The sequence below is a fragment of the Suncus etruscus genome, chromosome 5 (assembly GCF_024139225.1).
Source record: "Suncus etruscus isolate mSunEtr1 chromosome 5, mSunEtr1.pri.cur, whole genome shotgun sequence".
Classification (NCBI taxonomy): Eukaryota; Metazoa; Chordata; class Mammalia; order Eulipotyphla; family Soricidae; genus Suncus; species Suncus etruscus.
Window position 1 is genome coordinate 71,166,524 of NC_064852.1, and position 60,948 is coordinate 71,227,471.

General features: G+C 40.2%; 1 protein-coding gene across 1 annotated transcript; it reads right to left on the minus strand.

The window, feature by feature from the left end:
• Positions 1-6,799: 6,799 nt before the first annotated feature.
• On the minus strand, positions 6,800-45,519 carry ERCC3 (ERCC excision repair 3, TFIIH core complex helicase subunit). Its single transcript, XM_049773106.1, has 15 exons — positions 45,477-45,519; positions 44,530-44,735; positions 43,179-43,415; positions 40,765-40,814; positions 39,639-39,774; positions 39,271-39,435; positions 38,260-38,464; positions 32,789-33,103; positions 23,603-23,787; positions 19,987-20,189; positions 16,073-16,169; positions 15,025-15,142; positions 13,687-13,805; positions 9,561-9,713; positions 6,800-7,411 (listed from the first exon to the last, which is right to left on the minus strand). Exons 1-15 carry the CDS (start codon positions 45,502-45,504, stop codon positions 7,280-7,282), a joined length of 2,349 nt encoding a protein of 782 aa, XP_049629063.1. The 5' UTR covers positions 45,505-45,519; the 3' UTR covers positions 6,800-7,279.
• Between the last annotated feature and the right edge of the window lie 15,429 nt (positions 45,520-60,948).

Below are 60,948 nucleotides of genomic sequence, written 5' to 3' on the forward strand. Positions count from 1 at the left end.
TTTGTGTCACACGCGGCAGCGTTAAAGGTTACTCCTGGCTCTACGCTTAGAAATCGCTCCTGGCAGGCTCGGGGGACCATGTGGGATGTCAGGATTTGAACCACCATTCTTCTGCATGTGAGGCAAATACCCTACCTCCATGCAATCTCTCAGGCCTGTTCTTTCTTTCCTTTCTATTTTTTGGTTGTTGTTGTTTTGGGGGCCACACCCAGAGGCACTGAGGAGTTACTCCTGGCTCTGTGCTCAGAAATCGCTTTTGGGGGCTGGAGAGTAACCCCTGAGTGCTGCCAGGTGTGACCCAAAAACAAAACAAACAAAAAAAAAAGAAATCACTTCTGGCAGGCTCGGGGGACCATATGGGATGCTGGGGATTGAACTCAGTCTGTCCTGGGTTATCTATGTGCAAGGCAAACATCCTACTGCTATGCTATCACTTCGGCTCCAAATATTTAAGTCCTAAACACATTTTTTTTTAATTTTTCCCCCTGAAATAGGAAAATTACATCCATGTGCCGCTTGTTCCTTTGTCCATCATGAATAGAAGAATCAGACATGGGAGTCTGATTTTAAGTAGATGGAACAGAACAATTTGTCTCAACTGATCTGAAACCAGATTTTGTACAATTGTTTTCTCTCAAGAAAACCCATCTGTTGGCAATACCTACAGAAAACAACAGTGCATTGTGCTTAGCCCCACCTCATAAAGTTTCCCTCAGAAAGTGGAAAGTGTAAATCATTAGCCCTCTGTGAAACAAAAATCTGGAAATAGGCCTTAATGTCTCCCAGAACCCCAATAAGGACTCAGCTAAATCTCTAGAATATACAACTAGGAAGTGAGGTGGGGCTGGTAGTTGAAAAAACTTAATAACATGTATTTCTGGACTAGAACTGGGTTGGTCATACATACAAAACATTATAGTAAACAAGGCTACAAAACATTATAGTAAACAAGGCTCTGAATTCCAAAACCCAAACTGGCTATTCATGGTGGGATAGAGAGAATTTACCAAGCTTCCTATGGCCTGGATGAAATCTTTCTCCACATGTTAGGTTCTTTTTGTTTGTTTGCTTGAGGGCCAAGTGATTCTCAGGGCCACATTACTGGTTCTGCACTCAGGAATTAGTGCTCAAGAGACCATATGGTGTTCTGGGGATCGAACTCAGACGAACCATGTGCAAGGCAAGAGTTTTTACCTGCTATACTATTACTGAAGGCTACAGATTCTTATATTCACAGATTCCATGCGACCAAGTATTTTCACTTTGCAAATGAATTATTAATGTTTTCAAAAAGAAGAAAAATTAATAGTGTGATCTTGTTACTCCTAGTATCTAGAGTCACCTACATCCCAACTCAGGAGACATAATTTCATTCTCTCTCTCTCTCTCTCTCTCTCTCTCTCTCTCTCTCTCTCTCTGTCTCTCTCTCTAGACATTCTCTTAGAATTAGTTTTTCTCTCAACAAACTACTACAAAAATTAAATAATAACAACACAGACCAAAAATAAAACAAAACAAAATTATTCCTGAAGAGAGAACTGAGATTTCCAATCCTCTTCCAGCAGAAGATGGTGCAAGTGCAACTAGTGATGGTATGTATCCTCCAGAGGATACCTGAGGCAAAAGAGAAGTATATCCTTCAGCAAAGAAGGTAGGATTTCTCCAAGGGATTCAACTTACAAGGCATTGGAAAGCCAGTTGTTTAGCTGCTAAAACAGTTTTCACTTCCCATAATGAAAAACTGTACTTCCACAAAATGGCTTTACAAAATATTGGTTTGCGTTTTAAGAAATGTGTTGAGCATCAGGCATTATCCTGTTAGTCTGCACTCCTTAATCCACTTAATTCTTACTACTGCTCTATGACTTGGCACATTATCCTCATTTTATATGGGAAAACTAATTTAAGACACTCGCTTGAAAAGATGAGTTAGTAGGAGCAGAAGTAAACATTTGAATCCAAATCAGCTCCTATATTACTTTCGCTCATCTTTTATGCAATAATAAGTTAGAGTAGGCCAGCATTCCCTGCTTCACAGCATTCACACACCTTAGATACTAGTGATGTGATAAAAGAATGGGATTTTGCAATGATTCAAAAGGTGTATGACATGAGGGCCAGAGCAATAGTACAGCAGGTAGGGTGCTTGCCTTGCATACAACCAACCCAACTTAGTTCCACAACATCACATATGGTCCCCTAAGCACTACCAGGAGTGTTCTCCGAGTTCAGAGTCAGGAAAAACAGAAACTCCTGACTATTTCTGTGTGTGAACCCAAACTAAAAAACAACAACAGCAGCAACAACAATTAGGTGTAGGAAATGAGTGTTGTTTGCTTCTCTCCCTCAGTTGCAGACTCACCTCTCCCCATTTCCAATCTGCCAAGTGATTTAGATAAAGCTGTCTGCTGGGCTCCACCTCTCCCTCAACTTCATCCCAGTCCCAAGGTGATACGCATCTTCAAGGATTTTGCTAGAGCAATCAATACACCCTTCCAATTGATCATGACCAGACACAGGGAATCTGATCAGATTCCTTTGTTGTTGTTGTTGTTTGTTTGGGGGCCACACCTGGTGATGCTTAGGGGTTACTTGTTCATCAATCACTCCTGGCAGGCTCTCGTCAACCACGTGCAAGGCAAGTGCCCTATCCACTATGCTATCACTCCAGCCCCTGATCATGTATTTTTTTAACAGTGAGAATGATCCTCACTTCTGAGACAGTAGTTCCACTGTGTCCAGCTCTATTACTGACTCTATGACTTCCCACTTCTGTGAGTCAGCACATTCTGAGGATTTTCCTTCACAGAGTGGTGTTTACCAGATGAATTAATGATGACTCAGGGTGAGGTCCTTCCTCCCTTCTTGGTAATTCTTGGTAGTTCAGAACATCCATTATTTTCATTTGACTGATTCAGTAGGTAGTCAGACATTTAACTAAATTATTAACGATTATTAGAGTGATTTGTCAAAGTCATACAGAAGCAAATGACTAGAATAATTATAATTTTCTTCCCCCCGCCCCCAGACCATACTGGCAGTATTCAGGGGTTACTCCTGGCACTGTGCTCAGAAATCACTCCTGGCAGGCTCAGGGACCATATGGAATGCCGAGGATTGAACCTAGGTCGGTCTGAGGTTAGCTAACAAACAAACACCCTACCCGCTGTGTTATTGCTCCAGCTCCAATTTTCTTGACTCCTGGATCAACATTATTTCTATCTACTTACTTTGCCTCTTCCTGTATATCCCCTGTAACCAATCATTGTTAAGTTTAGAAATATATTCATGTATTTCATCAATCCCAGAATTTGATGAATTTGCCTCATTAAATCAATTGTTTTGTTGTGATCTGTAATTATTGTATTCCTACTCAACAGAAATCACTGGACTAGAAACTGTTGTAGACATGATAATTTCCCCAATTCCCAGGCCCTTCATATATAAATATTTAATTTTAGATAGACTGATTTTGATGTGCAGTTTTATGAATCACTTGATAAGCACCAAGATTTCATAAACTACAATCAACAGTCAATATATCAGTTTTTTTGTCAAGAAAAAATTTCCTTTATGTTCCTTTGTACTAAACCCCCAGTAAATCTCTATAGCTTTTCTTTCCAAGATAGCATATAAATAGAATCATAGGATAAATCAACTTTGCACCAGGCTTATTACAATTAAGGGGCTGGAGCAATAGCACACAGTGTGCGTTTGACTTGCTTGTGGCTGACCTGGGATGGACCCAGGTTTAATCCCCGGCATCGCATATGGTTCCCTGAGCCTGCCAGGAATGATTTCTGAGGGTAGACCTAAAAGTAACCCCTGAGGCACAGTCAGGTGTGTCCCTTTAAAAATTAATTAATTAAAAGAAAAAAACAATTAAAGGCATTTTATAAGATTAATCCCTGTTTCATCGCTGTTAATTTGTTTTTATTGCTGAGTAATATTTCATTACAGGGATCTACTATAGCTTAGTTAGCATTCTGATCAATGAAGGACATGGGGTTGCTCTTGGCTCTGAATGATGAGTAAAGTTACTTTAAATACTCCTAACAGAGCTTTGTGTGAATACATAAATTTGTTATTTCTTTCTGTATTGTTATGGTGTTTCAATTACCTTTTTCATATCCTTTCTCAAACTGAGGTTAAAAGCCTCTAGAACTCCGCCCGTTTTCAGCTTATTTTATTTTTTTTATTTTTTATTTTGCTTTTCTTTCCTTCAAACAAAACCACATAACTCGAATTATCTAGCTCCGCCTCTCAAATAGAGGGGGAAACAAGAGAGGGTACCAGGACCAAACAGATATATGATCACTAATAGTGAGCTAGACAAAGAGGGGACCACCTACTCTAGCAGCCTGGGGGGATGATGGGGGGGTATGGTTGCAGGAAGGGAACGGGGATGGGGGTTGGACAAATTTGGTGATGGGTATTCCCCTGATTCAATGTTAATATGTACCTAAAATACTGTGAAAGATATGTAAGCCAATATGATCTAAATAAAAATTTAAAAAATAATAGTGTTAAACTTTAAAAAAAATGAGATTGAAAACACAAGAATCTTTATATCCTCAAAACTCATCTGCCCTATTTCATCCTAGACAACAGTTTGTCAGTTTATCATCTATAATGGGCTCCATGGTTTCCATCAAGGCATGGTCTACCTTCAAGACCCCAGAACATGATGTGCACATTCCAGTTTCCAACTCTCTGCCTCCTTCCTTGCTCCCCCAGTAATGTCTTTTCTCTGCCTTTTTGATTGTTCCTCTCAAAGATTAAGTTTCACTTCCGTAGGATTCCTTCTGGTCACCTCACCACAGAACTTTCTCTCTTACCACTTCGCATTTATTCGTCATCTACCACAAATGCCTGTGACATCTTCAAGTTAATCTCTGCCTTCCTCCATCACACCCTGTGGGGGTGATAGAGACAGCATCATTGTGATCTGCATTTTATAGATGTAGAAACTGTGGCTCTGAGACTAAGGGAAAAAGATGCTTTGTGATCACCTGTCATCATCAGCTCTCTGGGTCTCAGCAACATCTTATTGTTCACTTCTCTAGATTAAAAATGGAGTTCTGGCAGATGATCCTGGCTCAATCCCAAAACCATATATACTTCCCTACAAACAGCTACAGGGGTCACTCCTGAGCATAGAGCCAGAAATAGGACTTGGCACTACCAAGTGTGTGTCACCCCCTTCCCCCAATGAATTAGTCCCAAACTCCTTAAAACCTACCCAAGACTGAACTTTGGATGGCCCACAACCCTAAATATGTAGATGAGAGAATCACAGCACTAAATTTACCTTGTGCTCAACCCTTCCACTCTCACAGAATCAGGGGAAAGGAGAATCTTACTGAAGACTGGCTAATTAATTTGTCTAGGGCTGAATATGTAGAACAATTGCCTTGTAAGCCTGAGAATGCCAAGTTAGAACCCCAACACTATCCTACCTCATAGAAGCAATCCCAGTGATATATGAGAATATGGAGGTAATAATGGTTGTAACAAATTCAAGACATCTGAGTCCCAGTTCACTGGGCTGAGTGCTGCACAGGCCTCACTGAGGTCTCAGTGCTCTGGGACATTTCTGGGAATAGCACTGAGCATCTAGCTGTCTGTCAGCACCAACTGCTGGCTAGACTTAGCAGGGTGTGATACAAAAAAGATCAAACAAGATTAGAAGGATCGGGCCCGGAGAGATAGCACAGCGGGGCGTTTGCCTTGCAAGCAGCCAATCCAGGACCAAAGGTGGCTGGTTCGAATCCCGGTGTCCCATATGGTCCCCCGTGTCTGCCAGGAGCTATTTCTGAGCAGACAGCCAGGAGTAACCCCTGAGCACCGCCGGGTGTGGCCCAAAAACAAAACAAAACAAAACAAAAAGATTAGAAGGATCCTGGGAAAATGCATCAAAGAACTTCTTGCAATAAAGAACTACTGACAAAAGGGTCAGTTTTTTCTAGTATTGGTCTGTGACTGCCTCTCAATTTAGCAATGAAGGTGTGCTGGCAGCTAAGACAGAGGAAGCAGAATGCTGCAGTGAGCACAGAAAGTGGGCAGGGATTCCAAATTTAGTGGCCTTGTTTAGCAGTGGCTTTCAACACTCTGCAGGTATGAAAAATGCCGAGTTTTACAATGAGCTTCCTCCTCCAAATAACAAGTTCTTCTTTGCAGCCTATGCCTATGGATGTCTTTCACTGATGGAATCATCTTGTTTGCCTGACTTTTCCTTAATACCTTTTCTATCATACCAGAAACAGAAAAAGTCTAGAGACTATATATATATATATATATTTTTTTTTTTTTTTTTAAGCAAAAAGGTACAATAAAAAGCACCCAAGTGTGCAAAATTGATCCAAGAAGAGGAACCTAGTTTCCCTGTTTTCCTCATTTCCCACCTAGTTTCCCAAATGTAAAACCTGATTTTGGAGGAGAAACACGACTATTCTCTTAGAAAAGAGCAGCTGTCAGAGCAGGTGCACACTGGCTGCTGGACGTGCTGGGCCTCAAATGACCTAGATGGCCTATGCATGTGGGTGCCTGCCTAGAATCCACCTGCAGGGGACAGCAGCACAGCAAACTATTCAGATGCCTCCTTAATTCGATTGTCCCCCACTGGAGCCCCAAGATTCCAAAGCCTGCTACCACCTCAGCACTCAGTGCCAAGTCTCTTCTATCTTGGGGTGTGTTTCACCTATATTTCCCACAGAAAGGGCCTCATCTTACAATTCTGTGCCTCCTATAAAGTTGGGCCTTGACAAAGCATAAGTACAAATAGAAATGTGGAGGCTGGTTAAATGTTCCACTTTGTTTATTCAAGTGAAAAGTGACAGATACATATTATATATTACAAAATTTTAAAAAAAGAAAATGACATTCTTTGAGACTATGTCCTGCTCATGCTCAGGGATCACTCCTGGCAGTGCTTAGGGACTAGAAGTCGTCCGATTAGCTGCGTGCAAGGAACTGCCTTACTCATTGTTCTATCTCTCTGACACCAGCATTACAAATTTTTATATCCAGGAATGACTCACAAGTTTGAAAAGTGATCTGCAAAATACAAAAATACAGCCCGTTCATCTTTAAACCACAGATGGATCATGAAGACAAAAGCTATTAATGGATTTTCTCAACCCAGAGAACAGATACTGAGTCTAGACCAAACTGGTAAACAGTAGAGGAAAAAGCATGAGTATATATAAAGAAAATTTACAGAAAAATTCCTTTCCAGTGGTGGAGCCCAGCCTACTCTTCACTGGAGAGGCCTTGGGTTTCATTTCCTGAAGCGCTTGAAAAGTGGGTGCACGTGCTTCGTTGAAGCTTTGTTCCGTGATGAATGGTATTCCATGTACACTGTGTCATCAGCCCCCGACATGGAGCTCATTGTGCCAAAGCGTCGAGACACCTGCAGGGACCCAATCCACTGTTAGTCTCCAAGGGTAAAACATTCCTTTTATAATCATAATTAGTTCATAAAATATGTAAGTTTCATATGCTTTACTACTTAACATGTAACAGTTACTGACTAGTATTCAAATCCTCATAGTAATAATAAAAAAAAAAAAACTGTCATTCTTTATTGGGGCAATGGGCGTATGGGAGAATGACCCAGTACTGCTTGAAGGCTACCCTGACCAAACCCAGAAGGTGCTCAGGAGGTCCTGTGATGCTGGGGCTCAAACCCTAGTCCATGTATACCTTCCAAGAAGGTGCCTTCTGGGCTGTCTCCCTGGTTCTATAATCCTTATCATACAGAATAGAAAACTGAGGCAGAGAAAATAGCATCTACTCCAAGATCATATAGCTTTCAGAATGATAAATTCTGAGGCCAGGTGACCAGGTTTCAGAATCTTTGTTCCTTTTATTGTGGTGCTCACATAAAACTGTTGTAGACAAAAATTGCTTGTAGCACCAAGAACAAAAGAACTGCCAGGATTATGCATGACATTTGCAGGATATCCGGGACCTCAACATGGAACCATACACTCCTGCAAGACAGACACTCAAGTCTCTGCATTAATTCTCTGTACTCATATTTTGCTTTTATCATGGTATTCTATCTCACTTATTAACAATTTCTCAATAAAAATTTTAACTATTTTTTCAAAATCTCAGGAGAATCCATTTCTCACTGAGTGACCTAGACAAATTGTAACTGTGCCTTCTCATCACTTTAATGAACTTATGTGTAAAATCGGAATAATCTGCATTATATATTTCTATATATTATATATTTCTATATAAATAGAAATCATTCGAGTTCAGCCTCAGATGTAATTTGACCTCCACCAGCTTCAGTTCCCAAGGAAGTACAGAAAAGGGACTGAAGTAGGTTTTCTGGTCTAGAGTAATACTGTGAGGGGGGACTGAACAGATATTGGCCTAAGATGCAATAACTAAAAGGCAGGAAGGGTTCCAGTGATCAAAAGACTCAGACAAGATTCCATTTTGGGACAAATATCTTGAGCGAAGAGATGGCAACACTTCCTGCTAATGCTGCTTCCTTTCTTTTTCTCTTCTGGACATTGTTTATCTTTTGACTTTGTTACCAATTTCACTCCAATGGAACCCAACTAAACTGTATTTATCTCCTAGAAAGGGCCTAGTATGAACTGCCCATAACAACACTTTTAGTCATTATTCCATCTTATGCTGCTGGTGGCTGGGGAAGGACGTGACAATCTGTTAGCTGACCCCAGTGAACTAGAAGTTCCCACTGTTCCTACATCCTTGGAAGGTATCTGTTTGTCTTTCCAATTCCAGGAACTACTCTAAGGACAAACTAAGAAATGCTATTGAGAACCACGATATGGTACACAGGATTGAATCCAGTTAAAGCCTTTAAATGAACTTTCAAAATTTGGGGGCTGGAGTGATAGTACAGAGGGTAAGGCCAATTGCCTGGCATGTGTCCAACCCAGTTTTAATAACTGGCACTCCATTGGTCTCCCAAGCTCTCTCCCAGGAGTGAGCCTTGAGTGCAGGAAGAATCAGAAGTGAGGCCCAAACACACACACAGAGACACACACACACACATACACACACACAAACACAAAAACTCCACAAATCCTTAAAAATTTGGAGGGTGGGTTCAAAAAAACCACTTGTCTTTTGGCTACCTCAAAACAAGCTTCTTAATAAAGTACACCTGGTTATTAAAATTCCCACCTCTCAGTCTGGAACAGCTTATTTCCTCTGTCCTTCCTGCCCTTCTATGAAGGCTAAAGTCAGATTATTCTTGGGGTGCTCCCAGATTGCAATTCAAACTGGCACACAGTAAGCATTCAGTAAGTAGTTGCAAAACAAAATAAAAAGTGGATTGTTTTTAAATACTTAAGGTTGTAAAGAAAAGTTTAAATTAAGAGCTGATTCTCAGGCCCAGGCCTGAAGCGCCCCTATGCCAAGGTCCTTGTTTCCGGTGTGCTCAACTGCTCTTCTCTAGCGTACTGTGTTTCCTAAGCTCTTCAAAAGTACAAAGGTTCATAAACACAGACTCTGGGAATGTGAAACATGTGCCCTTTAGAACTGATTCTGGATCTGCACACATCACTCACCTGGCTAGATTTAGAGCCAAATTCTCCTGCCACCACCTCTTCTTCAGCATCCAAGTCTGTGGCTGCCAGGACTTTCTGTAACAGCTGCTGCTGATCTTCTTTTGTTGAAAAAGCTAACTCTTCCTCTTCCATTCCAGCAAGCTTTGTGATCACCTGCAAAGCCCAAATCAGAGTCTGGGTGTCATTTTCAGCTGCTCTCCCTTGATCCTATTCTGCCTTCTACTCCATACACTGGTTCCAGCTACTGCTTTCTCTTCAGGCTCAAATGAAATAGTTGCTGGTGCTCTTCTTTGGTACTCCAAAGACCATCTTTAGGCACCCATTTTATCAGAGAACATAACTAAGGACTCTAAGGCAAAAGATATTGAGAAAATCCCAAAGAAATTTGCTTCCCACACAAAGCAGTTAAAGGATCACTTCCAGATAGGAATCTTAGTGAATAAAAAAATCCAATCTCAACTGGTCAGCCACATGCAAAAAAGTGAACTCGAACCTCCATCTAACATCATGAACAGAGGTCAAATCCAAATGAATTAAAGACTTTGACATCAGACCAAGAACCATAAAGTATATAGAAGAAAATGTATGTAAAACACTACATGACATTGAGACTAAAGGCATCTTCAAGGAGGAAACACCACTGTCCAAACAAGTAGAAGCAGATATAAATAAATGGGACTACATTAAACTGAGAAGTTTCTGCACCTCAAAGGACATAGTGACTAGGACACAAAGGTCATCCACAGAATGGGAAAAACTATTCAGATACCTATCAGATAAGGGGCTAATATCTAAGATATACAAGGTACTGGCAGAACTTACAAGAAAAAAACATCTAACCCCATCAAAAAGTGAATAAACAAACATTTTCTCAAAGAAGAAATAGATGACCTAAAGGCACATGAAAAAATATTCCCATCACTAATCATCAGGGAGATGAAAATCAAAACAATTATGAGGTACCATCTCATGCCACAGAGACTGGCTCAAATCACAAAAACACAAGAACAATCAGTGCTGGCAGGGATGTGGAGAAAGAAATTCTTATTCACTGCTTGGAATGCTATGTAGTTTAGCCTTTCTGGTAAACAATATGGATATTCCTCAAAAAAAAACAAGAAATTGAACTCCTATATTATCCAGCAATACCACTCATAGGGATATACCCTAGGAACATAAAAACACAACACAAAAATGTCCTCTGCATACCTATGTTCACTGCAGTACTATTTACAATAGTCAGAATCTGGAAACAATCCAGATGCCTGACAATAGATGAGTGGCTAAAGAAACGTGGTACATCTACATAATGGGATACTATGCAGCTGTCAGGAAAAATGAAGTCATGAAATTTTCCTATACAAGGATGGACATGGAAACTATTATGCTGGGTGAAATAAGTCAGAGGAAGAAAGACAGATATAGAATAATTACACTCATTGTGGTATATAAGAAAAATAAAAGAGTATAGTAATAATACCCAGAGACAATAGAGATGAGGGCTGGAAGGATTGGCCCATGATATGAAGCTTACCAAAAGTAGGTGAGTGCAGTTAGAGAAATGACTACTTTATGGGGCCAGAGATATAGCATAGAGGTAAGGTGTTTTGCCTTGCATGCAGAAGGACGGTGTTTCGAATCTCAGCATCTCATATGGTCCCCTGAACTTGCCAGGAGCAATTTCTTAGTGTGCAGCAGGAGTAACCCCTGAGTGCTGTCAGGTGTGACCCCCCCCCACAAAAAAAAAAAAGAAAAGAAAAGAAATGATTATATTAACAACTATCATGTCAATGGTAGTGAGTGAGAGAAATAGAATGGCTGTCTTGAAGACAGGTGGGGAGGGGCGAAGAGATAGCTGGCATTGGTGGTGGAAAGTTTACACTGGTGAAGCGGGGTATACTTTTTATGACTGAAACCCAACTACAAACATATTTGTAACCATGGTTCTTTAGTAGAAATATTAAAAAAATAAATAAAAATAAATAAAAATGCTCAATCTGATAATTCTGTCATCTTGCACCAGGTAAGGAAAAGAACCAAAGGTGCAGAGGCATAGCCTGCTATCCTTCAGCCTGAGGGGGACATAGCTTCCAGTAGCATCCTAAATGAACAGAACAAATATAACATGACTTTCTCTGTAATGGAAAGATACAGTACAATGGACATTTTCACTTCTCTGGGGATCAATCCCTGTTGATGGTTTGGATTGATTATATAGAAAACTTTCTTTCCACTCTAACTAAAAACAATTCCTAAAAGTAAGAATGGTCTGAACACTCAGGTGGCCACAAGTCTGAGTATGGTTATGGGTCACTTGTGCCTTTCTGGTCACCATGACCTAGTCACAATGCCAGGATAGCAGAGGACTGACCACTGAAGGGGAGATGAGGAAGGCTAAGGCAGCTCTACCCGCACAGCTCTACTCACTCTACCTACACCTCCAAGGAGGTGCCTTGGCTTCCAAATCAAAGAACCCAGAGCATTTCATGATTTTTTGCTTCTCTTTCCCTTATAATTCTTGAAACAAACAAGCAAACAAACAAAGAGCTAGGGGCCAGAGAGATAGCATGGAGGTAGTGCGTTTGCCTTGCATGCAGAAGGTCGGTAGTTCGAATCCCGGCATCCCATATGGCCCCCTGAGCCTGCCAGGAGCGAATTCTGAGCATAAAGCCAGGAGTAACCCCTGAGCGCTGCTGGATGTGACCCAAAAACAAACAAAGAGCCAGGAGGTAATCAACATAGACATTTAGGGGAATGCAGGAAAAAGGAGGGGTTGATCACACTGAGAGGTATTAGGGGTCTGTGACTGGAGGTTTGTTTCTGGTGGTGCTCTGGAAATCCTATGGTGCTGTAGAGCAAACCAAGGCAATAACTTTAACCCTGGCACTATCTCTCCAATCCAGAACAAATAATTTTGATAGTTAAAAGATCATAATGCAAATCTTAAAAAAAAAAAAAAAATCCCTGGAGCTGCATAGATGGCAGGTATTGCACTCAGCTTGCATGAGGCTAACTCATGTACAATTCCCAGCACCCCATATAACCCTCCAAGCTTGCCATAAGTAGTTCCTGAACATAGAGCCATTAACATCCAAATACTGCTGGGTGTGCCACCCACAAAAACAAAACAAACAAACAAAAAAAAAACAGAAAAAATCTGATCCTAGCATGAGATCTCTAAAAAGTGTCATTACGTCTAGCTAAAGAGAAAAAGGCAGGCAATGCTACCTGTGTCAGGCTAGTAACAGTTACTCTCATTACATGTAAAAAGATATCACCTAAAGTACATGAAGAGGCAAAAACTACAGTATTACATATCCAGACCCAGGAGCCTCTATGTTCTAATGCTGCTCTATTAGTGGTCCACTAAAAACCCTTTAAACTACCTCCCAACACACATTTAGCAAAGACAGCAAATGTCCCAGACAATGACCCAGAAGTTACCTCAAATGTTTATAATTTCCCTGAGTTACTTAAATAAGTGATCTGTAACACAAGGAGAACTTTTATGTCTGTGAGGCTCACTGAGGTTCACCAACTAAGGACGAGTTCTAACCTGGAGATGGCACCCTCAAGAGAGTAAGCCTGGGGAACTCAAGCCAACACAGGAATGGTCACAGTTCCTTGGCATATCAGCACAATTTCCCACCAGCATCTGCTGACATAACAAGTCAACAAGGAGGCCAAATTGGTGGTACAGTGGGTAGGACACTTGCTTTGCATGTAGCTGACCCAAGTTTGAGTCCTAGTACCCATTAAGGTTCCCCAAGCCAGGCAGGAGTGATCCCTAAGCACAGATTCAGAAGTAAACCCTGAGCCCTGCTAGATGTGGTCTATAAACAAACAATAAAGTAGATTCCACATTTCTTGGCTCTCAAGGTTTCATTCTTTACCACTCATTGTGGAAAGTTGGGGACAGGAAATCTTGCAAGATATTTGCCCAAGTGTTCCATGCACCTCCCTCAGATCTCATGAAGAGATAAAAGGCTTCTGGTGCCCTAATGCTCTGTGGCTGCCTAAGCTTTGAGTCATACTACTGCTGCCAAGTGGCCCATACTTCTCATGGGGGCTAGGACACAACAGAAGCTTCAGTTTCACAGAGACCAAAGACCAAGATGATACGTACCTTAAAGCTGTAACCCTGATCTACCAAAAATCTCTGCCGCTTGGTTGAATAAGCCATCTCCTGTGTGTCCTGGGACACTAGTGAGTAGAAGAAGGCGTTGTACTCCTCTGCTACCATCCCTGGGTTAAAGCAGGAGAAAGGACAAGAAGTAAGAGTGCAGGAACTAAATATCCGAGTTTAAAAGCAAGTCAAGCAGTGGGCAAGTTATATACTCAGATCATCACTTAAGGTCTGCAGAATATGTAATTTTCATTAACTTGGATCTTATTAAAGTGAAAAACTTCTGTGCTTCAAAGGACATGATCAAAAAAGTAAATAAAAAATCCAAAAAATGGGAAATAACACATAAAGCTTGTTTGATAAAAGATTTGTATGTAGATCAAAAAACTTTTAAAACAACTCAAAAGTGGAATCAATCATAAGAACCCAATTTATGGGGCCGGGCAGTGGCACTGGAGGTAAGGTGCCTGCCTTGCCTGCGCTAGCCTAGGACGGACCGCGGTTTGATCCCCCGGCGTCCCATATGGTCCCCCAAGAAGCCAGGAGCAACTTCTGAGCGCATAGCCAGGAGTAACCCCTGAGCGTCACAGGGTGTGGCCCAAAAACAAAAAACAAAAAACAAAACAAAAAAAAAAGAACCCAATTTATAAAAGGCCAAAAAATCTGAAACTAGATATTTCTCGAAAACATAAAAATAATTTAGGAGCAAACTCATAAGAGCTCAATAGCTTTATTAATTGAGAACATGCAAATGAAAACCATGAACTAGGCACCCATTATAATGGCTTTAAAAAAAAGGCAGTTAATCACAGTTGCTATCATCCCTATGCTGGGAGTCTAAACTCTTTCCCTGAGGTTGACAAGTGGACACTACACTTTGCAAATCCTCCTTCACTGAAACCTTCAGCTGGAGCAGCACTGAAGGTTGTGAATGAGATTTCTGTCACTCTCTCTTACCTGTTGGGCTTCCTATACCCTGACTTGAGGCCCAGGAAATAGCCTCCAGTACTATGGTCTCCCTTCTAGGTCCACACCATTAGCACTGCTTCCTGGCTCTTCCTCCTACCTACTAACAAAGCTGCTCAGTTTGATATTGTGTGAATTCCAGGCAGCTGCCAGTGGAAAACACCCACATATTCACCTTCCAAGCATGAGAAACATTAAGGGCCAGGACATCTGTTCTTTGCTTTGGGGCTACCCCTTCCTCAGAGTAAGCTTCATCCAGGAGCACCAATACATCATCAGAAGACATCAGTAGCTTTGCCTTCTTCCCTTCTTCCTAACCTGTGATCTGAAAGGAGAAACCTCTCACAGCAGGGGAAAGGAGACCACACTCACCTTTTTTGGCTCGGAGCACTCGTCCCAGCCTCTGGGCCTCTTGCCGGCGGGATCCACCATGAGATGAAATCTGAATGAGAACGTTTGCTTCTGGGAGATCAAAAGACGTATCACCCACCTACAAGAATAGAGCTAATGAGTATGAGAAAATTTCCATCCATGGCACACAAAATGAAAAGATCAACTGGGCTCAAATTTAAATAAATTGACCCAAAAGTTATATACCCTTCACTGGAGGCCACAGGTGTGGTAACTCATGTGACACATGTAACCTGGCAGGGATCAGTGCCTACATTAGACTAGATTTTGATGCAAGGAAATCACCTGAGCCACTGAACCACTGAAGTGTCCAGCTACAAACATCATAGTTTGGTGCTCTGTGACATACCTATGATCACTTTATAAGTAAGTCTTCTTTTAGGTGCTGGAACTACTCAAATATTAGTTTACTGAGCTTCCATTCACTAGCACCAAGTATGCAGAACAGGACCAATAACCTCCAAGAGTCTCCAAACCCATTTAGAGATTTCAGACCAAGTACTTATTTATTCCACAAGGCGTCATTCTGCTGGCCTTTCTCACTGGTCATTCTCACAGGAGGTCAAAGTAGGATATTTCCCTCATATCTATTTAAAAAGTAAATAAATAAAACTCCTGTATCCCTAAAACATGTGGAGAAAAACCTTAAGTAAGCCAAGAGACTAACTGCTAATTAATTTGGGTTTTGATTCACATTTGACAGTGCTTAAGATGAAATTCAGGTGTACTGCTTATAAAACATGGGCTCAGCCTTTGAGCTATAGTCTCAGCCCAGCCCCACCAGGCTAACAGATTCTTTGGCTTATCTTTGATACATGAAGACCCCCTCAACTGCTTGTCACACCCTTATACAATATTCCTGTACTTCTAGACACAGGACAGTGAGACTAGAACTTGATTCACTGTATTCTTTCAACAAAAACTAATTCACTGGTCAGATCATCCAGGATCCTGTAACTCCAATCCTGGAGCTTGCTGGGGTCTCATCACCACCCATAGTCACACAGACCTTGGATATGAAGATGGTATTGATCTTGGGATTGTGCTTGAAATTCTGGAGAATCTGCATCCTCTCTCCCTGGGATGTAGGGCCATAGATATAGGGTCTAGAGAAAAAAAGAAGTCGAGTTAGTCACACCACAAACCACTCCTAACATATCTTGGAGGCATGTCAGAAGGTAAGGGAGTTCCTGCAGAGTTTCTTTCCCCTAGGATGTTGTCAGGTAAGAAAACTACTAGAAGATCCAGAGAAAAGGGCTGCTACTGGTTCTCCAGCCCTCTCCACCTGATCTCTGATTCCTGGTCCATTCTCCCTGAGAGTTCAGGTAATCACTCCCTTCAAGATTTTTCTTTTTTCTCTCTCATTCTGGAGTGTGCTTTTCTCTGCTTTTATGTTTCTCACTGTAAGTTTTACATCCATATAAGTATCCACTGGATTTCATGAAGCCCAGGACAATGGTAAAGAAATGTGCTGTGATTTAGAAACATGTAAACAACTATGTCTAAAGACACCAGCATGCTCCAAAAAGAAGAAGAAAAGAGCCCCCCCTTCAGCCTTTTCTCCATGGGCCTTCTACAACATCACATTAGGATACAACCCTTTTTGTTTACCAATTTCAGTGGCACCTTTCACCTTACCACCTTTCACCTTTCAGTGGCACACAGCAATGCCACTTTCTGTCATTCTTGGCAAGATGTGGTGACCAGTTTCCAAAGGTGAGTACAAACAATGATAATGAGACAACAAGAACAGCAGGAACAACTACCAGGGATGGAGGAGCCTAGTCAGACTCTAAGCCAGGAACATCATTGAAAAGTAATCCATCTGTTCCTGCACCACTGTCCTTGACAAGTTTAAAACGTAGGTTTCATGATCCAGTATGTACAGAAAAAATAGCCCGGTGACTGAAGAGACTAGCCCAGAGAAGACATTAGCTGTCCCAATGCATTTGCTTAAGGCTAGAAGGCATATTTCTAGGGGCCGAAGCCGTAGCCATGGTATAGTGGGTAAGGCAATATTCTTGCATGCAGCAGACCCAGGTTTGATCCCTGTCATCTCATACGGTCCCCAGAGCAGCACCAGGAGTTAATTCCTGAATGAAGAGTAACTCCCAGCATCAGTAGGTATGGCTCAAAAACAAACAAACAAACAAAGGCATTTCTTTCAGTGCTTCACAGCATATTTTCCACCTTACTAACTCTGCATTAAAGACCGGTAATGTGCCCTAAAAAGCACACCCCAGTCTGAGGAAGCTAAGCAGGACAGCTGAACAGGCTGATGGCCTCTGTCATCATGTATGAAGTGCCATATTTGAGTGTCCAGTCCAGTGTACCATACAAATTTAACTGCTTTCCCTGTGGAAAAGCTATGGAAACTCAATCCTCTTCCCCCTACCAGATGTTTTTAGATGTTTCTTTTCTTCTCCCATTCAACAAAATCACTCGCATAATGATGTGTTTCTGGTAGTTTCTCCCATAAAGGGAATTAAAAAGTGTAATCTTCCTTCACAAAGAAAACCTAACACTTGAGGAACATCTACCAAAGAGGCCATACACAAGAATCCTTTGAGGAAGATGTGGTATCTCTATTTGACAGAAAAGCAAAAAATTCAGAGAGACAGATAATGTTCCTTTTCTGACATAGTTAAGCAGAGCCAGGACTCAAATCTAGTGTGCCTGACTTCAAAGCTGTCCTGACTTTCATCTTAACACAAGTAATAACAGAAAAAGCCCTTCCTGCGAAGTATTTATTAATTAATTTATTTATCTTGGTTTTTGGGCCACACCCAGAGGTGCTCAGGGGTTACTCCTGGGTATCTGTTCAGAAATAGCTCCTGGTAGGCAGGGGGACCATATGGGATGCTGGGATTTGAAGCAACTACCTTAGGTCCTGGATCGGCTGCTTGCAAGGAAAAGGGCGCTGTGCTATCTATCTCTCCAGCCCCTGCAAAGTATTAACACCATTCCTTTCTCAGTAAGGCTCAGAGGCGACCAGCCAATAGTTTGTGCCAAGCTACAGAATAAGGTAATGTTATAGACCCACATAATAATTTTAAAGCAAGAAAACAAGACAGAAATGTTTAAACATTTTAAGTACAAAAAGAGAAAAAGAACAGTAAGTAATCATTTCAACCACCATTCCAGCATCTGTGAGAACATAACTCACAGCTCTACCCTATACTGGCAAATAACTAACCAGGTCAATACTCAGAAGGCTACAAGGAGCTAGGATGATAGCACAGTGGGCAGGGTGTTTGCCTTGCACACGGCTGACTCAGGTTCAATACCAGCATCCCATATGGTCCCCTGAGCCTGCCATGAGTGACTCCTGAATGTAGAGCCAGAAGTTAACCCTGAGCATAGGTTTGACCCAAACCCTGCTCCCCACAAAAAAATGGCTACAAGGGACAAGCCTTAAGTGTTCATGTGTTTCAAATGTAGGTGTCAGGGAGAAGGGTTCTTTAAAGGAAGAAATAGGGGGTCAGAGTGATAGCACCGAAGGTAAGGCATTTGCCTTGTACACAGTTGGGGTTTGATCCCCAGCATCCCATATAGTCCCCAAGCCTGCCAGAAGTAATTCCTGAGCACTGCCAGGTATGGCTCCAAAATAAAAAAAGGGGGGAGAAAGAGATGGGAAAAATTTGTAAGATACTAGAAAAGGGGAAGGGAAAGGGTGAAATGATAAGGGAAAAAAAAGATGTGAAGTACAGCACGACTGTCTGGCTGAACTCTTTGAAAAACCCACAAAAGAAAAGAAAAAAGAAAGTAACAGCAGAACAGAGAAGTGAGTCACTCTACAGAAGCAGCAAAGCAGATGGATGCAGTCATGATGAGTGAGTCTCATAGAATACAACAGAAGTCCAAGTTGGCAGAAGGGAAAGCCAATATAAAACAAGCCAATTTTTCAGAAGGGCTCTAGAAATAGTCACCTGTTGCAGTGCAAGCGGGTGACAGCAGACAGAAGACTGAGTTTGTGTAAGAATCAGTGTCAGAACTCATCTGTAGCAGCCAGTCATGCCTCCTCCTCCCATCTGGCAGAAAACTGGAAGCTTATCTAGATGCTAAACAAGGAGGGTCTGCAAAGGGGACCTCAGGCAGAGTGGAAGGCAGAGGTGAGATTGAAGGTAAAGAATAAGGGAATCCTGAAGCAGAGCACAGTACACTAGATAGGACCTTTCACACTTTCCATGCTGTTAACCTGAGTTTGATTCCTGGCATCCCATATAGTTCCCCAAGTACTACCAGAAATGATCCCTGAGCACAGTGCAAGGGGTAAAACCTGAGAGCCACCAGGTATGCCCCCCCAAAATAAAAACCAAGAAAAAAGAATAACTTGGAATGTGGAGAGATAGTACAGCAGGTAAAGCACTTGCACTGCATGTTCCAACCCAGGTTCAATTCCCCAGTGTCCCATATGGTCCCAAACATTGCCAGAGTACTTCCCGAGAATAATAGAACCATGAGTTAGTAACCCTGAAATATTGTTGGATGTGACTCAAAAACCAAATACAAAAAAAAAAAAAAAATGCCCTTCTTTCTCCCCTGCCACCTGCATGAGAATAAAAGTTCCAACCCAAGACAATAAACAAGATTCCAGCCCAAAACAAATAACGACATTTGGCAATCTCTTAACAACAGGCAGGACCTTGCCCAATCATGCTGTGATCTAGTCCAGAGGTCAACAAACTCATACCCACGTGCCCACATCCGAAATGTGTCCCACCACAGCAACATAACTAACTACCTGGGTCCACGGAGACCAGGCTCCCTTCTCTATATGCTCCAACTATTCACCTGGTCTCATTTGGTTCCTGAGATTGAAGCACAAAGCCAAAAATCTAGAGCCTAAAGCCCCAGCAAGTTGAGAAATGTCTTCTATACTCTCAAGAGAAGATAAGCTACAACTCCTAATTTTCCACTTACTTGTTCAGCCGAACGGCATATTCCTTCAAGGCGAAGACATTATCAGCAAAGACAATAATCTTATCATTCCTCCTTTCATGAAACTTGATCAGAAACTGGCAAGCTCTGAATTTATTGGGGTTCATGGTGTACAGCAAGATTCGTTTCTTGGTTTTAATTGCCACATATTCCCGATAAAACTCAGGAGACATTGGGCACCAAACCTGTGATACAATAAAAATCAGGGGTCAGTGTGTGAGTTCAAAGAACACAATTGAAAACTGGTTGTGTATATGCATGTGTTTTTGTGTGTGGCCACACTTGGGTTAAGCTCATGGCTTACTCCTGGTCTGTACTCAGGGAAACCACTATAGGGTACTGGAAATTAAAACCAATCAGTCACAAATAAGGCAAGAGCCTAACCCACTGTACCACATCACTGGCTCTGACACAACTGGAAACTTCTAAAGACCATTCCATTAACTAAATTTTTAAAAATTGAATTATATGTTAATATGTCATATGTAAATTATACATTAGTAAAACTGTGAACTCAAGTGCACACAATACAAAACCTGAAATACAAATTCCCCTGAGGGGAGCCCTAATACTGCTCTGGCACCAACATGCTCCATGGTAGGTTCATATGACACCCTGATGATGAGAAAACAACAACTCGATCTAGGGGCAGGTTGCCCTACCTTACCACCTAACAGTGAGATAAAATCAGAAGATGCTCCTTCTAAGATTTGTGCAAAAACCAAGATCTCTAATTACAGAAAAATGACTATGATAACTGAGACTGAGCAGAACTTTTTCTGGGACTAGAAAGAAAGACTGTACCCTAGGATTTGTCCTAGGATCTGTGCAAAAACCAAAATCTCTAATTACAGAAAACCGACTTTGACAACCACATTGAACAAAACTTCTCCTGGGACCATAAAGAAATACCTTGGAGTAGGACAACTAGCATGCCCGGAACCTGTAGTGGGTGAGTCTTATCACAGTATGCTTCATGGGTGGAGGCACCCTGTATCTTTTTATCTTTTAGGCCAAAAAAATTTCCTTTCCAATTTCCCCAACATTTATTGTGCCTATGAAAAAAAAAATCTTGCCACACCTGCCCCCACCTTTTTGTTTTTCTTTGGTTTCTGGATCACACCCAGCAGCGCTCAGGGGTTACTCCTGGCTCTGTGCTCAGAAATCGCCCCTGACAGGCTCAGGGGACCATATGGGATGCCAGCAATCAAACCAGGGTCTGTCCTGTGTTGGCTGCAAGCAAGGCAAATGCTCTTCCACTCTGCTATTACTCCAGCCCCTTTCTTTTAATTTTATTTATATCTTCTAAACAGAGGCTCCTGCCTTTTACATAGTACCTTAGAACTTAAATCATTTTGCTCTGCCTCATATTTCTATATCTTTCTACAAATAGAGAAAAGAAAAAAGTTGGATGGGGTTCAGGGGGCTAGGTGGTCTCAACATTGAGTCAGATCTAAATACCCAAGCCATAGTCAATGCCAATAGAATCAAGAGACCCAAACTATAACAAGCTAAACACAAAATGGACCTGTTACACTAGTAGTTTAGGGAGCCAAGCGGGGAGGTATGGGATGCATGCCGGGAACTATGGTGGAGAGAGGTCAACACTGGTGGTGGGAATGGCCCTAATTCACTGTCACTATATGCCTGAAATACAATGGTGAAAGACTTCTAATTTACAATGGTCTCAATAAAATTAAACAAACAAACAAACTATGGTTCAAATTTAGGAAAAGATAAAATAGATAAATAGCAGCCTAGGGCTAGGAGATGTAGAGAGTCATTAAAAATGTGTCATACAATCTTCGCAACAGTAAAGTATTCTAAAACCAAACTTACCTGCACAACTATTTACATTTATTAAAATAACAGAACACAAGCTATACTTCACTAAAATTGCTAGGTTTTTTTGGGGGGGGATGTTGAGTGAGAAGAAGGGTTGGCTTTATTTGACCACTCTTGGCAATAGGGGGCTTTGAGAACCATATATGGTATTCGGGATTGAAATAAAGCTGATCACATACAAGGCAAGTAACAACCTTAGCAACCAAAATGTAATAGAAATATTGAAAGTTTTATTTTACTGCTGTATAATACTTCACTGTCATAGCAATTGTAGTATCTTATCAAATTATAGTATATTGGAATATTGTAGAGCAATTAAGACAAATAACTATGGCTCTAGGCATAAAATAATGCATAATACATAGAATGTGTAAACACAGAAACCATGTAAGATCATATATAACCTGATCTATTTACATACATATAGAAAAGAAAAAAGAAAACCAATGCTGAACAACTATATGTTCAGGGACATACATACAAGGAACAAATCACAAAGAGAAATGTGAAAATGGTGCACTGAAACTGCATGACAGTAGACTACCTGGCAGGGGCAGGAAAAGGGTTCTGAAGCTGGCTTCTGAGCTGTCATATTAAAAAGTGATAGGGCCGGAGTGATAGCACAGTAGTAGGACATTTGCCTTGCACACAGTCAACCCAAGACAGACTAAGGTTCAAACCCCAGTATTCCTTGGAGTGACTTTTGAGTGCAGACCCAGGAGTAACCACTGAGCACCACTGGGTGTGACCCCCCCCCAAAAAAAGTGAGATTTGTCATTTAAAAAGGGGGGAGAGAGAGAGGCAAGAAAAGTAGGAGGAAGGAAGGAAGAGAGAGAGAGGAGAGGAGAAAAAGATAGAAGTAAAATATCTCCCTGAGACAGGTGGGGATGGAGAGATGGGAGAGAAACTAGTAGTTGGTTGAGACATTGGTGGTGGGAAATGTACACTGGTGAAGGGTGGTGTACATTGTATGACTGAAACTTTTATAAGCACAATGCTTAAAAAAGTAATAATAGTAATAAAGAAAAAAAAAAAGAAATATAAGTAGAGAAGAGAAAAGCACTGTCAACTGAGCATATCTACAGATACCTCCCATTCCCCCTTCCCTGCACAGGATCCTCCCAGCCTTCCAGAGGTCATCCCACTCTAGCCATGGAAAGACAGTTATTTGAAGGTGCTAAAATTTTTGGTTGTTCCTTCCTTTGAACATGTATTTTTACATATTTCTATTAAAAAAAAAACACCTAGGGAGAATGCAGTGCTCAGGGGCTGCTCTCACCGGAGCTCAGGGGACCATGTGGTGACAGGGCCTGAAACAAGGCCTCAGGTATACAACTCATATACACTGGTCCAATAACCTTTGGCTCTGAACATGTATTTTTCACATAGACCTACATAGGTAGTATTCATTATAGCACAGGAATGGGAAGAAATTATTTTAAATACAATGTTCAAGGGCACAAGTGTCCTCTGGGGTATCATCAACTTTGCTGCTGGAAATGGTCTGGAAGGTGTACAGGAACAGGCTAATGCGCTCACTGCCACAGGGGAGGGACAGCAGCCTGTCTATATGTAACCAACACTACTTACTGATTGGGCCCAGCTTGGCCCATGAAATGGTCAGAGCACTGACCACCACCCAGGGTAGCACCAGTCAGCTCAGATTCTTGCAAGAGTGCCTACCCTCCCCCCCAGGATTTAATCTGCCCATTTCCCCTTCACCCTTCAAAACTGTGTGGGAAGAGACAACTACCTCAGCACACTGGACCTTGGCGATGTAGCCATTGTTCTGCAATTCCATCCAGTTGGCTTCATAGAGCTTGGGCCCGATCAGAAAATTTAAGTCAACGATTTTGTCATCTTCCCGAACAAGGGTAGCAGTCAAACCCAGCTTGCAATGGGCCTGCACAATGGTGAGCACTCGTCGGAACATCTTGGCTGCAAAAACAGTCAGCAGGTTCATACATTTTTAAATGCTTTAGTATAGCCCTGCAACTTAATAGTGGCCTGCAATATGACAAAGGCAAAGTGGTATATTTCTGGCACACAGGATGACTAGGCAACCTAATCACTTTAACTGTTTCTAAGAACTAGTCAGTTTAGACTTGTTCAAAAAGATGCAAAGGAGATTAAGGGGGCAAAAGATTTTAAAGCAGCTTTGCAGCCAAATCCCTGTCTATTTATTTATTCTTCATTTTTCTTCATTTCCACCTAGCACCTGACCTCCCTGAGGAGACAGAGATGCCCTTCTAACATTCTGACTAGTTCCATTCTCATCAGCTAGCAATATCCTCAGTCTTCCTTTCTATCAGACTTAACATTCTTTCTACTTTATCAAATTAAATAAGCACAAAAAGGGTATGAGATAAAGTTAATACATTTGAGTCGTGTTTATCTTACAATACAATTAAGGGTAAAATGTTTCAGAAATAGAAACAGTAATCAGAGGGAAGAGAAGTGATCCTGGACCAAAATAAAAATGAAAAACATCAGAGCAGTGAAAATACAGAGGGCAATCTAACACCAAGTAACTGTACAATTCCCATGGAGCTCCACATAATTGAATCCTAACATGGTGTGTAAATACAAAGAGAAAACAAACAATTTGGAGCCTGCCTGGGCCTCTGAAGCATTCTAACAAGGTTTCCTTGAGGCATCTACCCTCTAATTCGGTCTTCTGGCTCAACTGTGTCATGTCTGATCAGATTCTAAACAGGTACACATTTATGGAACCATCTAGACATGACTTGGGTGTTCCTATTTAGAATCCACAAAATTCTCCAGTTCCTCCCGTATGTTCCAGTTCTATTCCTTGAGGAACCATGACTGAATGTAATGTATGTTTCCTTTATGACTCTCAGATCACAGGAATCACAGTACACACATTTTGTGTTACATGGGTCACTAGACATTATGTTGTGGCTGTTATCTTGTATGCTAACCAATGCCAACTTCAATAATACTTGCCAAAATAATGAAACTGGCATGGTGTCTGACATGCAGTAAACATCTAATATACTATAATAAAAAAGTAATATACATAGTATATACATAGTATAATATAATATAATTAATATAACATATTATATATAATATTTCATAATATATTATAATAATATAATATATAATATATTATATGATTTTTGATAAAGGAGCAAGAAATCCTAAATGGAGCAAAAAAAGCCTCCTCAACAAGTGGTGTTGGCAAAACTGGCTAGCCACTTGCAAAAAACTGAACTTAGACCCCCAGTTAACATCATGTACGAAGGTAAAATCCAAATGGATTAAAGACCTCAATATCAGACCCAAAATCATAAGATATATAGAACAACACATAGGCAAAACACTCCAGGACAGTGAGACTACAGGCATCTTCAAGGAGGAAACTGCACTCTCCAAACAAGAGAAAGCAGAGAATAACGGATGGGAATATATTACCATATTTTCCGGCGTATAAGATGACCCCCTAATTTTGCAGTTAAAACGTAGGTTTAGGCCTATATTCGCTGTATCAGACAGAACGTTCCTGTGCTGCATGTGCACCTGTGCTCATGTACCTCAGTGAGCCAATCCCAACAAGCAAAGGTTCAAAGGTTATACTGTAATAGACTTCCTCTCTGACTCTGGCCAATCTGAGCAGGCTTTTTTATAGTGTAGATTTGGGTACAGAACATTGTCTAATTTGCATGCATAAAAAGCCGAGCCTGGAGAGATAGCACAGCGGTGTTTGCCTTGCAAGCAGCCGATCCAGGACCTAAGGTGGTTGGTTCGAATCCCGGTGTCCCATATGGTCCCCCGTGCCTGCCAGGAGCTATTTCTGAGCAGACAGCCAGGAGTAACCCCTGAGCACTGCCGGGTGTGGCCCAAAACACCAAAAAAAAAAAAAAAGAAAAAGAAAAAGAAAAAGAAAAAAGCCTGCTTGGATTGGCTGAGTTAGAGAGGTGGTCCGAGCAGCCTTGCAGTGATTGGTGCAGGATTGAGTTGGAAAATTCATTTTGTGGCAATATTCAGACAATTTTCATTTAGCGGCATATTGAAACATTTTTCAGGATATACTTGGAGTATAAGACAACCCCCGATATTCGGTTGACTTTGTTTCAAAAGTCGTCTTATATGCAGGAAAATACAGTAAGCTGAGAAGCTTCTGCACCTCAAAGGAAATAGCACCCAGGATACAAGAGCCACCCACTGAGTGGGAGAAACTGTTCACCCAATACCCATCAGATAAGGGGCTAATCTCCAAAATATACAAGGCACTGACAGAAATTTACAAGAAAAAAATATCTAATCCCATCAAAAAATGAGGAGAAGAAATGGACAGACACTTTGACAAAGAAGAAATACAAATGGCCAAAAGACACATAAAAAAATGCTCCACATCACTAATCATCAGGGAGATACAAATCAAAACAACTATGAGGTACCACCTCACACCACAGAGATTGGCACACATCACAAAGAATGAGAACAAGCAGTGTTGGCGGGGATGTGGAGAGAAAGGGACTCTTATCCACTGCTGGTGGGAATGCCGTCTAGTTCAACCTTTATGGAAAGCGATATGGAGATTCCACCAAAAACTGGAAATCGAGCTCCCATACAATCCAGCTATACCACTCCTAAGAATATACCCTAGGAACACAAACATACAATACAAAAAATCCCTTCCTTACACCTATATTCATTGCAGCACTATTTACCATAGCAAGACTCTGAAAACAGCCAAGATACCCTTCAACAGATGAATGGCTAAAGAAACTGTGGTACATATACACAATGGAATATTATGCAGCTGTCAGGAGAGATGAAGTCATAAAATTTTCCTATACATGGATGTACATGGAATCTGAGTGAAATAAGTCAGAGAGAGAGAGAGAAATGCAGAATGGTCTCCTGGATTAAACAAATTAGTTTGCGTGGAGCCTAGAGTTGGTCTTATGCCAGGAAACTTCAGGGGTAGGGTCTCCTTGTATTTAGGCCAAAGCTTTTCCATTCCACGTCCCTCATATTTTGGTGGGCCTATGCAAACAATAATTGCCACTCTAGCACCGTTTTTACTGTGCTCCTTTGACTCTAATCCTTAAGAGAAACAAACCACTCAAACTTTTGAGGTTAACTTTAATATACATGTGCATGGAAATGTAAAAAAGTACTTTGCCTTCAATGTTTAAGGAGTTACATAAGTGTTATGTCTTTAGATTGCTTTGTGTACTGCTAAGATATATTATGTACTACAATCTGGGGACTTGAGGGACAAAGCAATTGTACATAGGTTCTGTTTTATTTTTCTTAATGTTCTTTGGCTGAAAGTTCAAAGTTAAGATATCAGCAATAGGACTACTGCTGTTTATGGGTGATTGTCCTTCCACTGTAACTTTACCTTGTCCTCTTTCTTTGCATCTTCGTTCTCATAATTAAAAATAAAAAATTAATTAAAAAAACATAGAATGGTCTCACTCATCTATGGTTTTTAAGAAAAATGAAAGATATTCTTGCAATAATAATTTTCAGACACAAAAGAGAAAAGAGCTGGAAGTTCCAGCTCACCTCAGGAAGCTCACCACAAAGAGTGATAAGTTTAGTTAGAGAAATAACCACATTTTGAACTGTCCTAATAATGAGAATGTATGAGGGAAATGGAAAGCCTGTCTAGAGTACAGGCGGGGGTTGGGTGGGGAGGAGGGAGATTTGGGACATTGGTGATGGGAATGTTGCACTGGTGATGGGTGGTGTTCTTTACATGACTGAAACCCAAACACAATCATGTATGTAATCAAGGTGTTTAAAAAATAAAAAGTAATATGCATATTATTATATATATTACATGTAATATATTATAATATTAATATATTATATATTATAATATACATCTAATATACATAAGTAATGTAATAAAAAGTACTGTATTAGTGACTTAATAAGATATATAAGATCTGTAAAAGCACAGAAATTCTTATGTTGAGATAAACCTAAAATATCATTCTTCCTAACTCAACATGGTAGATATTCAATAGTCAATAGTTGGTAGAAAGTCCTTGTTTGATTTGTGTTCTCTGGATGAGTCAGCAGGCATGGTTAAGCGATGAAGATTTTAAGTACTGAACTCAAAAACCTTTAGAGTTAGCTAACATCAATCACTACCTAAACAAAGACAAACTGATCCAGCAATCCAAAGCAAGACAGAACTCAGATACATACAGCAAGCATAAGTGTGCAGTATACATCTAGATCCTCTTCACCTAATAATAAATCCCAAGCGTAGTTACCACCTTCCCAAACTTCAGACCTGTTTCAAGAGCTTTATCACCAAATACTAATATATACTGGGACAGAAAGTCCTAAGCCTTTCCAAGCTCCAAAAACAGCCTCCAATGAAACCACTGCAAAGCAACTCCAGTCATTTATAGAAAATGAATCTCTGGGCCGGGAAGGTGGCGCTAGAGATAAGGTGTCTGCCTTGTAAGCACTACCAAGGAACGGACCGCGGTTCGATCCCCCGGCGTCCCATATGGTCCCCCCAAGCCAGGGGCGATTTCTGAGCACATAGCCAGGAGTAACCCCTGAGCGTCAAACGGGTGTGGCCCAAAAACAAAAAAACAAACAAACAAAAAAAAAGAAAATGAATCTCTGTCAATTTCTGGTCCACTCAGATCCAGCACTTATATTTTCTTTCTTTCTTTTTTTTTTTATAATTTTTAATATAATTTTAATTTTAATCATAGTGGCTTACATATTGTTGACAATATTTTAGGTAAATATTTACATAAAATCAGGGGGGATTCCCATCACCAAATTGTCCTCCCTACACCTCCGTTTTTGTCCTATCTCTCGTATCCTCTTCCCTCACCCCCAGGGCTGCTAGAATATGTGGTCCCCTATGTACCTATCCTACTACATAGTAGTCTTGCACCTGATTGGTCTAGGTGCCTCTCTTATTTCCCCCTCTAATTGGGAGGCAGGACTAGCTAGTTCAATTTGCGTGGTTTTGTCTTTCTTTCTTTTTTATAATATTAGTTCTTAATATTTCAAGTCTCTTGTTGGGATTCTGCAAACTAACCCATGACACTGCTTCCAACCCTGTGTATTCTTCAGTATATTTCACGTAATGGTCAGGGTAATATCTTTACAGTGTACATCAGAGCATATCACCTTCTATTCACATTCCTCATATGGGATGCATGCTGGGAATGAAGGGGGAGAGGGAGGACAACATTGGTGGTGGGAATGCCCAATTCAATGTCACTATATATCTAAAATTTTACTGTGAATAATTTGTAATACACTTTGGTCAAAATAAAAATACTTATTAAAAAAATTTCTCAGTGTACAAGCCAAAACGTCCTTATCATACTTGCAGAGTCCTATAGGATTTGGCACTCACTCTACCTGGCCTGTCCCTCTGACCTCAGCATTCACTGCTCTTCTCTAGAGCCGGGCCATGTGGCTATGGTCACATGCCAAACATCTTCCTGACTCAAAACTGGGGCCTTGTTCCTTCAACTTGATGGCCTGTGATCCCCATCTGGCTTGCTGTAAACATCTCTAAGACCTTCAGACATCAAGAGGTGCTGCAGGAGCTCTGGTTGCACAGAAAAAAAAAACAAACCAAGAGGCAAAGGAATTTGGATATTTTGAGAATTGTACCATATTTTCCGGTGTATAAGATGACGGGGCATATAAGACGACCCCCTAATTTTGCAGTTAAAACATAGGTTTAGGCCTGCCTATATTCGCTATACAGACAGAATGTTCCTATGCTGCATGTGCTGCATGTATTCCTGTGTTCATGTACCACAGTGAGCCAATCACAACAAGCAAAGGTTCAAAGGTTATCTGTAATAGACTTCCTCTCTGACTCTGGACAATCTGAGCAGGTTTTTTACAGTGTAGATTCGGGTACAGAATGTTGTCCAATTTGCATGCATAAAAAGCCTACTTGAACTGGCTGAGTTAGACAGGCAGTCCAAGGAACTTTTGCAGTGATTGGTGTTGGATCGATTTGGAAAATTCGTTTTGTGGCAATATTCAGACAATTTTCGTTTAGCGGTATATTGAAACATTTTTCCGATATACTACGCATATAAGACGACGCCCAATTTTCGGTTGACTTTTTTTTTGTTGTTTCAAAAGTTGTCTTATACGCCAGAAAATATGGTAAGTGAAAAGGAGTGCTTCAGATTTTATTTCATTCAGAGTTCTCTCAACACTTCTTCATTTTATTGGTCCCTCTCTAATTTGTTTGATCCAGAAAGGTTTGCCTGGATATCATTTGGCAACAGAAGGAATATGCCTTCTACACAACAGAACAATAGAACTTTAAAAAAAAAAAAAATGCCTGCTCTTTCCTTCCTAGGAGCCGGGAGTCTCTAGCAGCATGGGGTTCGGCAGGCCTCCGTCATGCCAGAGGCTTTCTTAAACAGGCCTTGGGGGGGCGGGGGTTGAGGGACTTGGGTAACCCCAGCACCCCTCTACCGCCTTGCTCCAGATATCCAAAGCTTTCCCGTGCCACATGCCTGGGTAAGCCAGCGAGGTGGGTCCCTTGGTGGAGCTTGAAGGTACCCTAGGCTTTCCCCCATTCCCCATTCGGCTCCTTAGGGAGGGTCCGGGTGGGGCTCTAAACTTCTGGCCTCCCAGCTTCTTGACGCAGTCACTGGTAATCTCTTTCTAGTCTATATTTTCAAAATCAATATACATTAATAGTACTATCACTGAATTATGTTTTTATGTATGCAGAATGTCCATTTTGTACTCTGCCCTTTTGCACACCGCTACTAAAGATCATTTTTCTCTTTAACTCTCTTAACCCCTATCATCATTACTCCTCATTTACCCTTTTTAACTTAAGTAATGTAGAGTCCTAAGTCACAGACCAAAGTGGTGCCCTGGAGTTAACACCCACCCAACTATTCCAAAAGGCATAAAAAGGACACATATGTCTCCTCAACATTTTATGTGTGTTTTCTTTGATGGCTATAACTTTTGCTGAATATTTTCTTATACAATGATGATTCACCCCCCCTTTTTTTTTTATCTTTTCTTCTCTTTGTGAATTGTTCAATAGGGAATTTGGTAAAAGAGTCCCTCAGTTTAATGCTTATGTTTGAACCAAGTCATGGGTATTGTTGGACATGTTCTTACACCCCCATATACTTTGATAATGCCACGTGGCTTTATTTCTTGTTTGCATAGGCACACTAAAACGGGAAAATACTATACATACAAATAAGTTCTTATCTAATAGAGATGGGAACACATAAATCTTGTAGTGCAATGGGACCTTACACCCTGAACATTGACACAAAGACTTGGCACAGGCCTCAGAAAAATGGGCATTCTCCATTCACCATTGATCTAGGGAAGACATCTACGAAACATCCAAGGTTGTCTATAACATCACCTGGAGGCAATCCTCTACCAGGGAAGACCCTACCGCTGCTCTGACATCAACCTACTCAAAAGAGACTTCCCTTAACACTGAGAAGACTTAACAACAACAATGACCTGCTTACTGGACAGGGCTTTCTGTATTGCCCTTAATTGTGAGGTGAAACTAGAGGATACTCCACACCAGCCTGACTTCAATGTAGGATGTGCAGATTCCAGGATCTTTAATACAGAAATCTGATGCCAACAATTGGACTCCGTGAAAAATAAAACTGTATTGGCACTACAGACAATGACTTGGATTGAATAAACTAGTTTGCCTGGAGCCTAGAGTTGGTCTTATGCCAGGAAACTTCAGGGGTAGGGGTCTCCTTGTATTTAGACCAAGGCTTTTCCTTTCCATGTCCCCCATATTTTGGTGGGCCTATGCAAACAATATTTGCCACTCTAACACCGTTTTTACTGTGCCCTTTTGACTAACCCTTAAAAAAAATCTCTTAAACTTTTGATGTTAACTTAAACTAATACGTATGTGCATGAAAATATAAAAAAAAATACTATGCCTTCAATGTTTAAGGAGTCTCATAAATCTCATGGCTTTAGGTTGCTTTGTGTACTGCTAAGAAATGTTATAATGTACTACAATCTGGGTTCTTGTGGACAAAGTAATTGTACATGGGTTCTGCCTTATTTTTCTTAATGTTCTTTGACTGTAAGTTCAATATTTAGGCGTCAGCAAGGGGACTTCTTCTGAGAACTCTGTTTATGGGTGATTGTCCTTTCACTGTAACTTTACCTTATCCTCTTTGCATCATTGTTCTCATAATTAAAAATAAAAAATTAAAAAAAAGGGAAGTCGTATTAGCTATTATGCCTGATTGTATTCCATAAAAATGTTTAGAACTTTAATAAAATCATGTTAATCTATAAATCAACTTGAAGAAATCAATATATTGCCAAAGTTTTACATCACATGTTTTTCCATATTTTAACTCTATTAAATTAGTCTAGCGTGTAGTTTTCCAGTTTCAAGATATTGTTCTTTTTTAGTTGTTAATCTCTAAATGTTGTTTACCCTCTTGGGTTTTGTATGTTTTAAAAAAAAATGCCTGCACTACCTGAAGAAGTAGAGTTTCTATTAAGTATTAAAGTTCAGGAGGCTGAAGAGATAGCACAATGATAGGTCAATTGCCTTGCACGCAACCAACCCCGGATAGATGGTGGTTCAAATCCCATGAGCAATTTCTGAACTCAAAGCCAGGAGTAACCCCTGAGCACTGCCGGGTGTGATCCAAAAACCAAAAAAAAAAAAAAGTAGAAATTCAATTATAAAAAAGATGGAAGAAGAAATATTTCCTGAGTTTATATTCTGTCTGCGCCAGAGATTCTGGTGATTATGGATACCTATCAACACTACCCACATTCCACAAGTGCTTTACCCAGTAAATCTTTCTAGCAAAAGGGATACATTACACAGTAGTCTCTCTCAGTCCTACAGCTGGCAGGCAGTGAACTTCATCTGTTTAGTGAAAGGGCAGCTCAGCTCTAATCTGCTTACCTGGGATGGTGTGGACTTCGTCCAGAATCATGAGGCCCCACTCCTGTGTTTTGAGCCACTCCATCACTCGCTCAGCCTCCCAGGACCTTTTGGTAGTGTGGCCCAACATGGAATAGGTGCTAATGGCAATTGAGCAGCCAATGGGCTTGTCCTTGGCATCAGAGGTGAAGCGGCAGATCTGACTGTCATCAATGGTAGACCACATTTTAAATTGGGCTTTCCACTGCTCCACAGACACTGCTGAGTTGCCCAGCACCAGACAACGTTTTCTGACAGTGCATGCAGCTGTCACACCAACCAGGGACTTCCCAGCACCTAAGAGAAAGCAAAGAGTGATCCTACTCAAGGCCAGGTGATAATAAAAGAATAGAGAATGACAAAGATAATTCAAACTATTTGTAATGATTCACCTCGCTGATGCTATAAGGCATCTATTGCTCTAAGAAGTTTTTCTTTATAGAAGAAGAGCCAGACACACTTCACATTCCAGGGTAAGAAAGATAAGAAATGGGCCTGGAGAGATAGCACAGCGGTGTTTGCCTTGCAAGCAGCCGATCCAGGACCTAAGGTGGTTGGTTCGAATCCCGGTGTCCCATATGGTCCCCCGTGCCTGCCAGGAGCTATTTCTGAGCAGACAGCCAGGAGTAACCCCTGAGCATCGCCGGGTGTGGCCCAAAAATCAAAAAAAAAAAAAAAAAAAAAAAAAAGAAAGATAAGAAATAAGTCTCAGGGTCCTTCTACAGCATGTTATAAGGATCTTGGTTAAGTGATGACATTGCAAAAATATAAAATCAGAGCTACAAAAAAATACCCTACTACTACTAGCACTCTCATTTTTTTTTAAAGTGTTTGTTTGCTTATTTGTTTTGTTTTCTACCCCTACCTGAATGGGGGTGCTCAGGAACCATGTGTGATGCTTGGATTTATTCAAACTGAATTGGCCCTATGCAAGGCCTACTGCCTTAACCCTATTCTATCTTTCAAGGCCCTATAATAGCGATTTGTAAACATGAGAAAACAAAATGTCTAGTATAACTTATCCAAAGCCAAAGGCAGAAAGTATTACTGGGAGTTTAGGGTGTCTAACACAAGATACTGCATAAAGAAGAACTTAGAGACTGAATAAAGAAGAACTTGATACAAAATAATTTATTATTCCACAACAAACTGAGCTAACAAACAGCAAAGAAAATGACAATATCTAAAACTCTATTACAGTATAAAGCTTTTACCATAATAAAACACAAAAAGATAGCCAAATGAATACAGAAAATATTTGTACACTGTATGCCTCATAAGAGTTATTTGGATATTTTGATTTTGTTTTGCTTTGTTTGGGGACCACACTCAATGATGCTGGGGGTTGCTTCTGGCTCTATACTCAGGAAATACACCTAGCATTGTTTAGGGAATCATATGGGATGTCAGGGACTGATCCCAGGTTGACCATATGCAAGGCAAGCACCCTACCCTCTGGACCAGGGGTGGCAAACAAGTTCAATACAAAGAGCCAAAATTTTAAACTGTGAGAGTCAGAGAGCCACACCACGCAGTGACCTGCCAAAACAAACACTCACACAAAAGCATATAATTTAAACAATAATCTATTAGGGGCTGGGCGGTGGCACTAGAGGTAAGGTGCCTGCCTTGCCTGCGCTAGCCTAGGATAGTCCGCGGTTCTATCCCCCGGCGTCCCATATGGTCCCCCAAGCCAGGAGCGACTTCTGAGCACATAGCCAGGAGTAACCCCTGAGCGTCACTGGGTGTGGCCCAAAAACCAAAAAAAAAAAAAAAAACCAAAAAAACCAATAATCTATTAAACACATATTGCATTTTGCCACTTTGAGTGAGGGTAAAAATCCTGCAGTGATGGTGAGGGTGTGCTGCGTCCTCCACACTAAGAACTAACAGCAAGATGTGACACAACATGTGACACACGGGTCCCCGCTCGCTGGCTCGTGCAGTTGTTTCCGAGGGATGGGAGACAGGATGACACAGCTTGGGGGCGGGACTACGCGATCGGAGATCTCTCCTCAGAGGTCCCTCCTCAGAAGCAGCATAACAAAATCCAAACTTGGCAAAGAGCCACAGTATACAAAATAATGATAAGGGCCCAGAGAGATAGCACAGTGGTGTTTGCCTTGCAAGCAGCCGATCCAGGACCTAAGGTGGTTGGTTCGAATCCCGGTGTCCCATATGGTCCCCCGTGCCTGCCAGGAGCTATTTCTGAGCAGACAGCCAGGAGTAACCCCTGAGCACCGCTGGGTGTGGCCCAAAAACCAAAAACCAAAAAAAATAAATAAATAAATAAAAAATAATGATAAAAAGCAAAGAGCCGCATTCATTTTGGCCGGGAGCTGCATGCGAGAGCGCGTGTTCGCCACCCCTGCTCTGGACTAATGCTCCAGGCCCTATTTGGATTTCCATATCCAAAGCATATTGAAAAAAGAAAAACCCAGAACACATAGGGGCTGGAGTGATAACACAGCAGGTAAAGCATTTGCCTTGCACATAGCTGTCCTGGGCTTTATCCCCAGCATACCATACTCCTAAGTCTGACAGGAGTAATTTCTAAGCACAGAGCCAGGAATAACCCTTGCGCACTGCCAAGTGTGGTACAAAAACAACAGAAACAAACAAACAAAAGAAAAACCACCCACCTACCAACTCATCACCACCACCACCCGCTACAGTGGGTATTCTCCAAATGGGCATCTTCAAAAGACATATGAAAAAATATTCATTATAATTTACTATAAAAGAAATGTAACACAGTGAGATACCTCATACTGTGACAAAGGTTTACCTTTATATATCAAAAGCAACTGTAACACAAGTGTTATAAGGAAAAAAAAGGAATGCAAAATGGTACAACCATTTTGGAAAATGCATGCATTTTCTTGCATATATATATATATATATATATATATATATTTTTTTTTTTTTTTTTTTTTTTTTGGATCACACTGGGCAGCTCTCAGGGGTTACTTCTGGCTCTACACTCAGAAATCACTCCAGGCAGACTCGGGGACTATATGGGATGCCGGGATTCAAACCACCGTCATTCTGCATGCAAGGCAAACGCCTTACCTCCATGCTATCTCTCCGGCCCCTTGTGTGTATTTCTTGAGGTGAAAGAGATTATAACATGATCCAGCAACCACACTTTTCAAACCGCTATTCAAAGAATATAAAAACTTTACACATAAAGGTAGGCCTACTCCTAATATTTATAACATTATTTACAATAGATAAATCTAGAAATATTCACATTCCCACAATTGATAACTGGATAAATGGCATGGTACATTTATACAATGAAATGCTATTCAGTTATACAAAAATTATTAAAGTTTGCCATTTGCAACAAAATGGAAGAAGAGCAGGAGGGCTATGAAAAACAAAATAAGTGTCTGCCTTATATGCAGAAGGACGGTGGTTCGAATCCAGGCATCCCATATGGTTCCCCAAGCCTGCCAGGAGAGATTTCTGAGCTCAGAGCCAGGAGTGACCCAAAAACAAGCAAACAAAAAAAAAGCAAAATAGGTCTAATGAAAAAAGATTAGTACTGAGTAATTTCACCTATGTATGAAAAATTAGGTTATAAAATCAATCAATAAAGATAAAAACATAATAAAATACAGTGGACAGGGGCTGGAGAGATGATGCAGTGGTAGGGCATTTGCCTGTTCGCGGCTGACCCAGGACTGACCACGGTTTGATCCCAGTGACCCACATGGTTCCCCCAAGCCAGAAGCAATTTCTGAGTCTATAGCCAGAAATAGCATAACCCTAAAGCATCATTAGGTGTGGCCCAAAAATAAATTTAAAAAAATATACTGGACAGCGATGCAATAACTAAAGTTATCTAAGAGAGTATTGGGGTAGGGAAACAGTTTGGGAAAGGAATTAAAAAAATTTTTTTTTAAATAATGCAGTGAGTAGGAAACTTATCTTGCAAATAGTATACTTTTTTTTTTCCAATTCCCAGCCCCCCAGGTGTCCTCAAAGTCAACCAGGAACACTCTGGAAATGGTTCAAAAACAAACAAAAGTTGGCTGAAGAGACAGCTCAAGAGACTGAATGCGTGCAAAGCACTACATGCAGAAGGCCTGGGTTTGATCACAAGCACTACAAAATTCCTTGAGTAACCCACCAAACAAAAAAATATACAAATTAAAAAGATTGGGGGCCGGAGCATTGGTGCAAGCGGTAAGGCATCTGCCTTGCCCACGCTAGCCTAGGACAAACCATGGTTTAATCCCTGGGCATCCCATATGGTCCCCCAAACCAGGAGCGATTTCTGAGTGCGTAGTCAGAAGTAATCCCTGAGCATCACCGGGTATGGCCCAAAAACCAAAATAAATAAATATATAAAAAGATTGGGGGAAACATCCACATTACATTTCTTAAAAGCAATAAAAAGGAAAAACTGGGACTGAAGAGATAGCATGGAGGTAGGTAGGGCGTTTGCCTTGCATGCAGAAGGATGTTGGTTCAAATCCTGGCATCCCATGTGGTCCCCCAAGCCTGCCAAGAGTAATTTCTGATCATAGAGACAGAAGTAACCCCTGACCACAAACAAAAAAAAAGGGGGGGGATAAAGAAAAACTGCTTATTAAAAAAAATTCTGGGCTGGGCATTCAAGAATGCAATTAAGTATATATGTTGCTGGCAAAGACAAAGAAGGTAAAATTTTAGGAGTTTCTTAATTTTATTACCACACCAAGAGATTGATTTCTTTTTTTTTTTTTTTTTTTTGGTTTTTGGGCCACACCCGGTAACGCTCAGGGGTTACTCCTGGCTATGCGCTCAGAAGTCGCTCCTGGCTTGGGGGACCATATGGGACGCCGGGGGATCGAACCGCGGTCCGTCTCCTAGGCTAGCGCAGGTAAGGCAGGCACCTTACCTCCAGCGCCACCGCCCGGCCCCAAGAGATTGATTTCTTAAGAGAGAAATCAACCTACTAAAAAACAATACTTCCTTTACCAGACATGTATCTGAATATTCCAGGAACTTAAAAACAAAAGTCTACACTGCCTTTTCTTAAATGTTCAGGAAGAAGCAAAGTTTCAATACTATGAATCCTCTAAGTGTTGCTAGCTCATAAGAGAGTGCAAGAATGAAAAAACAAACCTAGATTGTAAAGCACCTTACCTCACATCACTACCTACACCTTCACTCTGCACAATACTTTCATTGCCCAAAATATTATATATTAAGTTGATTCGTTTGCCTTCTATCTCTATCCCTCCAGAATAAGTCCTATGAGGTCAGAAGTGTCATTCTATCCACCTACCTGTCATTCTATTCCAGGGCCTAGCATACACTGCAAGCTCTCAAATACTTGGCAAGTTCTGATCTAGACAGTCCTTTAACAAGACAGAGGTTAAAGACATGTGCATGGGGTGAGTATCAGCTAGATGGATTCAGACCAAAAATCTCAGCTATCACCTTACAAGGTCACTTACCACAAGGAAGAACAATGACTCCTGAACGTGCACGTCCATTCCCAAACATCTTCCGCAAACTCTTCTCCTGGTAAGGTCTAAGGACAGCTGTGGGTTTCAGATCAATGTTGATGTCAGGGTTAACAGAATCATTCCGGAAGTCATATTCTGCCAATAGAGGGTACTCCAAGTGTATGCAACGTTTCTGGAGTTCCTCAATCATTTCCTGGAGAGTAATAATGAAGGTTCCATCATCTTATTAACTCTAAATTGTGCTGAGATGGGGCCGGATCGGTGATTCAAGCAGTAGGATGCTTGCCTTAAGTGTGCTAACCTAGAACAAACCGTGACGATCCCCCAGAGTCCAATATGGTCCCCCAAGCCAGGAGTAACCCTGAGTGTCACTGAGTGTGGCCCAAAAACAAACAAAAAAATTGTGCTGAGATACACCACATACTCTTAGAGACCTGACAGTCAAAAAGTAGTTTCTCTAGAGTCACAAACAGCCCTCCATCCAACATTTTGTGGCCCTGCCCTAGAGGAATCTTTTTTTGTTTTGTTTTGTTTTAGTTGTTTGGGTCACACCCCCCAATGTTCAAGGCTTACTACTGACTTTGCACTCAAGGATCACCCCAACTTTGCCTCCTGCAGCCCACAGGTAAATTGAGTTTGAGACCCCTGCGTCTAGACCTTTGCAATTTCAGATTTTGTATGAGAGCTTGTAGTTTAAGCAGAGAAAAACAACTCAGACAAATTAAATCCAATTTAGTAATCAAAACCGCCTCTCAGGTATCTTTTCTCAAACTTTTCAGGGATTGGTGAGGTCTAAGTAATAAGACATTCAGATAACCTCTTTAGGATGAATGGTGTTCTGGCTCCTAGGTGCCAAAGAAGAGAAAGCAATTTGGGATTCCTTTCTTATAAACAGATTAGAGACAGCTGATGCTGGGCTACACCATATTCTTTTTCTAGAAAAGGAATACTCAGAGAAACTCCTAAGAGAAGGAACCAGGATAGGGCATATTTGCTTACCTGTTTGACTTCAAAAGATACTGTCTGTGTCTCTTCCTCTTCTTCCTCATCCTTGTCCATTTGCTCATAAAAGTCAAACAGGTCCTTAGGGATATCAGGTTTTCCCTGTGATTCGGATGCCCGGGAAGTGGAGGGCCCACTGCTACCTTCAGCAGTCTTAACTATCTGTAAAAGGAAGGCAGAATCTAGATTTGGCATGAGACACTCAACTCCAGTTATCAAGCATGTATCAAAGTCAGAAGAAAGTACGAGTTGTAAGGACACTGCAAAGATAATTAGATTGCAAGTGCTGGGCTACATGCATTCAAAGAGTTGAAAATTGAATGCTCTTTCCCCAACTCCCAAGAGGGACCCAGAAGGCCACATACAGCTGATTTGCTTGTGAACGTCTCTGTGATAAGCTCGGTAGTCTCCCCTTCGGCATTCCTCAGGCGACATTCACGAATCACTGGATCCTGGAGAAGATGCTGGATGACATCAGGGTGTGAGCTTTCAACGAAATACCTATAAACAGTGGAAGGATATGTGCTCTAAACTATACACAATTCCAGTAAGTTCCACTGCTTATTCAAGTAGATAATCTTGAATACATTCATTCCTCTCTCTCTTTTGGTAATTGTGGGGCCCCCCACACTCAATGGTGCTTAGAATACTCCTGCCTGGAGCTCAGGGGATCAAAAGCTGCTGGGGATTGAACTGAGGGCTTCACATATACAGTGCAAGTATTATAGCACTGAGCCACACCCCGATCTCCTCTCTCCACTTTTTCATCCTCCCATAACCCTTTACCAAGTTTGAGTTTTGATCTACTGATCATGTTATATAATACAAGAGGATTATGGATGAAGCTCCATTTCGAAGTAAAAAAACAGGAATCTGGGGCCGGAGAGATAGCATGGAGGTAAGGCATTTGCCTTGCATGCAGAAGGACGGTGGTTCGAATCCTGGCATCCCATATGGTCCCCTGTGCCTGCCAGTATCGATTTCTGAGCAGAGTCAGGAGTAACCCCTAGGCGCTGCCGATTATGACCCAATAAAAACCAAAAACAGGGCCCGGAGAGATAGCACAGAGGCGTTTGCCTTGCAAGCAGCCGATCCAGGACCAAAGGTGGTTGGTTCGAATCCCGGTGTCCCATATGGTCCCCCGTGCCTGCCAGGAGCTATTTCTGAGCAAACAGCCAGGAGTAACCCCTGAGCAATGCCGGGTGTGGCCCAAAAGCAAAAAACAAAAAACAAAACAAACAAAAAAAAAACCAAAAACAAACAAACAAAAAAAAAAACAAAACAGGAATCTGAGCCTAATAGCCACACTGCTTAAGGAAAGAACAGTAGTCAATGAACAAAGGTCAAGTTTTAGCCCCATCATTTCATTTCTTTTCCTCACTTATTTGGAGGAGCTGATTGTAATCATGCAGAGCAAAGTTCCTAAAAATGAGATTCATGCCTTTGTGCAGAAGGTGGAAGTACTTTGGATGATCTATCAGAGTCCCTTACTTGTTATGCTTCAGGACCAGCTTGACTTTTCCATAGCTGACTGTACACAACTGCAGGGGTAATAACAAACAAGCAAATAGTCAGTATAAAGATCACTCAGAACATGTTCCTTACTGAGCACATCTTACCTACGAACCCAGTGTATAAACCCAATGGGAGTCAATTTAAATTGAACCTTTTCTATTAGCCTCTATTTTTTTAGATCAAAATCTTCCTCTGTCCTACAGCATGTAGGACATTGCCTTGCATGTGATACCTGGCATCCCGAGCTTCATCAGGAATGATTCCTGGGCCGGGCGGTGGCGCTAAAGGTAAGGTGCCTGCCTTGCCTGCGCTATCCTTGGACGGACCGCGGTTCGATCCCCCGGTGTCCCATATGGTCCCCCAAGCCAGGAGCAACTTCTGAGCGCATAGCCAGGAGTAACCCCTGAGCGTTACCGGGTGTGGCCCAAAAACCAAAAAAAAAAAAAAAAAAAAAAAAAAAAGGAATGATTCCTGAGTATAGAGTCAAGAGTAAGCCTAAGCACTGCAAAAACAAAACAAAATGAACCAAAAAGGCCCTTCCTCTTGTCAAGCTAACTTTTACATTCACCACAGGCCTCAACCTAACCCAGAGATTGACTTGCCATCAATATTATATAGCCATTAGCATAAAGTTGGCACAGTATTATATGCTCAGAAATTTTTTGCTGCATAATAAATTTCAAAGTTTCCTGAGTCCCTCTCTAATATCCTTATTTTCCTAACTAGAATGTAAGTTTCTGAACGGTAGAGAATATAGATTGTATCTTTTTGTTTTTGTTTTTTTGTTTTTGGGCCACACCGGGTGACACTCAGGGTTTACTCCTGGCTATGCGCTCAGAAGTTGCTCCTGGCTTGGGGAACTATATGGAACGCCGGGGGATGGAACCAAGGTCCGTCCTAGGCTATCGCTGGCAAGGCAGACACTACCTCTAGCGCCACCACACTAGCCCCTAGATTGTATCTTAAAGGTTCTCCAAAAACATTTATGATGGAATGCAGTATGCTGTTTTCAGCACTACTATTTCACAGTGGTCATGAAAATTCCCATTGAGCAAGCCCATTCCTGTACCACGAACACCTAAGCCCTGCAGGCTGCTCCTAGGACTGACCCCAGATAGATATACAGGCCTTTCTCCTGGTATCACCTCATACATTCACCAGAACTCCTGACAGTTGCTCTAAAATTGATTTCATTGATAGTCTATGTGCCTGTGACCTTCTCTACCACTACAATTGTGGGATCTGAATCCAGCTGCCCAGCTCTTCTAGACATTCAGACCCAAGCATGTTCAATTGTTCTTCACATGGAACTTTAACCATTGCAAAATGTGAAGTTCTTTTTGACTTTCACTAATGGAAACTGATAGCTATCGCTCATACAGTTATGCAGTATTAGATAAATGTACCATTTATATTGGCAATCTGTTCAGACTGGCAATAAAAAAAAATCAAAAGTGGGGACTAACTGCCACAAAGAGTGGGGGGAGTGCAGATAGGGCAGAGAAGGTGCCCCTATGACAATGATAGTTGGAAATGATCACTCTTGATAAGAACTGTGTGCTGAAAAAAGGTAAAAGTGATATGCATGGTAACTCCTCAGTAGCAATATTGCAAACCAGTCTCTAAAAGGAAGGAGGAGAGACCTGGGGGACATCAGGAAAAAAAAAAAACTGGAGGCATTGGTAATGGGAAATGTGCACTGGTGAAGGAATAGGTGTTGGACATTGCATAACTGAAAATCATGAACAACTTTGTAGCAGTATCTCACAGTGATTCAATTAAAATTATTTTTTAAGTGCAAGGGGTATAACAAGCTATTTTTAGAAGCCCATGACCAAAATGCCAGGCAATTTGTATTTCAGTGAAGAATCTCTTCCTAACTGAAGGCTGCCTTCACATCCATGTTCATACAACCTCTTCTAGACATGCATGTAAAGAGAAAGGGCACAGGCCTTCTGGAGGTTCTTCTTTATATGGACTCTAATCCATTCTTCATTACCTTAACTGCCTAGTTACTTCCTTATGCTAAATACAATCACATCACAGGCTAAGGCTTCAATGTATTGTGGAGGGAATAGAATTTAGTCTATAGAAACATTAAGCATTCACTTGGGCCTTCATTTCCAAATAACCCTAGTCAGATCAGAACAAACCTAAATTAGTAACCCCAATATATGAGTACACACTGGTTAAGAGCAGATCATAGGAAGTATGACCTCAGAAGAACACAAAGCTGAATCCAGAGGAGTAGCAGCTAGTGTAATTAGCTATTCTGTGCCCCATTCTGAATGAGGGGGCATTTTCATGACAGTCACAAGTTAATAATGTATAGATCCTTTATAACTACATTAGAAAGGAAGAAAAAGAGCTGATCCTAAGCCCTTACTCACCTTAATAAACTGCATAATTCCATCAGGGACGCCCGTCTTGCTGAGTTTCCTGAGGTATTCAGTGATATCACTGGTCTGCAGTCCTACACTGACAGCTGCATACAGGGAGTAGGCAGTCAGTTTGTACTCATGAACATGGGTTGGTCGGCACACTGGCTCAGCAATAGCCACCAGGAAATCTTGAGCATATTTGTAAACTGGAGAGAAGGCTTCTAAAAAGATGTGGCCATCAGGAGCCTAAGAAACACCAAATAGACACAAAAGATTTAAAACAAACAAACAAGTGAGTTGGGTTAAAGTGATAAAACAATGAGTAAGGCGTTTGTCTTGCATGTAGTCGACCCATGTTTGATTCGCAGCATCCCATATGGTTCCCTGAGCACCACCAGGAGTGATTTCTAAACGCAGAGCTAGGAGTAACCCCTGGTTACTCACCAGGTGAGATCCACAAGCCAAACCAAACCAAACCAGGTGAGATCCACAAGCCAAACCAAACAAATGAAAACAGTGAGTTGCCAAACTATTAGACCTTTTCTCATATCTTTAATCGAAAGGACTAGTGCCAGTGATACAGAACAGGAAGGTAGGTACTAAGTCTGGTTCAAATCTCCCCCACCCTCTCTCCCCACCATCATCACATTAAGGTTTCCCCAACAACACCAGGGGTCACTACTGAGCTTAGAGTAAAAAAACAGTCCTGAGTACATTTGAGTGTGGCTAAAAAACAAATAGAAATAAGACCAGAGCAATAATACAGCAGGTAGGGCAATTGTCCTATATGAGGCCAACCTCCCTATGAGGTCCCTGATGCCTACCATGAGTGATTCCTGAGTACAAAGTCAGAAGTAAGCCCTGAGCACCACCAAGTATAGTCTCACCTAGCCGAGTCCCCAACCCCTCAGGAGAGGTTGCCCTTAAAAGAATTTGGTAAATGGTCCGTCAGCATATGAGGACTATTACTTTCATCAGATTCAAGAGTAGGGAGAAAAGATTTCCAAAGAAAGTATCTGTGTTCCACGTCCTGCAAAGTAATTAGTCTGCCTTCCCCTCTATCCTAGTTAATTTTTGGTTACAGTTCAAATGAAGGTAGAACTACTCATTCATTCAAGCTGTGGAAAAACAAACAAACAAAAAAATCTGTCTAGCAAACATGTCTTCCACTAACTTTTTACATGGGGAATCAGACCATCCTATCACACATGCCATCTATATAGGAAACAAAAGCAGTTGTGATCCACCAGTACAACTTGAGGGCGTGGAAGGAGCTTAGGATGAGTACAAAGAAGGGGGAAGAGTTGGAGAAAACTCTCAAAGAAAAATTTGGCCTGCTTTTAAGAAGAGTACGGCTTACCACCCAGAGGGGCCTGGAAGTGTGGTCGTCCTTCAGTGGCATCTGCAACCTGTAGTCCTTGGCTCCATACTCATCCACTTTGGTGCCAGACTCATCCACCTGTTTGCCCGCCGCTGAAGGCACTGCTTCCTGAGACTCGTTCCCAGGAACGTCGTCTTCCTCTTCTTCTTCTTCCTCATAGTGTCGCTTCTTGGATTTCTTTTTATCTGCATATCAAACACTGATTTGAGCCCATCAAGTGTGGCTTTAGATTCCTGCCTGGCACCAGTGGGATGAGGTAAGAGGGGGCACCTAGGTGGGTCCTAGTTTGATTTTTTTTTAATGTTTATTTGGGGGCATTATCTCACTGTACTCAGGGCTTATTCCTCACTCTCTGCTCATGGATCACTCCTGGCAGAACTTTATGAAGTATATTAGGTGCCAGTATCAAATCCAGGTTAGCAGTGTGCAAGGCAAGAATTGCATATATAATATGATCATTTTTTCAGCCCACCAAAATGGATCGTTTGGAAATATATTGGAGTTTTAGAAATATACTTCTAAGTTATTAATTCAAGAAAACTTATTATCAAATAGTCCTGGAATTTTTTTTAATAAACAGTAATATTGCACACAAAGATCATGTTAATCTTTTCATTACTTTTAAAGAAATATCTTGCATAATAACTTTGACTAGTATAATTATAGAAATAATATAACAGTAGGACTTTAAATTAACCAAACATGTTTAAATCCTCATAGTTTGATTTCCCCAGGGTCAAGTCAAGCACTCTTAACCAAGCGCTTTCCATTCATTCAATAGCCAGGCTTTCAGGGCAGAGTTTAGATCACAGATGGGTCCCACCCCCCTTAGGCCAGCAGACTGCAGGAATCAGATGTACAGGCCGCCAAAAAGCCAAGAGCAGCTGGGATACAAGTCGCCTCAAGGCCCGAGCGCCATTTCTCACCACGGTCCGCCCGATCTTTTTTGCCCATAGCAGTTTAAAAAAAAAAAAAATCGCACAGGCCACACACGGACAACTCCACCGACCTCAGAGGCGACTACAGTGGAAGAACTTCCGGTTCACCCCGGAAGCTCTTTCCGGTTTACCCCGGAAGTTCTTTCCGCAACAGCGGAAGTTGCTCCTCTGGGCCTGGTTACGGAGTGACCGCCGGAGTTCGCAGCAGACTCGCTGTTGCGGTGCGTGCGGGCTGGGCTCCACACTCGTTACAATAACACGTCAACGAAATCGTTCTTTTTCTTTCTTTTTTTTTAAGATCACACATAATACATCATTTATTCTATATTTTAAAGGGTCACAAACATAACTACTGACTCTAGCATTTTTTGATGGTAATGACCACCCAACTATTTAGAAGGAAACCCTTTTCATTCAAAAGAAGTTGATCTCGGCCGGGTGGTGGCGCTAGAGGTAAGGTGTCTGCCTTGCCAGAGCTAGCCTAGGACGGACTGCGGTTCGATCCCCCGGCATCCCATATGGTTCCCCCAAGCCAGGAGCAACTTCTGAGCACATAGCCAGGAGTAACCCCTGAGCGTCACCGGGTGTGGCACAAAAAAAAAAAAAAAGTTGATCTAGTAAGAAAAATGTCAGTTATATGAATCAAATTAACAACAACAACAAAAAAAACCTGGTACCTGACCTTGAGAAATACAAAGGGCAAAGAAAGGACAATATTTCACATGTTCATAAATTTCAAACAAAATAATTTATTGTAATTAACAATTTCTTGGTATTATTCAAAACATTAATTAAGCTATTATTCTATAGGACTCAATTTCTTTACAAAGAAAAATTCCAACCTTGGTTTTAAAAGGCAACCAGTAAACTATATTAGATTAGATATAATACAACCTATGCAGCCATATGAGAAATAGTTTTTGCTGCTTTGTTATTACACAGCTAGTTGCTTCCTTCAGCTAAAGCCTGGAGTCTTGTATTTGTGTTCCTGAGCACCAGTTAGGACAATAAAATCCTTGCTTCCTAGTTGGATTCAACTAGAATAGAGCCATGTGGACAGTGAAACCACTTTAGGTTTAAAACGAAATGAAGGGAGATTTAGGGCATTGGTGATGGGAAGGTTGCACTAGTGAAGGTGGGTGTTCTTTCTATGACTGAAACCCAACTACAGTCATGTTTGTAATCAAGGTGTTTAAATAAAGATATATATAAAAAAAAAACTAAAAGCAAAAAATAAAATAAAAGGGATGTATCCTTGTAAGAGTCCTGTGGGATCTTTCTTAGGTACAAGGTAAACCAGGAGGGGGTTGCTGGCGCGATTGCACAGCTGTACAAGGCTGTGTGCAAGGCTTGTGCCTTGCATGCAGCCTGGTTTGATTTCTGGCATCCCATCTGATCCCCTGATCCTGCCAGGAATGATTCCTGAGCTTAGAGCGAGTGTGAGCACTACCGAGTGTGCCCCCCCCCCACCAAAAATAGGTATCAGGAAAAAATGGGTATACTCTTAAAAATGAAAATCCTTGAAAGATTTTTTTCAAATGCATTCGTAGAATTACTCTAATACATGTAAAATCATTCCACTCAAAATTATTAACGAATGATATTTCATAAGTTACTAAAAGTATCTGAAAAATATGATTTTAATCTAATTTAGAATGTGTATCGAATTATTATATTGCATACTTTAAACATGTTAAATTATATTTCAGTGATGCCAGTAAATCCGGTGAAAATTAATAAGAGTAGTTCCAGAATACTTCACGGAAAGACTTAGAGTGAGATCATGTTCCACCTACATAACCTAGAAAGGAGCAGTAGGGAACCAAGCAGGGGAGCAGTGTGGTTGGGAAAGAGTCAGAATTGCCCTGCTGAGGTAGAATTGTAGATCTCAGATTGGTCCCCTCGTGTTGTAACATCATGCGGAAGGTGGTTAAAAATATTCAAAAGGGACAAATGCTCTGGAATTGGCCTCATTTCAGACCTATAGCATTTTAAGATTATAACTTTTACGCACCCCTGTAAAGAAGATGCTGTACAAGTTTGAGAACCACTAATGTAGGTCCAAAATTTTGGTCAGTACAAAAAACATTATTGTTGGGACCAAAGTGGTAGCACAGTGGTAGGGCATTTGCCTTGCACGCAGCTGACCCAGGATGGGCCCAAGTAAAATTCCCGGCATCCCATATGGTCCCTTGAGTCTACCAGGAACTATTTCTGAGTGTAGAGCCAGGAAGAATCCTGAGTGCTATCAGGAGTGAGCCCCCCCTCCCGCAAAAAAATATGAAAAAAAAATTCTTGTGATATGGGAAACTAATTTCAAGTAGAAAAACGACAATTTGATAAAGAATAACCACACTAGGATTGGAGTGCACAGTGGTTAAGGAACTTGCTTTGCACATGACTGACCCATGTTCAATCCTGGCATTCCATATTGTCCCCCGGACCTCTAGGGGGTGATTTGTTAGTGAACAGCCAGGTGTGGCCCCAAAATTAAACAAAAATGGAATAACCACACCATCTATTGTGTGAAGGCAGACGTTACAAGGTCAAGGGAAGTTTTGGAAGGTCTTGATTTTGTGAGAAATCACTAACCTCACCAGGATGATAGGGTGAAGCTGAAGAACTGTTCCATTCTTTATATTTTGGAGACAGAATGTTTTGCTGAATCACTGAATATGAAGAGAGATGAGTTAAGGAGAACTTCAACAATTTTCTGAGCAACTATAAAAATGTATAACCAAGGAATAGCTCTGAAGGACATTGAAATGAGTAGCTGTATTAGTGATTCAATGTTATAACAAAGTCCCATAGACTGTTTTACTTAAACCACAAAAAGTTTCCATAATAATTCTGGAGTCTGGTCAGGATGCAATGCAGTCAAGGTCAGAATGGCCATCTTCAAGTCTTTCTCTCTTTTGGAGGATGAAGGAAGGACAGACAACTCTTGTTTCTTTCAGATAAGGGCATCAGCCTTGCAGGCTAGTGCCCATCCACTCAATCTTTGTCAATTCTTCATGTGCTCTACACACATAGTCACATTAGTCATTAGAGTTTTTACATTACAATTTGGAACCAGGAATGTGGTTCAGTGGTGAAATATAGTCTCACATGTGTGAAGTTCTGGATTAAAGTCCCAGCTCCATCACAACAAAAATTGTAGGAAGGGCTCAATCCAGCTCATATTACTGACATATTAAACAAAGTATCTGGGAGGTAGTTGGATATAGGTCTTGAAGTTCAGGAGACTAGAAAATGTTTTTTGTTTTGTTTTTGTTTTTGGGTCACACCTGGCAGCATTCAGGGGTTACTCCTGGCTTTATGCTCAGAAATCGCTCCTGGCAGGCTCATGGACCATATGGAATGCCGGGATTCAAACCACCATCCTTCTGCATGCAAAGCAAATGCCCTACCTCCATGCTATTTCTCCGGCCCCCTAGAAAAAAAATTTTAATGGGCCTGTGAATATTTCATAGTCTTCCGTTGGTATTGTCCTGTTTTCATTCATTTTTCAAACTGAGCATACCAATGATGAAGAGTCAAAAAGGTAGTAAAAATTCAAAGTGAGTTTTTACTTTTCAAGGTGGAGGAAATGATCATCTGTTAATGCTGTGGAATCAACTTAAGAATGATTTCCCTCTTCTGGAATAGAAATATATATCCTTTTCCTATTCTCCATTGTACTATGGAAGCAAATAGTCTTGATTTTAAAGATTTACAGGTTAAAAAAAGATTCACAGATAGAAAGGAATTTTTCTGGTATCAATTACATCCTTAGCCTTATGCATAAATGATTTGGATGATATGTTTAGAGGAGATATTAAACTTAGAGTTGATATTGTAATGATTAAAACTTTGGAGGAAACAGAGAAGAAATCCTTTTTGCCCACAAGGACATGAAGTTTTAGAGTGGGAAGGGCTGACCAATGAATGGATCTATGTTCCTCCCCCCAAAAAAGCTATTTTTGAAAACCTAACCTCAGAATTTCAGACTATTCCTTGGAAGCAGCCTCTTTAGAAGTAATCAAGTTAAAACAAGAGGAAACAAGATCATTAAGGTGCATTATGACTGTTGTCCTGATTCAAATAAAAAAAAAAGAGAAAGAAACGGTGGCCAAAGATAGGACAGGGATTAAGGTGCTTGCCTTGCTTGTGACCCTAATTTAGAAAATCTATGGTCCCCCCCATCACCACTGGAGTGCACCCAAAACAAAGGGTCATAAAGGACACAAGAATACTATCTAGAACAGGGGTCTCAAACTCAATTTACCTGGGAGCTGCAGGTGGCAAAGTTGGGGTGAGGCAGGGCCACATAAGGGATTCCACAAAAAAAAGTCCTCAAATGTCATTATTAACAGTGTTAATTATTTCTTCTGAACATGAATAGAATATTGAGTGAAGATCATGAACAGTTCTGAACATGGCATCTTTTGCCTATTCCTTGCTGCCAGACTTGACAGCACTTCTTCTCACAAATCTGAACCACATTTGGCTTTAGAAAGGAAGCAGTTGAGACCCTCAGTATGGCTTGAAGATGATCATTAAGTCTAGACCTTTACTTTGACTTATTGAAGTTCAATGTGGAGAATAACTTTTCACACAAATATGTGCTCCCAAAAAGGCACATGGTGCGCTTGAACATTTGGGAAAGCTCAGGGAAGCTGGGGGGCAATTTTCTCAAAAATTGCCCATGCATGTCTGCTTTTCCACTAATCTCCCTGAACTTGGCTTTGAGATCAGAGTTGCATTGCAGGTCAATGAGCTCCATTTGAAGCACAGAAGGGGCATCTTGCACATCAAAGGAAAAGGGGTCCACAAAAATTTGGAAAGTGGCTCTATGCTTTTTGAAGTCTGCAAATCTGTGATCAAATTCCTTCTCTAGATTAAAAATAGCATCAACATATTTCTCACCACTGAATGGTATGCCTGCATCCACACGTTCCTTGCATGCTGGGAAATGGCAAAGGTTTGTCTGAGAGAGCTGGGATTTCCATAACACAAGTTTTGTGGAGAATGCTCTCACGTTGTCATAGGCAGCACTGATAAGCTGACCCAGGCCTTATAACATCTTGTTTAGTACATTCAGCTTATGTGTGATGTCAACAAGAAAAGCTAAGTCCATGAGCCATTTGTGATCACTCAACTCAGAAACAGCATTCCCATTCTTCTCCATGAAGGCTTTCACTTCTTCTCTCAACTCAAAAATCTTTTCAGGACATTTCCCCTGCTGAGCCAACGTACCTCGGTGAAATAGAGCACATCTCCATATTCTGACTCCATTTCCTCTTAAAAAAAAAAAAAGCACGGAACCTCCTGTGCTTTAAGCCCCTGGATCTGATTTGGTTGATGCATTTCACAACAACAGACATCACATTGTCACACGGCAGGCATTTACTGCAAAGGGCCTGCTGATGGATAATGCAGTGAAGAGCAATGGCCTTCTCTACACCCTCCTCTTCAAGTTTTTTTTTGAACAAGTGCCACCAGTCCATTTTTCCTCCCTGTCATCGGTTATTATTCCAACAAACCTCTTCCATGGTAAACCTGCATTCTCAATGGATCACACAGATGCCGAAATATCTCATTAGTGGTGGTCTGGCCATGCATTGGAATTATTGTGAGCAGCTCCTCTGTCAATTCAAAATTGCAATCAACACCACAGACATAAATTGTGAGCTGCGCAGTGTCTGTTATATCTGTGCCCTCGTCAAGAGCAACTGAGTATGAATCAAAACATTTGGCCTTCTCACACAGTTGATGATAAAAGTCACTTGACATGTCAGAAATGCGCTCTGCCACAGTGTTGGCAGAAAGGCTGATTTTGCTAAACTGACCTTTCTTTTCCGGACAGATAATATTTGCAGCCTGTAACATGCATTTTTTTGTTTGTTTGTTTAACAAACTCTCCTTCTGTGAATGGTTTCCCTGCCTTAGCAATCACATCACTAACCATGTAACTAGCTTCGATTGATGCAACATTCTCTTTGGTTGCTTTCTTGAAGAAATCTTGTTGCCTCATTAGACATGCTTTAAGACTGGCAACCCGCTTGGCTCTCTCATTTCCTTGATATTTTGCACATTCCCCAGCATATTTAGTTGAATAATGGCATTTCAAGTTATATTCCTTGTGCACTGCAACTTTCTCTGAGCAAATAAGACATGTGGGGATGTCCCTGTGCTCAACAAAGAAATACTGCTTCTCCCACTTTTCCTGAAATAGTCTGTGCTCGTCATCAATCTTTCTCTTCACTGCAGGCTTTGATGAAGTCATGATGAAGGTATGACAAAATCTAATTCTGTAATAAACTTCTCTCCCTTCTCTTCCTTCTCTCCCTTCGGCCTCCGATAATGCCAGGGACAGTGGGCAGGAGCAGGGAAATGATGTCTGCGCTAGGCACAAAGTATTCGCGATTATTCACTTACCAAATATTCACAATAAAAAATCGCATTAGTAAGAAAAAAATCTCAAAAAATCGCATTAAACATTTGCATACCCCGAACGGAATTGCTTGGGGTATGCAAATGTTTAATGCTATCTTTTTCTTACTAATGCGATTTTTATTTAGATTATTCGGTAAATGAATACTTGCGAATACTGTGATATTTAAAGGCCGGCCACGGGCCAAAAAATGTTGTATGGAGGGCCGCGATTTTGAGACCCCTGATCTAGAGATAGGAGGGATACTTTGTCATTATATTGCCACTAAAGGAGACCCATGAAGATACCAAAAAGTAGGGAGAGATAAAGGCTATCCCTTCTGCAGGTTTCAAAGTAAGCATGGCAGATACCTTCATTTGGGACTTATAGATTCCTCCCATGTGGAGAAAATAAATTTGTCATAGCTACATTTGTGGAATTACTTGTAATAGTCTCTTTTGTTGAGATTTGGCTTGGAAATAAGATAATCTTAATACATAGCAATCAGCTAGGACTAATTCTAGCTTTCTATTCTAAGGTTTTTTGGCTTATAATGCAAAATTGCTGTCTATTGATATGAAATCATCTTGAACAGTGTGGCAATCTCCATTCTTATACTCTGACATTAGTATTTTTTTTTTCTTTTGTTTGATGGTCGTACCCAGCAATGTTCAGGGTTTACTCCTGGCTCTGCACTTTTGGCCCAGTTCAGGGGACCAAAAGTGGGACTGGGAATTGAACATGGATTGGTGACAAGTAAGACAAAGCACCCTACCTGCTGTAGGCTTAACTTTTTTTTTTTTTTTTTGATTTTCAGGCCACACCTGTTTGATGCTCAGAGGTTACTCCTGGCTAAGTGTTCAGAAATTGCCCTGGCTTGGGGGGACCATATGGGACGCCGGGGGATCGAACTGAGGTCCTTCCTTGGCTAGCACTTACCTCTAGCGCCACCTCACCAGCCCCTACTTTGATTATTTTTAATATCTTTAAGCACCACGGTTACAAACATGTTTGTAGTTGGGTTTCAGTCATTAAAAGTACACCCCCCCGGGGCTGGAGAGATAGCATGGAGGTAAAGCGTTTGCCTTTCATGCAAGAGGTCATCGGTTCGAATCCCAGCGTCCCATATGGTCCCCTGTGCCTGCCAGGAGCAATTTCTGAGCATGGAGCCAGGAGTAACCCCTGAGCACTGCCGGGTGTGACCCAAAAACCACAAAAAAAAAAAAAAAAAAAAGTACACCCCCCCCACCAGTGTAAACTTCCCATCACCAATGTTCCCCATTTCCCTCTCCCATCACCCCCCCTTCCTGTCTTAGAGACAGGCATTCTATTTCTCTCACTTATTACCATTATGATGATAGTTATTGATGTAGTTATTTAACTATTTAACTGTGCTCACCACAGTGGTAAGCTTTATATCATGGGCTAGATCTTTCAAACCTCCTCTCTATCGACTCTGGTCATTATTACCATACTATATTTTATTTTTCTTAAATCCCACAGATAATTGAGATTATTTGGTATCTATCTCTTTCCGTCTGGCTCATATCACTCAGCATAATAGTTTCCATGTCCATCCAAGTATAGGAAAATTCATGACTTCATTTTTCCTGACAACTGTATAGTATTCTATTGTGTATATGTACCACTCATCTGTTGTTGGGCATCTGAGTTGTTACCAGATTCTGGCTATTGTAAATTTTTAAATCCCAATTAATATCTAATTTGGGTAATCAAGTAGTCCAGAAAAATAAACCAGAGCTTGTTAGGTAGAAAATGTTTTGGTCTGGGGCAACATTAGCAGTATTCAGGAATTATTTCCATCTTAGTACTTGGAGACAATGCAGTTCTGGGTATTAGCCTGGCCTTCCTTGTGCACAGCATGTATTTCAGCACTTTGAGCTATCTCCTGGCCCAGAGAAGAACACTTTTTTTAGAATTCTTTTCTTTCTTTTATTGTTAAATTATCTTTATTTAAACACTGTGATTACAAATATGATTGTAGTTTTATGATTACAGTCATGTAAAAAACACCCCCTTCACCAGTGCAGGATTCCCACCACCAATTTCCCAGATCTCCCTCCTCCCCACCCCACCCACACCTGTACTCGAGACAGGCTTTCTACTTCCCTCATTCATTCACATTGTTAGGATAGATCTCAGTGTAGTTATTTCTCTAACTGCACTCATCACTCTATGTGGTTGAGCTTCATGAAGTGAAGGGCTGCACCTTCCAGCCCTCAGAGCAGAGCATTTTATACTTCTTTTATTCTAGATGTATATACAATATACTTAGTCTGTGATTGGTGTCTAAGAAATTATCAACTCAGGCAAAATAACTGAAAACATGGGCCCGGAGAGATAGCACAGCGGCGTTTGCCTTGCAAGCAGCCGATCCAGGACCAAAGGTGGTTGGTTCGAATCCCGGTGTCCCATATGGTCCCCCGTGCCTGCCAGGAGTTATTTCTGAGCAGACAGCCAGGAGTAACCCCTGAGCAACGCCGGTGTAACCCAAAAAAAAACCCCAAATAAATAAATAAATAACTGAAAACATACTATGTCAAGAACAGAACTGGACAAGGAATTCACAGTGGAAATAAATATCAGCTTTATTCACACTCAAAGTGCCATCCACATATGTTCATTCCATAGTCCATGAGGTTTACATGTAAACCTTTGCACCACAATCTCCCCCAAAATGGACTAACATGTAAGAAAAAGCAATTTTCATTGTGCTAATTATTGCAAGCCTTCATGCACAATAAATCTAAACAAAGATGTGTGCCAACAATATACAAATTTCCATATAAACAAAGTAATTGATCACTAATAAAATATAAACATGGTTTCTTTTACATTAAATTTAAAAAAGCTATTTACCAGCAAAGAAAAAAACCCAATACATAGAAAAAGTAATACTCAGAAATTTTATACATTTTTACAAGCAAAATTTTGAATGAACAACACAAAGTCAAAGTGTGCATGAAATGTGGCATGTACCACACTGCATCTGGCTTCTGGTAGGTTTTTCTAATCATACGGCTCCTTGTAACACTAAGCTTAATGACATTCAGCTTCAACAGTGGACTTTCTTCCAAATACAAGCAATTTTATGCAGTACCGCATTAAAACAATATTTCTGTTAAGTACAATATCATTGTCAGTTTGGAAATTTAAATTCCAATTCATTTACTGCATTACTTAAAACACACAGTACAGTAGAAAGACACAAGAATCTACATTTGCACATTTGTTTGTTTGGGTCACACTTGGCAATGCTCAGTGGTTACTCCTGGCTATGTACAGGAGACCATATGGGGTGCTAGGGATCGAACCCAAGTTGGCCATGTGCATGGCAAGATCCCTGCTTGCTGTACTATCTCTCCAGCCCCTATGTTTGGACATTTCTTAACCAACTTATAGTCAATTATAGAGAATCATGTGTCTATCTGTTGTTTCATAAGTATGGCTAGACCTTGTCACTAAGAGAAAAACTGAAAGCTGAATTCTTTGGGGGAAGAATTTTAAAATATATTAGAAAAAAACAGTAGGACAAGCCAACAGCAATTGGAGATATAAAAATCTTGACATCTCCTCAAGACAATTTAGTTTCTTGACATCTCAAGACAATTTAGTTTCACACATTTTTCATAGCTGAGAATTCAATGGCCGTTTAGATTAGACAATATATATTTGCTAAAGTTTATAATCTTTTTTCTTTTTCCTTTCATTTCATAGGATTCTCAAAAGAGGTTCAATGTATTTGAAAATTTGCATCCAATTCTGGAAATACAAATATGTTTGAATGGTTAAAAAATTAAAAAAGTATTTTGATCAGCCAGCTGAAAATATATTCATATACTAAATAATCTCTCAGAAAGCTTTAATATATATTTATTCTAACTAAACAGTACCCTTATAAAACAAGTTCATAAAAATGTAGAAATGAAATTAAAATACGAAATTACTGGGATATATACATGTGCCAACAAACAGAAAAAGACATCTCCATACACATACAGCCCCTGATACGCAGAATGACAAGCATACTTTCAACTTAGTCATGGATTTTAGAATACATATAAAATCAAAAGTGATGTTGAACTCCTGAGTTCTTCAACAAAGATAGAACCATAGATAAGTATACTTTGTAAAAGCAAGAAAATCCATTTAAGTCAATAATAGTAGTAAAGCTACCGATGGCTACATATTAAGAGAAGTTAAAATAGAGACACAGACAGTAGTTCAATGCACGCATTCATGACACTCATACACTCATAAACAATTATTGGTCAGAGTAGTAAATCAGTGTACAAATCAAACATTTCAAAAAACTGTGCAAAAAATTCAGCCTTGATAGGAAAAAAAATCTTTGTACACAATTATAAACTTCTCAACATTCAACTGAGATTTAAAATGTCTACAGAGAACCTAATAGATATAGAGAATGCCTATACTTTAAAATATACATTAGACTAGAAGGTAAATTTACAAGTTGATATTCAGAGTTTGAACAATTAAAAGTTTATTTTCAACTTATTTAACTTATCAAACTTATTTATTAAACTATTTTTATATACAATGATATCTGCATAAAAAGAACCATGTGAAACGTAAGAGATGTCAAAAAGCATTTTTGGTATTTTTATAATAGTTCAGAATGCAGGGTAACAATTTTAAAACTAACAGCAATAGAAAAAATGTAAACTTTTAACTTTCTAATTAATATAGTATAATAAACAACTGCTTGTTTTTAAAGAAGTATTATCCTCAGACACTGTACTTTTTTGTTGAACAGGGTACATTTGTAAGGTTTTGGCCCACTTTCTTCTGCCCATTAAGTCATTCCAGCTCAAATGTTTCACTAGTTTTCTTATTCCAGGTAGAAAAACATTTCTGGAAAATAGGAAAATGTCAAGTCCATTTTGGATGCAAAGTATCTACATCCAAGTAATGCTAACACCAAAAATCACCTCAAATTACATATGTTCTTAAAAATAAATTCTAAAAATATAAATAAATCAACATAAAAGTACTTTTCAGTATAGTCATACACTTTACTGTCAGCAAGGGTAGTAAGGGATGCAGAAATTTCTCATTTGGAAAGAAATTTTGCATGCATTCTGGAGAATTGACTCTTCCTTACATGCCAATGTTATGGTACAAGTCAGTTCATGTCTTTTTTTTTTTTTTTCATAGCTTTCCCCAATGTCCCTAAAGACAAACCAAATTCAAAACTATTAAGACACTAGGAAGAAAGTACACCACCAATCTGAGGCATATTTCCATGCATTTACTGTCAAGTGACTTTACAAAGATTGGCACCTGTACAAGCTCAAGTTTTCTATGTTTATATAATTTTGTACAGTTGAAGTAAATTCTGTATTTTCTAAGTGTGAACACTGAGCACCTGTCCTTTTACTTGAAGGATAGATTGAGCCACAAATTCCACTAGTCTTGTTTTATAAAGTTTACACTATTAGCATATAGGTGGGCAGAAGTAACAGTGCTAATCATTTTAGCTACATGTGCAAGGACTATAAAAGCTTTGGTTTAAAGATATTCTGATAATACAGGTTGAGAATATAAAGGAGAAGTCATCAGGCATAGGGAATAACAGTAGTCAATGATTTAATGCCTTTCCTATTATTAACAAAAAACAACCTATAACTATCAAATTAAATGCATGTTTGTGGAAATATGAATAAGTACATGAGACTGTACACAGGCAACAGATAAAGTTTTGTTACTACAGCTATGATGCATCTCTCAATTTTCTGAAGCTGTATATGACTATCATTTAGAAAAGATTCTCTAGCTCAGACTAGCAATAGCTCTGAGAAGCAAGTAAGGAGAGAAGCTGGCCCTGATATTCCCTGTATCTATTGTGGTATCCTGCCCAGATTGTGGTAGAAATCAAAGAAAAGCTAAAGACAACTATGAAGAAGGAACAATGGCTTCACAGCATGCCTTCCCAAGCAACCAAAAAGAGGTTGAGACATTTTCCTTCAGAACACTTGATAAGCTAAAGAATCTTATTTGAATAATGTCTGATAGAATTTCTATTCCAAAGAATTCATGAACTATGCAAAATCAATTACTTTTTACTTAAGAATTATATATAATCTCACTATTGTACACACATACAAGTTCAATTTTAATCTACTTTTAGCAACCAAGAGCTTGGCAATTTACAATAAATACCTTTATTAAACAATCCTTTGTACTAACTACTTGTGGAAAATGTGCTAGCATCCTACCTGAGGATGACAATATGCATCCATCATCAGCAGGTCACACACATTTGAGGTGTTCTTGCAATAACAGCCTAATCTAATTGAACATTCATATCTTTCCTTCTTTCCCACCCCTGCCCCAACTACACACAAATACACACACATACACACACACACACAACACACAATTCACAGAAAAGCAAACTAGAGTTTTAGTCAAAATGTTAGTTAGAAAGTAAGGATTAGAATTTGCTATCCCTGGATTTATTTTTTACTCTAGGCCCTAAATCTCATTGTTTTAACCTTTATACATCACTTAAACAACTTCTTTAGGGCAAAGACAACCGCTCCAGTTCAGCTAAGAAGATTGTTACTGAATCTCAAAGATCATTACTGAATATACAAAGAATTTGGACAAAGCCAAAGTGATGAAAATCAAGTAATCAATATGGAAAACAATTTTCTACGTCTCTTCAAAATTAGAATACCTCTTTCTTAGGCTTAATCTTAGGAAATCATATCTATTGGAGACTGCAATGTGTCTATTATAGACTAACGCTAGTGTTTCTCTTCTAACACAAAGAAAAAAAGGAGGTAGAAAAGAGTAAGTGGAGGAAGCAGGCATTAAGAAATGTTTAAGGGCCAATACACAAATGTCTAAGGCCAAAGAAACTCTTGAAGTTTACTGATTTGGGAAAGTTCTTCATTTTGGCAGGAAATATGATTATTATTATAAAATAAAATTAAGGCATACAGAGAAAAAGGCACTACCAAAAATCAACAAATTTCTTTTTGTTAATATTTAACTCATTTACAATTAAAGTATGAACATTACAGTTTCAATAAAAGTCCAACTTAATGATAAGTAAGGTCTGAAGAACTGTCCTAATTTTAGCATAAATAATTCTATTGAGAATTTAATGTCTATCATGTTTGGATTATTTCAACAATTAGGACCAATAGAAAAGAAACATCAGGGAAAAAAGCCTCCCCTCCCTACAATTAATGAACTATTTGAGCAGAGGCTGGATTTTGTAAGAGTCCTGAGAGAAAAAGAGTGAAAGACATTCTAACCTATGGGGGTACTCCAATTAGGGGATGCTTTAATTTCTATTAACAATGACAATTTGGTTTGTAAGCTGATTATTATGTCAAATTGTTTTCCCCTTACTTCCTAACTAGCTGCTTAGGTTTCTGTCTAGATTGCAACTTCCTTAAAGATAGTTTAATTTAGTACCTTATATAATAAGCCACAATTAGTGATAAGCAAATAAAAGACATACCCTATTAAAAAATTACATTCCTATACTTGATTGACACCAGGTCACTTATGTCAAACTATTGGTCCTTAGACCCCAAATGAAATTATTGGCACAAAACTTACTGTGGTCCAAGGTTTTCGGTTGGTCATCTCTATAAGCTATTAACTTTTTTTCAGTGATTTCAAATATCTTCTAAAAAACACTTCAGAAAGTAAAGGCTGAAGCAAACAAAAGCCACTCTAAATAATTTCATCTTTTTTAATGTAGCTTCGGTCGGCAATAAGATAAATAATCTCAATCTAAAGCAAATTCAATATACGCTGTTGGTTTTTTTGTTTGTTTCTGAATCACACCTGGCAGCACTCAGGGCTTACTCCTGGCTCTCCGCTCAGAAATAGCTCCTGGAAGGCTAGGGCGACCATATGGGATGCCGGGATTTGAACCACCGTCCTTCTGCATGCAAGGCAAACACATTACCTCCATGCTATCTCTCCAGCCCCTGAATTAAGTTTTAATTATTTTTTAGCATTCAGTATGTGTGTACTAACATTTCAATCTCTTACAAAAATTATGTAAGATTGATTGTACCTTGACATCTATAGTAATTTCAAGTTGGATGCATGTTTTATAAATGAAGTTAATTTTTTTGTCATACTGAACATTTACGCCTACATATTTTTAAATAAATTTTAAAGAATTACCAACTATCAAAATTTTCAGTCATATTATTCAACCCTTTTATTCAATATGCTTTGTAAAGTAAAAGATCTTACATTGGTCCAAGCCTAAGTCATGCCATTGAATTTCTCAAGGTCTAAGTAAAAAAGACAGTTCCTGAAAAGCACATATAAGACTGCTAGGGAATCTTCTCCAGCACCAAAGTCTGCCACTATCAAAGCAGAATGCATTTTAAAGGCACAAAATCAGCAGTCTGGCCATTTTTCAGCCTCAGCAAAGAAACATTACAGTATAGTAGAATCAGTTGTGCATTTAAAAAACAAAACACGTTTAGAATCATTAAAAAGTTCAAATTTTGTTTGTTGATCCATACCATTACTAGAAAGAAGAAAATGGAGCTTTTTACTTAATTTTGCTCCTAAAAAGTGTTTTTCTCAAAATTTTCTTTTTGAAATTTACTTTTGGTCTTCCATACCCCACCCCATGTCAAGTTTTTTATTCTTGTAATTTTTAAATATATTAAATTTTATTGAGTTTTTTGGTACCTTCACAACTTGTTTGAAATAAACACCTCATTTATATAACTCTGTAAACTATGAATCTATTTTTAATTCTTTACATAAAGAATACTTTCCCATAGCTAATAATATTTTTCATATAAAACAAAGGTCTTCTGTAGCAATGTTAAAATGGTAATTTCTTTTCAAATGATTTTATTTTCTATAGTATTTAGAAAAGGAAAACAAAGACTGAACAAGCAAACAATCTTGCTTTAAGTTTCAGTCTTCTCAAGATTTCTCTCGAAAGAGCACTGTTTTAGATTTTGCATTGATGGTTACCCTGACAGACCAAAAATAAGCCAAAAGGGA

What these genes read in the sequence shown, in the direction of transcription:
- ERCC3 (XM_049773106.1), bottom strand. Translation starts at nt 45,504, where the DNA reads ATGGGCAAAAAAGATCGGGCGGACCGTG. An exon ending in AGTGCTCCGAGCCAAAAAAG is followed by an intron (nt 13,806 to 15,024) that starts GTGAGTGTGGTC and finishes GCTTTAACCCAG; the next exon opens with GGATGGTAGCAGAGGAGTAC. An exon ending in ATCAGGGTTACAGCTTTAAG is followed by an intron (nt 9,714 to 13,686) that starts GTACGTATCATC and finishes TGGGCTTTGCAG; the next exon opens with GTGATCACAAAGCTTGCTGG.